Source organism: Lontra canadensis, unplaced genomic scaffold (assembly GCF_010015895.1).
Source record: "Lontra canadensis isolate GAN:19392208 unplaced genomic scaffold, GSC_riverotter_1.0 scaffold8, whole genome shotgun sequence".
Classification (NCBI taxonomy): Eukaryota; Metazoa; Chordata; class Mammalia; order Carnivora; family Mustelidae; genus Lontra; species Lontra canadensis.
The window spans coordinates 27,972,245-28,044,333 of record NW_022631002.1 but is presented as its reverse complement, the minus strand read 5'-3'; positions in this window follow the sequence as shown (position 1 = coordinate 28,044,333).

Sequence of the window (72,089 nt, the reverse complement as noted above, 5' to 3'; positions counted from 1 at the left end):
CTAAGTGTGGAGCCGGACTCGGGGCTTGACCGCACAACCCTGAGATCACAACCTGAGCCAAAATCAAGAGTCGGACGTTTAACCAACTGAGCTGCCCAGGCACCCTGGGGAGGCAGTTTTTCCAGAGATAAAATGCCCAGTGACTAGAATGTAGACTGGCAATGGAAGAAAGAAGGGGTATAATTCAAATCAATGCCATTCAGTGTCATTTTCCACAGGCTCACTGGGCTATCTGAGGTCCGTGGCAAGGGTCACGAGTGAGATTCATAATCACCCACACCTGGTGGGAGGGCAACGGCACTCCCAGCAGGGGCTGGTGTTGCTTCCTGCTGCAACAAGAATTGAATTTTATGTTTATCATCCATGCTCTAATTTATTCATTCATCTACAAGCGGTCCATTCATTCATGAAGACAGAGGGAGAGAGAGAGCACTTAACCGGGTGCAGGTTTGAGAAGCAAAGCAGCTCCTGCCTTGTAGAAGCTAACACTCTAATGGGAGATACAGACATTTGTAAGGTCATCACGTGAAGAAATATAAGTTCCAACTGTGACCAGTGTTGCGCAGAAGTCTCACGGCATAGGGAGTGGTGACATGTAATGGTATCCAAGTGGGACAAATAGCACCCATAGAGGCCTGGTAGTGGGAAGGAACAGGGCGTAGCCAAAAAATCCACCTGCCTAGAGTGGAAACTCTGGCAAAGCATTTTGATGGGGTCCTCTCTTGTGCCCCAATTGCCTTGCTTGTCCTCAGTTCTAGCCCACCTCCCCACCCCATTCCAGCTTCCCCATTCCCTAGGGAGGCCTTAGATGGGCTCCAAGTTTCTGGAACCTGGAGCTTAGTTCACCTCTCATGTAATTGAGAACATGCTAGCTGACCTGAGCTCCCTCTTTCCCTATCACCATTGCCTGACTCAAGATTTCTCGGGCTTCATTCCACCTGCTCTGGCTGAAAAGTGTCCTTTTGTCCAACGCCAGATACTTATTGGACTTCACCAATTTTGAGATGCGCTTTTTTCTTTAAAGATTTTATTGGCCTTTGGGGGGAGGGAGAGAGAGGGAGAAGGAGAAGCAGGCTCCCTGATGAGCAGGAAACCCTATGTGGGGTTCGATCCCAGGATCCAGAGACCATGACCTGAGCCAAAGGCAACCACCTAAATGACTGAGCCACCGAAGTGCCCCCTTTTCCCTCACATTTTAACATCATTGAAACTGGGAGCAATAGGACCAGGAGCAATCGCGCTATCACTGGTGTGACCTGCACGTTGAGTGTCAAAATTTGCACAAGGGGCTTATTTCTTAGAAGGAAATTCTGAGGACAGGAGTGCAGGATTCTTTTAAGAAAACACGGACATCAATGACTCAGAGCTCAGAAAATCGTTCTCTGAATATGAAGATGGTTAAGGAATATCTTCACTAATTTATTTCACTTAGGTTTTCCTTTTTATGTGTACAAATGAATGATCTCTGATAAAAATCTATGTTTATGTAAGTGTGAAAGAGCGCTTTCATTACGTACGAAATACAAATTCTAAGTGATTAAAGATGCATTATAATATTTGAGTTGCCAATGACTTTTTACTTTCTTATTATATAAAATAATGATGCATTTTACAATTGACGGAGTCGATGAAATTCGATAAAATGCACTCATAAATGTTAACACTGTTTTTCACCTCCCCCCCACCCCACCATACACCCAGGATATCCTTTGCTCATTCTTACGCATCTAGCTAGAGCTGAATAAAAACTTCTAGAATGACGTGCATGAACAACCAGATACCTGCAAGTGATCATTACATTCTCCAATATCGTCAGAGAAAATGTGTTTGGTTCGCTCAGAAAGTAAATCATCGGGTGAACACACAGGAGGAAGTCTGAGTCAATACGGGAGGATAATTTATTGAAATATTAATTAGAGTCTGTTCTCCCTCTATCTTCTGCTTTAAGCAGGTAGGCGGGCTTTGTAATTCTTGGCCTCTGGAGTCTAAGCAGGGCTGCAAAGGGAAGCTGTATGAAGTTGAAGGCTCTTCTGATCCTTTGGGAGAGGAAAGCCATTGATGAGAAGGTGTGCAACTGTTGGAGTGGGCTGGGGGTGCTCAAGGGGAGCCTTTATGTGAGAAGCAGGGAGCTAGCTGGCCTGAGCCCAGAGAAGCAGTTCGTGGAAACTCATCTAGGTCAGGACCTGATCCCCACGGAGGGACAATCTCAGAGTTCTAGAGGCTGGACCTTACCTCCACAGTTCCTGGCCTCCCCAAAGGTGTTTGGGTCTCATGCATGGAAGGGGAGCTCCTGGCTTTGCAGCAGCCTGAGGGGGCTGTGCAGGAGGAGACAAGAGGGGCTTTGCCCTGCATGAAGTCCTGGATGTCCACCCTTCTCAAGAGATGGGCAGAGAACGCAATCGATCTGAAGTTACAGGTCCCGCCAACCTTGGAGCATGAGCCTCCAAGTCAGAACCAAGTAACGGGATATATTGTATCTTGTGCACTTGAGTTTGTAAACCAACATCCACAGAGCATCACACCAACAAAATTATTCTCCAGGCTTGGGCAGCTAAGCATCCCCTTCCTTGAGTGTGGAGTCAGGGTCTCAGGGAGTCTGAAGTGCTCAGATCCTGCTGGAAGGAGAGCACTTCTGGAAGCCTGAAGGCTGGGGCTCCCCGCATGTCTGTCACTCCGGAGACAGCTTTAATGGGCTTGCTGTCACGTGTCCCTAGAAGACCAGCCCCCCTGGACGGGGCTGTTTGCAAACTCGTCTCCAAAGCAGCTCCCCTTGAAGAGAGTTGCTACACAATCATTACAAATTGATTGCAAAAGAGCTAACAATCATGATTAAATCATTAAATTCTTGTCTACGCTTCAGAGAGCGGTGAGAAAATTAACTTCCCACCAACCTAATTTTTTCCTGAACATGAAATAATGATTTTCTGCCCGTCTAATTACAAAGCCAACATCTGATCAAGCCAGCATCCAGAGGGGATTATCGCATGCACGAGTATTAGACCTCATTACCAGCTTGAGTGCAAAATTATTACATCTTGTAATTGGATGGTGAGATTTATATACAGATCGGCCCGGTTTCTGTAAGATTGTAATTACAAGCTTCGTTGGTTAGCTACTTATCACTCAGCACAGAAGAGAGGAAAATAAGCAACAGAAAAGGCATTTCATTAACCCATAACCCTATCAAGGGAAAGCCACTGTAACACCCATGTCTGCATTAGGGAGAACAGCTAAATTCACAGATGAAACAATTTATTATACTCTTTGCAAATGGGATTGCATTTTGTTTAACCCCTAATGAACTCTTTGGGTAAAGTGTCTGAACAAACCATTCATTTTATAGACAACTAGGTTCAATACAGTAATTATAAGGGGTAACTGACTGAGATAAATGCTCACCTGCTCAGAGCAGTTGATTAGAGACACAATTGGTGGGCGCTTGGTGCCTGCACAAAGGGCCGGGGGCTTCCTGGAGCGGCTGGAAGGGAGCAGGATCCCGCCTGGCAAATCCACCCGACTCGGCGGAAACTCCGCTCCTGCGTTCGTCAAGCTTGGCTGGATCTTGCGGGGTTTAATAAAGCCGCAAGGACGACACAGTTTAACAATTTTAGAGGCACTGGGGTGGAAAGCAGAAATTTAAATACAGCCTGATGAGGGCTCCTCTCCAGCTCCAGATGCGCGACCTAAATTAAATGTTACCTTTTCGCATGTTTATGGCACAACAATGGGCCTCACACAAAGTCGGTGGCGTGGCGGGGGTGTGGAACTGAAGGAGGGTGTGACGCTCGTGGTGGGTTATTTTTCAGCCTACCGACCTGCAGCACTGTCTGCCAGGAGGCAGCAAACTACAGCTTGTGTCGCCTGCTTTTGTAACCCGCTGAGCGCGGTGTATTTCCAGACACGTGAAATCTACATGACGCTCAGATTTCAGTGCGCATAAAGTTTTATTAGAACACAGCCACGTTCCCCTGTTTGTATTGCCTGTGGCTGGTTTCCGCAACCATAGCAGAGCGGCAGAGCCAGAAATATTGACTGTCTGGCCCTTTAGACCACGTCTGCCTTTCCTTTTTTGTATTCCAGCACCTGGCCCTGGACCTACCACATACTCAGTGCGGAGTCAGTGTTTGTTGAAGGAATAAATGAGTGTGTAGCGGAATGGAATAGGAATCAGCAGACACGGCCTAAAGGGCCAGAGAGTCAATATTTCTGGCTCTGCTGAAGAAGCAGGAAGATGTTGATTTAGCTGAAGATCCATCCTGTTCAGGTCTACTTCCCCCCAGGACCTGTGAGGACCCAAAGAGAAGGTGGAACAGACGATGGAAGAGACTGGGTCCCAATTTCACTGTTCCCAATCCAACTGTCTTTGAAGTCAGTCTTCCCCTGGACTTTTCCATCTTATGAGCCAATAAAGTAGCTTTTGGGCTTGAACCTGTCTATTGTCACAACAGAAAGAATGTACCTAATTTGTACAAGAATAATTATAAAAGTAGGCAGAACTAAGTGTCATGTGCATGGTGTTAGGAGAGCTTGATTCTCCCAGGGACTCAAGGAATCCTTCCTGGAAGTGGTGGACTTTGTGCCTGGGCTCAGGAGACTGTCAAGGTTTTGATAAATAGAGAAAGGGAGTGACCGAGCTCCAGCCTGGATGCTAAGCATGGGCAAGAGCAGGAGAGCAGGGAGGATGTAGGAACGCGAAAGACCAGTCAGAACCACATCAAGCACATTGGTCTCTTCTTCTGCATCACTTCTAAGTAGCTGATTCCCGGAACACCAGGATACGTGAACCCCAGAGCTGAGTGTTCATCTGCATCGGGAGGTTGTGAAGGTCACCACCACCCAGAGATGACAGCAGGCAGACTCTAGTTGTTTACAATGACCTCCTCCTCCTCATGTCCATACCTTGGTCTACTCCCCTTCCTGGGAGTGTGGGAGAAACCTTCACTTTGCTTCTAACCAATAGGCTACGGCAAAGGCAAAGATCTGTGTGCTAGAAACTATAAAACACTGATGAAAGAAATCAGAGAAGAAAGAAATCAGAGAAGACACAGGTAGGCTATGTTTCATGACTGGAAGATTCAGTAGTTTGAATGTGTCCATTCCTACCAAAGAGATTTATAGATTAAATACAACTCAAATAAAAATCCCAGCTGGAGTCTTCACAAGAACCTGCAAGCTGATTCTAAAACATACATGAAGAACAAAAGGAAACAGAATAGAGAGATATAGGTCCGGCCCCCCCTTGCCGTAACTCTGAAGGACCGTCTGGTTCCAGAGCCCCCCATTAAGTGAGCCGAGGCCTCGGTTGCAACTATCTGTGGGACAGTTTCTTCTGCCCAGTCTTCCCTTCCTCACCTCCTCACAAGGGGTATCTGCTGGGACCAAGACCTAGGGGATGAGCCTCCACCTTAAGAGTCCGTTTCCAGGGAATCCAACCGAATTCAGTGGATTTCAAGCCATTTCTTTCTCTTTTTTTTAAGATTTTATTTATTTATTTGACAGAGAGAGATCACAAGTAGGCAGAGAGGCAGGAGGGGGTGGGGAGGAACAGACTCCTCACTGAGCAGAGAGCCTGATGTGGGGCTCGATCCCAGGACTCTGAGATCATGACCTGAGCTGAAGACAAAGGCTTAACCCACTGAGCCACCCAGGCATCCCATCAAGCCATTTCTATAAAGAAAAATGTTGACTTCTTAAGGAGTAATTTGATAGTAAAAAGAAAACCAGACTAACGTGACACAGAAAGTGTGGGTTGGGTCCACATTACGTAGAAATTTATCTCTGATTCCTGACAAAGCTTAGGGGGAAAAGGAGATTTTAAAAGGTATGTGTGTACTATAGGATTACATTTAGGTAACATTGTTCAAGTGACAAACTTGTGGAAATGGAGAATAGGTGCATGGTTGCCAGGGGCTAAAGAGGGGGTGGGGAAGGGCAGGAAGTAGATGTGGCTACTGCTGGAACATGAGGAACCCGCATGATTAGGGGAAATGTTTGGTATTTTGACTGCATCGCTGTCAATTTCCTAGTCGTGATATTTCAAGATGTTGTCTTTGGGGGAAACTGGGTAACAGGTACATCGGATCTCTTTGTATTATTTTATTATTTCTTCCAATAGCGTGTGGACCTAGAATGGTCTGAAAATTGAAAGTATAATTTAAAAAAGAAAAAAGAAGAAGAATATGGCAAAGGGGATGGGATGTCACTTCATGGTTAGGTTACATAAAAATATGGATTCTGCCTTTTTAGTGAATGGTCCCTATTGTTTTCTAAGCCTGCACGTGTTGCTGAAGCAAGCCACCACGTCGAAGAGACCCATGTAGCAAAGGACTGAAAGTGGTCTCTGGCCAACAGCCAGTTAGAAACCAGCGCCCTCCATCTAGCAGCTGCTAGGAACTGAATTCTGCCAGTGATCAAGTGAGCTTCGAAAAGGATCCTTCCCCAGTCGAGGCTTCAGATGAAACCCCAGTCTGGCCAACCCCATCATTCAACCCTGAAGCAAGACCTCCAGAAGCTGTACCTGGATTCCTGACCCACAGAAACGGAGAGACAATAGATGTCTATTATTTGAAGCTGCTCAGCTTGTAGTAATTTTTCATACATTTAGAGATAGCTAATGCTTACACCAAAACAATCAAATGCTGGAATTTTGAAATTTTATTTTGTTCAAGATAATACAAGAGAAAGAAGGTGGATGAAAGGAAGCTTCAGGAAGGGGGAAGGGATGCTGAGCTATCATTATTCTGGAGTTAAATTCAATGTTAGTACCTCTTGAATTTTTCCTTCGAGTTATCGTTCACGTCAAAAGAGCATGCTTAAATATCTAGACCTGTGGTTACCAACTTTTAATGATCAGGAACCACAAAGAGAAAAAAAATTGAGCTCTCTCTCTCTCTCTCTCTCTCTCACACACACACACACACATATGTCTGTACAAATATGTATAATGAACAATATATTCTATATGCTTTTTCTTCATTGTCAGCCTCTCCCCATGAGAATGTCAGATCCATGAAGGCAGCATGATTGTACTGCTTATTACCACAACCCAAGGGCTCTAGATCAGTGACTGGCTGAATAAAGGAATGAATGTATATGAATGCACATATACAAAAAAATGAATTTTTGAAATGATGAGAGGAAGATAAAATGAGCAGTTATTTTTAATAATTTTCTGATTGTGAGACTGTCATGCTATCATTAGCTAATTCCTTATAGCCTACTATCCTCTATTATCGTGTCAACAATAAGGATGTTTTAAATTCTGTTTTTGTTGGGGCGCCTGGGTGGCTCAGTGGTTTAAGCCTCTGCCTTCGGCTCAGGTCATGATCTCAGGGTCCTGGGATCGAGCCCCGCATCGGGCTCTCTGCTCAGCGGGGAGCCTGCTTCCCTTCCTCTCTCTCTGCCTGCCTGTCTGCCTACTTGTGATCTCTGCCTGTCAGATAAATAAATAAAATCTCTAAAAAAAAATTATGTTTTTGGTAATTTCAATTGGTTTTAACCCAAGTTCTTTCAGATCTTATTAGATAACCATCGTTTTTATCTCATGCTATGGGTGATCAAGGCCCGTGTAAGGAGAGGGAATGACAGCCTGACTATACTCTTCTCCTCTACTGGTGTTATTATTATGAACTTTAATTGTGGTTTCTTCATGGGAATCTTCTTCAGCCACTTGTCCTTTTTGTAAAGGCTGAATTAGTTAAATAAGATAAGATCATCTATAAATCCAATTCAATTGCTACGTGGAAAATACAACTCCTTAGAATGTACTGAAAGAAAAAAACATCTGTCCCTCCTCATGGCAACAACCTCTCTTCTCAGAATTCCTTGTAGAATACATAGGACATACAAACTTTGTGACATAAGACAGAGTGAGTGCCAATCTGTAAATGTAAAAACTGTTAAAGTCTTATTTATTTCCTGAGTTTTAGATTTTAAAAATAGATTTATTTAAGGATTTGATCCTATTACCAACAATCTATTGTCTGTCCTGTATCAATACCACACTGTCTTGATTACCATTGGTTTGTAGTGAGTTTTAAAATCTCGAAGCATGAATCCTCCTAGTTTGCTTTTTTTCAAGATTATTTTGGCTATTTGGCATCTCTTGAAATTCCTTATGAGTTTTTAAATCAGCTTGCCAATTGCTATAAAGAAGCCAGCTGGAATTCTAATAGGGATTACAATGAACTTGTAGACCAACTTGGGGAATATAAACATTTTAACGATGTTAAGTCCTACAACCTAAGCACATGGGATATTTTTCCAATTATTTAGATCTTATTTAATTTCTTTAGACAATGTTTGTAGTTTTCATAGTGTAAAGTTTTCACTTACATTATTATTTTAATTATTTATTAAATTACTACATTTTAATCTTTTTCATTATCTAATTATTTCATTTACGTTATTCCCAAGTGTTTTATTCTTTTTGTTGTTATTGTAAACTGAATAGTTTCCTCAATTTCATTTTCAGATTGTTCACTGTAAGGGCATCTAATGCAACTGATATTGGCATACCAGTCGTTCACCCCGTAACCTTGCTGACTTTCAGCAAGAATGTCAAGACCATCTGAGGGGTACCTGGGTGGCTCAGTGGGTTAAAGCCTCTGCTTTCAGCTCAGGTCATGGTCCCAGGGTCCTGGGATGGAGCCCCGCATCGGGGTCTCTGCTCAGCGGGGAGCCTGCTTCCCTCTCTCTCTGCCTACTTGTGATCTCTGTCTGTCAAATAAATAAAATCTTTTAAAAAATAAATAAATAAAAATTTTAAAAAATTTTTTTTAAAAATAATAAAATTTAAAAGACCATCTGATGGGGGAAATAATAGTCTTTCCAAAAATGGTGCTGGGACAACTGGTTAGCCACAAGCAAAAGAATAAAATTGGATCCCTACCTCACTAGATTTTAAAAAATTAATTCAAAATAAATCAAAGACCTAAATGTGAGAGCTAAATCCATAAAACTCACAGAAGAAAACATAGGAGTCACTTGCACTTGGAGACCTTGCACTTGGCCAGGGACTCTTAGATATGACACCTAAAGCATGAGCAACAAAAGAGAGAAATAAATAAATTCAAATTCAGCAAAATTAAAGACTTGTGCTTCAATGGACACCATCAAGAAAGTGAAAAGACAGCCCACAGAATAGGAGAAAATATTTGCAAATTCTATACCTGATAAGGGACTTGTATTTAGGATATGTAAAGACAAATATATAAAGACTCACAGACAAATAACCCAATTTTTTGTAATGGGCAAAAGAGATGACCAAACACTTCTCCAAACAATATGATACAAATGGCTAATAAGGACATCAAAAGCTGCTGGACATCAGGAGCCATCAAAGAAATGCAAATCAAAACCTCAGTGAGATACAACTTCATATCCACAAGGAGGTTATAATCAAAAAGTCAGACAAACAAGAGTTGGTGAGGATGTGGGAAAATTGCAAACTTCACAGCCTGCCGGTGGGAATGTGAATGGTGTAGCTGTTTTGGAAAACAGTCTGATGGTAGAAGACCACGTGTTACATGATTCCGTTCATGTGAAATATCCAGAATAGGGAAGTCTATGGAAAGAGAAAGTAGACTTGTGGTTGCCCAGGGCTGCAGGAGGTTGAAGGTGTAGGGGCTACTGGCTAAAACCAATCTTTTGAGGTGACAAAAATGTTTTAAAATTGATGATAAAAAGTGGCAATACCTGTGAATATATTACAAGCCACTGGATTGTCTACCTTAGGTGCATGAATTGAATAGCATGTGAATTACATTTCAATAAAACTGTTAAAGTATTTAAATATATATTCTTTCCTGCTGGCTTGAATATAAACATAATGGCTGGAGCTTGAGCAGCCTCCTTGGGCCATTGAGGAGAATCATGATAATGGAGCAAGATGGTGGAAGGACGCTAGATCCTGGTCACCACGCAACCTCACCCAAGTTCCTGACTTCTTATTTCTGTACTTCTATTCCATGACGGAGAAGTAATCTTCTACCTTGTTGGGTCTTTAAAATGGTAGATAGAGAAATTCTGATACTGTCTTCTCATATCTGATTGAATAACACTATTTTCTTCCTTGTTAGATTGCAAGATGACTTGAGAAATAGGGTGGGTCTAAAGGCAGAGCCCAAAAACCACAGTAGCTATTATGCCATTCCCCAGATATTCCTGGCCCCTACATTTCAGGCCTATGGTAAGATTTCTCTTCCTGCTCCTTTGCGGTTGGATGGGACAATGGAATTCACAATAAGAAATACATATTCTAATCCAACCCAATATACACAGATATACTTGACCACATAGAATCTTGATACAGATCCTTATCTTCCCTGATGCAAAACATACAATTTTTCTATTCCATCCAGTGCATTTCTTTTCTGCCCTATTTATTTTAAATATTGATCTTGACTCACTAAATTCATTTTCTTACCCACTGAAAAGTCGTAAGCTGTGGTTCGAAAAACACCACTGTGTGTAGCTTTTACAAAAGATGATTTAGAATGTACACCCACTGACAAGGAAAGGTGTCCAGAGTGTAACACTGAGTAAAAAAGAAGGTCAGAAAATAGAATGAATAATATTGTCCCATCTAGGTTAAATGCATGTATGTGTATGTGCATGTATTTCATCCAAATAGAAAAATAGCCTGAAGTCATAGATGACCAAATAAACAACAGGAGTCCTCAGAAGAGTGAGAGTGGGGATTTGTGGATGATTTCATTTTCTTTTGGTTCGTCTTCCAGCTTTTTCTATGATAAGTATCTATTACTTATATATTTTAAAATAGATTCGTTGCATTTAAAAAACCAAGAGTAAGGGTGTACGGAGTCTTGTCTGAAATGAGTAAATGTGGTTGTTTTGATCTGTAGCAAGAACCTGAGAACCCCACTCAATTAAAAAAGCTCAATTGTTGGGGGCCTGGGTGGTGCAGTAAGTTAAGACTATGACCCTTGGTTCAGCTGAGGTCATGATCTTGGAGTCACAAGATCGAGCCCCACATTGAGCTCCACACTTAGCACAGAGTTTGCTTAAGACTCTTTCTTCCTCTCCCTCTTCGCTTCCCCCCTCCAAAATAAATCAATAAATCTTCAAAAAAATAAAAATAATAAAGCTCAACCTCATGTGGACTTAGGTCTCAGCCAACATCCAGTCTAAGGGCTGGGATTAGGTTCTGGTCTCCTATAACCTGCAGTGTACCAAACAACTTCGTCCTCCCTCCCTCTCTTCCTCCAACCCTACCCTCCTTTTTCTCTTCCTCCCTCCCTTTCTTTCTTGTTTGCTACAAACATTGATGGAACACACCAGGCACTGGGGATTCACAAAGGAAAAATAACAACTCGGGCATAGGGGAGGGCTGAGCTGAATTTACTGGTAGGCACAGCAGGAAGGACCTGATCCAACACAAGGGCTTAGGGTCTATGCGATGGGGCCCTTGGGGGGAAGAGCTGGCACAGGGTTTTTATAGCCAAGTAACTCAAAAGGTTTCCTAGCCCAAGTTCAGCTGTGAGCATCTGCTGAGCAACACCAACTGTTTTCTGAGAAGACCTTACCCTATTTTTTGCGGGGAGGAACCCTGACCACCTGCCCTCCTGCAATTTCTCACAACTCATCCTCCTTTACATGAAAGTCCAAGAATCCTTAGAATAGAGAGGTAAATGAACAAGGCTGAGACCAGATTGCTGTCTTCAGGAAGCTCACATCCTAGAGCTAGAGTTAGTAAAAACATGGGAAGTTCTTTGGGTTACAATAAGTCTGTGAAATAACAAAACCAAATACTGTGGCAGAGAGAACTGGGTGGTACTTTAGTACATGGGAAATCAGGGAGGACTTCTTGGAAGAGGTGACATTTGGGGTCAAATCCCAAATGAAGAAAGAAGTCAGCCTCGAGGAAGAACACATGGCTAAGGGGCTAGCAAGTGCAAGAGCCTTAGAGGAAGAAGATCTTAGTTTGCTCCCGGACCCCAAAAAGGCCAGCTGTCTTGAATGTGAGCCAGGCTGCAAGCAGGGGCTCCAGACAAGGGCAGACAGGTCTACCATACAGGCTCTGGTGGATCTTGCTAAGGGCTTGGGACTTGTTCTGAAGTACAGTGAGAAGCCAGTGAAGGAAAGTGGCACTTTGTCAAAAGATGACACCTCCTGTTTGTTACCATCCACGAATGCCACGAATGTCACAAACACCCCAGTATATTGCACTGAAAAGGACACAGCATCGTTAATGCAGGATTTTTGCCCCGAACTCCCACGAGCACATGTTAGACCGGTGCTCTTCAAATGTCATAAAACACTGAGGAATTGTCATGGGCAGGAAACTCGAAAACCCTAGATGTCATGTGGGAGCTGGAATTGCAACCTGGGACATTAACATCCTAATGTCAAGAGAAAAACGGATCAAATTTGAGTAAGGTCTGTAGTTTGATTAATAGTTTTGTATTCGTGTGAATTTCCTAGTTTTGATTACTTACTATGACTCTATAGGCTGTTAACACAGAGGAAAGCCAAGGGAAGGATCTATGTAAACACATACTATTTTGATAACTTTTTTAAAATCCATTATTATTATTATTATTATTATTGAGAGAAAGTGCATGCACAAGAATGGGGGAGGAGGCAGAAGGAGAGGGAGAGAGAATCTGAAGCAGACTCCCAACTGAGCATGAACTTGGACCCAGGACTCTATCTCATGACCCTGAGATCATGACCTAACGCGAAATCAAGAGTCAGCCTGAGTCACCCAGGCACCCTCCAAAGTTATTTTTTTAATAACGTTGTTGTTGTTGTTGTTGTTGTTGTTGTTGTTTTTAAAGGGGAGTTTATCATTCTTTCCAGCTGTAGAATAAGCCCTGTGCTCACACCTGGCTCATGGCAAAATGGCTTGGTCCACACCGGCATTGCTGGCTGTGGTTTTCCACATCAAGAGCCTGGACCTGGGGCCTGGGCTGCTGGTCACGGCTTGTTTTCACTGCCTCCCACCCCCTGCGCCCTGCTGCCATTCCAGCCAGTGTCAGTAGGAGATGACAGCCCTGAAAACCAGACTCTCCTGGGCACACGGTGCTTACCGCCGATTGACGTGCAGGCCTCAGGAAACGGTCCCAAAACCAGCGAACACGAGCCCTCTCCTGGGGGCAGGTGGTCGGCTCGGCCACGTCTGCAGGGCTGTGTAAGATGATGGAGCAGTGACGGTCGGGGCGGGGCTGGGGGTCAGGTGAGCCCCTCTTTTTCTGGAGCGACAGGTCATCTGTGTTCTTGGAACACATGCTAGGGTAATCCTGCCCATCGTGACGCTTGTGGCTTCTGACCGCGTGTGAAAGATGGCCGGAGGTATTTAAAACTGAACTTTTTGCCCACACACTTTAAAGTCTCCACTTACCCACCCAACAGAAAACCATGTGTGTGTCTTAATGTCATGTGTTACCTTGACGGGTTTCTCTTACTGACAAAAATGAAAAGAAACACAAAAACACTACTAGCCATGCCCATTTGTGGTTGCCTTCTCCCCACGTGCCTGGCCCTGTGTATACGTTAGCTCATCGAATCCTCTTCGAAAGCCTCGAAGATGATTATTGTGATGACCCCCACAAGCAGAGGTTCAGAGGGGCTGGGGATGTGGTCCGAGGTCACACGACTATCATTTGGCAGAGTCAGGGTTTGAATCCAGGTCCATGTGAACCCAAAGCCCCAAGTGTTCTGACAGGTGTAAATGTCCTTGGTAGGGAAAGGCAGGGGACTGGGGGCATTCAACTTGGGTTCAGAGACCCACTCCCCATAACCATTCAGACCAAGGATCTGGCCTCTGGCTTGATGCCCCAACCTCTGATACTAGCGGGGGCAGGGTCATCAGGGGAGGGCGGTGGGGGAGACCATCCCCACACCCCCTCCCAGCCCCCCTCTGTGTGCCACAACAGCCAATCAATACTGGCTTACATTTTATGAGACAAGGAGTTAACTTGTTCAATTATGGGGGAGACAGCTCTATTCTTTCGTAACAAGTAATCTGAGTAGGAAAATCGATCCTGAGAGGCTCCATGCACGCTGGCTAATTTTATATTATCCTTAGCCAATGGGTGAGCGCAGAGTAATGGAGTTGTTGTTACAGTTCATTATGGGAGGGGGATCAATAGTGGGGCAATCTGAGGCTCAACATCACAGCTGTGGCAGTAAGGGGGGGGCAGGGAGGAGGGCTGGGAGTGCAGGGTGGGGAGCACCACTTCCTTATGTGTGCTCCCACCCCAGACACTGCTGTTTCCCGCCGCAGCCCCTCAGCAAGGAACCCCTCTCGGGATGGAGACCAGGGGACTCCCCATGACCCAAGCCCTGGTACCCCACAACAGCCAGGCTCCGCCTTGTTGGAAAATGAAGGAAAGCGAAGCCCCTGTCACCGCAGCCTGGCTGGTGACCACCGCATTTTTCCCTGCTGTCCTTGCAGGTGGCTTTTGGACAGAAGCCAGGTTTGGCCTGGCAGTGAATTCTCCTTGGCATCTTGATGGCCCCAAACACTCATTCCAGGTTTTCTTCCTAAATACACGGCTGGCATAGACAGGCTGCCTCTGTCTTCTGTGTGCTCAGCAACTGAGAGAGGCTGTCCCAGCTGCCCCCTAGGCCCCCAGGCAGGAATTGAATCTCCCTGGGGCAGTGGCTTCACTTCCCAGCCTAGATCTGACATTTGGGTTGTTCCAATTTTCTCCCTTTCAACAGCATGGCTAGTGCTGAATCAGTTCTTTGTAATCCCAGCTTGCATGGACCTCTACAAGCTTTTCAGCAGCCGGGCTTCTGCAAAGGGCAGGCACCCTGGCAGCCTCTTTGTCTATAAGAGTAGCTTTATCATCTGACTATTTAATTTATTCACAGGATGATTTCATATCTATTATGTGTGAACCCATTGTATATGTGTTATCTTAATCACCCCTTGGAGTGGCTTCTACCCAGTGTCCCAATATACAGATGAGTAAACTGAGGCTCAGAAAGGAAAAGTGATGTGCTGAGGAGGCATAGGCATTGAAAGTCAGATCCAGGATTTGAAAGTCAACCTGGCATGCTTCCAGCTCTGAAATACACTCCACAAGACACTCTCAGAGGTGGGAACCATGTGCCATGGCCTCAAGACCCTGAGGTGATCTGTTCTCACCCTTCAGAAAAGCCTATGGCCAGTGAAGGAGGGAAAAGGTGGAGTGGCTGAGGGGGCTGAGGAGTGTTCTCAGAAGGAGGACAACTGTTTGCCATGAAAACCAAATATCATGTTTTAAATAATAGCACACATGGAATAATTACCATCTTTGTCCTCGACCAGAGGTTAGCACGCTGTGGCCCTCGGGCCAAATTCAACCTATGTGTTTTTGTCAATAAAGTTTTATTGGGACACAGACATGCTTATTTGTTTACACATTGTGTAGGGCTGGGTTGTTTTTTGTTTTTGTTTTTGTTCTACAACAGCTGTGTTGAATAGTTATGACAACAACTGAGACTGTATAGCACCGGAGCCTGAAATATTTACTATCTGGTCCTTTACAGAAAATGTTTGCCAACCTCTGCCCTAGAAACAGTGTTTCTGTAACAACGGTGGCTGGACTTTCTAGGACAGCTGCAGAATCGTGTGAAGGATTTCATCCATTCAATCATTTGTCCACTCAGTCAGTCAACAAATATTTTCCCAAGGGACAACCATGTGCCAAAACCCATGCTCAGTACTAATGATTCAACAATGAACAAAGAGTCGTGGTTCTCTCGCCAAGGCACTTACAGTCTCGTGGGAACACAGACATTCAACAAATGATCACACAAACGTGCTCTGCTAAACTGAGATGAATTCTATGCTAGAGAATGTGAAAATCTATTAAACCCTATCTTCTCTTTCCCCAGAAGCAGACGCAGAGATAAGGATTCAAATGCAAATAGCTTATTTGGAAGATAGTTCCAGGAAGTACCCGGGGGAGAGTGGGGACCAGATGCAGGGCAGGGAGGGACCCCACAAAGAATACATAATCAAGCAGGTGCCCCCGTGGCTCTCTGAGGACCTCAGGAACACTGTGGGGAATGTTCCTCAAGGTTATCCCACCCAAGGACAAGACGGCTAGGGTACCAACTCCCCATCTGTCATTGGTTGAGGGCTGCTCCCTGGTCGATGAAGTTTCCTGCCCTTCCTGCTTATCCTCACCTGGTAGACTTGGGGTAACAGGGGATCCCTAAGCAGGCTGCCCTGTGCAGGGGTGAATACAGTGGGGGTGAGAGTGTCTGGGGTGAAGGGGGCACAGTCAATCTGCCTTGACGTAGAAGGGACCTTGGGAAAGAGTATCCCTACAGAGGGAGCCTGTGGTTCCTGACCCAGGCACAACAAGCTGCTCTCTCCTTGGGTTCCCCAGCACCCTTTGCTTTAATTAGAGCACCTAATTAAGGAGGTGTGGTCAGTCATCAACTTGGAGGGAATGGGTCATGCCATATCCATTATTTTGTCCCAAGAGCCCAGTTCTGAGCCCAGCACACAGCAGGTCCACAGTGAATGACGGGTGAGCACCTTCCCAGTGCTTTCTGCAGACAGCTCCCAAGGGTTCTGGGGCTAAATACTACAGAAGCCCTGCCCACATTTGGGGCAAAGAGGTGGGAGGAGCTCAGCCTCAGGAAGGTCATGTGTGCAGAGGACATGACCTAGGTATTGGATTTTATGTAATCACTGAAGTTGCTCTGTGTGTTAGGGCAGTGGTTTCCAAAGTGAGGTCAAGGAACCCCCGGGGGTTCCCAGAGCCTCCCCCTTATGTTCTCAGTAATACTAAAATATCCTTTGCCTTTTTTTATTGTCCTTTTCTCATGAGTATACAGGGGAGTTTCCCCCGAGACTATTTCACATTTACAAAAATGTAAAACAGCGCCAGGCTTCATTATGGTTATTTTTTAAATAAACTAATGAATACATATTTCTTTTTTTAACTTCTAACATGGTAAATATCAATAAGCCATCTAAACAAAAAGTTTTGGGTTCCTCAACGACAATAATTCTTGAAGTGCCATGGGGTCCTGAAACCAAAAAGTTTGAGAACACCCATGCTTGGGACTTCTTCACCATATCAGGGCTCATGGGGCAGAGGGCATAGCTAGCTGTGGAAACAGTCACTTTCCCAGCTGCCTTCGTGTCTGGGAAGTGACCGTATGACCCAGGCCCACCCAAACAGATGCTTTGGAGGGGGATGCTTGTGATCCCAAGTAGGGCATAGAGTAGAGAGGTGTCTGGCATCTTGATCAAAGGTCAGCTGAGACCACGGAGGCTGCGGCAGTGACCGGGTTTTAATAGCGGTGTCCTCCCTCGCCTGGGCTTGTGGCACAGTCCAGCTACGCCCTGGCTGCTTCCTGGCCTTCCTGCTCTGAGCCATCATCCCAGCCTTTCCCTTCAGGTTGCCTGCCAATGCTGTGTGAGCTTGGGCAACTTGCTTGTGCTCTCTGTGCCTCAGCAGACATAGTAGTGATAATAAGAAAGTGTGGGAAGGACAGTAAAGAATCAACGAGGTGACACATGCCAAGGGCTCAGTGCCTGTGTCAGCAGCCACTGAGATGAAGATGATGTTAAAACCCGTGACAGTTATCGAGAGGAATCACTGTCACTGGCTGTGCAATGGAGTCATGCCCCCCCCACCCGCCACCACGAGGCCTCACCCCTGACCTTGGTGCTCAGTGCAGAGGAGAACGTGGCCCCAGACAGGAACAAGCTTCCAATAATTCGTCTCCTTAAATCAGGCATGATTGGCTTCTGTTACCTGCAGACTGAGAGCAGAGATGGATATAGTGAAAGAGGCCAGGCTCTATCACATTCTGGAAGTCTCCATTGAAGAGCCAGTATTTGAGCATCTGTTGTATATTTACATAATGCTCTCATGTCTCCATTTAAATAAATTTGCATCGAAAGGGTTTGATGTGCTAGTTCTCATTTTCCCCCCTAACTCTCTTTAAAGTCATAGATAATTATACGGTAAAAACTCTTTGTCCCCGCACCCCCTAAAATCCTTTCCCGTACCATGAGTTCCCTGATCCGGGGAAATCTGCACACACATTCTCGACTCCATGAACAGGGTGGCGGGCCGGGACAAGGTGCATGGCATCGGGATGGTGTCTGAGCACTGACTTCCTCACCCGGAAAACGAAGCTACTTTGAAGATGTCTCATGGGGACTTAGAGAGAGTCGAATCAGGGTGTCCGACCTGGGTCCTGGCTCCCAGTGAGACCGGGACGCGGCGTTCCTTCTTGCAGACCACAGGTTTCAGGGGGAGGTTCTGGCCTCGCTGCTACGCTGAGGTCCCAGCCTCGTTCCTGAAGAAACAGAGCAGCTGGTGAGCAGAAAGAGGCGGAGCTGGGAAGCTCAGTGTGGGGAGGAGGGAGGAGGAGCTGGAAGGGAGCTCGAAGAAGGAAGGGAGGAGGGCAGGACCGACTTCCCCAGCCTGCCGCCCTGTGCGTCCTCGGCTCCGCCCCTTCCCCTCGCCACCCAGCATCTACTCAGATCTTGGCTCCCTTTCCAGAAAAGCGCAATGGTTCACATTTAATTACTTCATAAAAAAACTGGAAAGTAGAAGAGGAAGAGTTAAATGTTCTCCTAAAAGGAGGAAGCTGTAGCTAATCCCAATTAGGAGGAAGTCCCAGGCTATTGAAACGCTACAATCCAATTACATCAGGTAAAATGAATTACTCCGTTAATGCTGACTTATTATGAAGACACCTTCTTATTGCTCTCATTAATAATCTTTAGACATCATTTTAGCGCATATTGGCTGCAATAACATTTCTATTAGCATCATGGTGGAGCAGGGCTGACAATTAAAATAAAAAATAAATCAACCCAAGGAGCGAACAAACGTAATTATAGTTCAGAAAGAGTTTTATGTGTATTTGATTAGTCAGTGGAACGGTGCCTCCTTTCTTGCCTTGAATCTGTGTTAGCCCCAAACCACGCAGAGGGCTGCGGTGGGAGCAGAGGCTGAGGGGGTGTGCGTGAGTGAGAGAGACAGACAGACAGAAACAGAGACAGAGAGACCAAGAAGATAAGGCAGCTTGTCTGTCAGAGAAACGGTCACCCCGGTTCCAGGCTCTCCGGTGTAAGCTCCAGCTCTGCTCTGGGTCTCTGTCTCCCTGTTTCTGAAACTGGAATTTTGGAAGATTTATAATTTCTGGATTGTATCTCCTATAGTCCAGAGCTCTATAAGGTTTTCCTGCTGCAGGGGATTGAAGATCCTAGACACCCTGAGTGCCGGGGGAAGAAGCCTAAGAAAGAGAAAAATTGTTTTTGCCAAAACAGCTACTGTATGCCTGAAGCTTGGTTCCCCCAGAGCAGGATTCCTCAACTGGCCAGTCTGTCCCCCAGGAGATCGCTTTGATTGTCGTGACCTGGAGCGGCCTTGGGGAGATGCTACTGGGATCTTGTGGGTAGATGCCAGTGATCCTACTATGCACAGGACATTATGTGACCCCAAGTGGCAGTATGGCTGAGTTGAAAAACCATTCTCAGACTGCACGTTTTTGCACGACTGGAATCAGATTTCCAGGGCAGCCTTAATGGAAAGCAAACCTCTTTGGCCTCCTTGATGAAATGATCTCCACAAAACACAGAATGAAACATCAGCAGAATACAGTAAACTTAAATATGGTAGCTATTAAATTCTCAAATAGTTGTATATTTATTCTCCAATTATTCTATATATAGACACATGTTAGCCTGTGTCCGTCAGTGCCCTTAGCTCCAACCACCTACTCAGGCCTTGGCTCCCTTTCCAGAAATAGACACACATAAGTACATGTCAAATACACACACATACACACACACTGCCTCATATATACGCATACATAAAGCTTCATGTACATTACATACATATATAATGTCATACACACACACACACACATACATACATGTGTGACTGTGTGTGGAGATACTTGTAACTTAATGACCTTCTAAGGTAGTGTGAAGGAAGAGGTAAGATATTCTAACTAAAGTAATTACAGATCAATAAAAAAAACACAGCGAGAAAGTCCCTGGGGAAATTGCCAAGTCGGGGATTTTGCCTGTGTCTTCCGGAGCACGGAATTTGCTAGAAGTCCTTCAGAGATTTCCCAAACATTTCACTTAAAATTATTTTTAAAACATAATTCTAGCTATTTTTAAAAGTAATTTTTAAAAAATCCCCACAACTCTCCAGATGCTGGATTCCAAATTTAATACCCGTAGGACTACCAAATCATTAACTAGGGCTGACAGGCAAAATCACTCGGGGACAGACCCTGAAGTTAAGCTTCTCCTTCCAGCTCTGTGTAATTAAAGAGCACCCAGAATTTGTAAATTGAGCTATTAATAACTACTTATCTGAGGGGATCTGGGTCTTCTTGACATTCAACAATATTCAGGATGAAGCTGGATGCAAGACTAAAGTAAAACTTGGGATTCTCAGCCATCATTTCTCCTTTCAAACGGGGAAAGGAACCAGTCCATCAAAAGAATCTTACTATAGTCCTTGATTGACTTTTAAAGCTTAAATGTTGCATTTTAACCTTGTGCTAGTTTTTGATTGTTGCAGAACCTACCGCAAGCATAAAACAACATATGCTTATGATCGCACAGCTTCCCGGGGTCCAAAGTCTGGACCCAGCATAGTTGGGTTCTATGCTCAGGAGCTCATGAGGCTGACATCAGACTGTTGGCCACAGCTTGGTTTAGTATCTTCTAGGTTCATTCAGGTTGTTCATTGAAGCCAGTCTCTTACAGTCATAGGCCTAGGGTTTCTGTTTTCTTGTTGGCTGTTAGGCGAGGGTCTCACTCTCACTAGATCACAGGTTGTCCTCCTTTTAAGAAGTCTGATGTGTGTAAGAAAAGACTGATGAGAAAGGCTCCAGCCTCTGGCTGATGTGCTCTCCCCTGCCTTCTCCCCCACCAAGTTCATCCTTATAAACAACAGAATCTCGCTTTCAAATTTAAATGCTTTAAATTTATATTTTCAGACTGTAACCTTTTTTCTCACAACAGAGTTTACATGCTTTGCCCAATTAATGCCACTCAGGCCCATACTGTCCATGTAAACATTTTTTAAAAACTTCTCTGGATGAATCACCCTTTGTGGCAAAATGAAATTCCCCAAAATCTAGAACCTGAAGACCACAAACATACATTGTGTTGCACAGTTTCTGAGAGTCAGGAACCCGGCAGTGGCTTAGCTGGGTGGTTCCAGCCCGGGGTCTCCCAAGGCTGCGATCACACTATCAGCTGGGGATGCAGTTATCCGAAGGCTCAACTGGGGCTGGTATATTGGTTTCCAAGTTCACAGCCTTGGACATCGGCAGCAGGTCTCAATCATTTCCTGGCCACGTGAGCCTCTCTGTAAAATAGGATTATTTGTGACATGGCATATGGCTTCTCCCAAAACAAGGGGTGTGTAAGTGATCTGTAAGAGAGAGAGGATATGAACCAACAATCAAGACAGAAGCCAAAGAGCCTTTTTTAATGTAATCTTAGCAGTGACAACCTGTCACCTCTGGCATAGTTTAATGGTCATTCAAGTCCAGATGTGGGAGGTAAATGCAGGAAAGTGTGAGAGCCAGGAGACAGGGAGCATTTGGGGCCATTTGGAGGCTAGCTGTCATACTCCCTGTGCCTCAGTATTCATCTGTAAAATGGAGTTAATGATGCCTCAATAAGTTAATATACGTAAAAGCCATCAGAATCAATTCTGACATGCAATAGGCATGAAATAAACATTAATTTTTTTATTGTCACTATCAATTTTATTTGGTGAGTACATTGCAGAGTACAGGGCTTACAAACTTGTAAAGAGCCTATAAAAAATTTAGATAAGAATAAAAATTAGCTGCACCAAAATATGAATGGAGAACTGCAAAATCATAATTAATATGTGGCAGACCTCTACTCCTGGCTCTGAGTTTATAGTAGACAACCTTCCCACTGAGAGTAACTAGAAACACTGGATAAACATTTGTAAAAATTCTGTTTGAGGCCTTCAGAGAAATACCAAGTGGTGGAGACCTAAGGGACCATGATCCCAAAGAGAAGTGAACTCATTGAGGGGAGCCTGAAGTTCTCCACCATTTTTCCCCTTGAGGCATCTGCTTGTGCTTAAGTGATAGCAAGGGAGAGGCTGAGACCTAACCTCGAGGAACTGCAATACCTGATTGCATTAAGATGACCTGAAACTACTCTAACTGCCTTCCAGAAACTTCCTGAGCAAAGAAAACAGCAGCCAGAGCCTCTACAATTGTTTATACACAGTCTCTGGTAATTCAGTAAAAAAAAAAAAAATTGCCAGACATGCCAAGGTACAGGACCAAAAAAATAAGAAAATCAATTGGACAGACTCACAGGTAATCCAGATATTGAAGCTATCCAATCTGAACTTTAAAGTGACTGTAATTCCAATGTTAAAGAAAAGTAAACTTTCTAGAAAGAATTCTAATTCTGAAGAATTTAACCAAAGAACTAGAATCTGTATGTAATAGGCCAAATAGCAACTCTAGAGGTGAAAATATGATAACTAAAATGAAGAACTTGATAGATTTATCAGATTAGACACAGCTAAAAAGAGGATTGATGATCTGGAAAGTATGTGGGTAGAAAATAGCCAGTCTGAAAATATCCAGAGAAGAGAGAAAAGGCAATATTTGAAAAGATAATGCCTAAGAACGTGCTAAAACCACAAAAGACATCAAGAGACCCATCCAAGATGAGCTGTGAACCATAAGCAGAATTAAATACAAAAAAATAAATTTTTTTAAACAAATACTAAGAAAAACACACCATAAATAACTGTTGAAAGCCAAAGATGAGAGAAATAATCTTAAAAGCATCTGGAGAGATATATAGATAGATTGATAGATAGAGATATGGGTATAGATGTACATACTCACACACATGCATACACACACACATTATGTCCACCCAGCCAAATGCATCTCAACCGAACTCTTAGCCAGTTATATTTCACTCACATTAGATGGATATTGATCTTGCCTTTTAGTATCTTTGATATTAAATGGCCAGACCATCATCAACTAGTATAAAACCCACACTCTGCCAATATTCAGATCCATGTCGGTGGACCCCAAGTCCAATGATGTCACTGGTATTCTGTGTCACCTCCTGCAAGCCACTTTGCCTGTCTGCTCCCCACTTCCTCACCTGTCAATTGTCCATCGCACAAGATGGTTATAAAAAGACAATTCACTGCACGTTGAAAGTGCTGTGTAAACTGTAATTCATGCCTAATAGGTAAGATTCCTCTTCTCCAGGAAGCCCTCCCTGATACTGCACCTCTAGAACTACTCTTGGCCTTTAGGACTCTTCCCTGGCATTCTCACTGTACTCACTCTTACCATTTCTGCACCTCTGTACTGAAATTGTCTTTAATGCACTTTTTTCCCCACGAAAGACAGACCAAGGTGGCAGGGTGAAGCCATAAGTCTCTACTCACAGTGTCCAAGCATCATTTTCAAATTTAATACAGGCTGGCCAAGTCACAGTGTTGTGGCCCTGTCAACCCTCTTCAGGGTTTACAATTCTGAAATTCTGGATGATTCCTAGGTACTGGGCACTATGCGAGAGTTTGCAAACATGTTGCCATGTAATCTTCACAACAGCCTAAGGGAGATACTGATGTTATACCCATTTTATAGCTAGGAAAACTGAGGCTTCGAAAAGTAAAGTAAGACATCCATCAGCAACCAGCTGGAAAGTGGAGGAGCCAGGATTGGAGTCCATGTCCAACAGACATGACTCTCAATCATTCTGTTCTTGTATGTGTTGTGGGCCAGCCCCTGTGACCTTTGGGGAAAAGTATGTACTTTTACATCCTCTTGGGGAGGTGGGTCCTGAAACCTGCTGAGGACCACACACAACTGGGGTACCCCAGAGACGGACTGACCAGGACCTCTCCCGACAGCCAGTTGTTGTGCCTATGAAACTTCACAGGAGCCCAGAACCTGAGGCCCTCGAAATGAATTCCCCTTACTCCATGTTAAGAAAGAGGAATCAAAAGCTTATCTCTTGTTCTAAAGCTTGAGGTTAAAGAAAAAAAAAAAAATCCCTAGCCACAGGTAGTTAAGTGATTATAAACTGTAAAAATAAATCAGCCTGATATAATTGCTCCAAGGAAAAAGATGACCAACCTCTTTAAAATGTCCATGGTGCCCTCTTTCCCATCTCCATTTGGCATCCTCTAATTACCTTCACATTTCATTTCCATCAGCAAGATGACCTGTATTTCCTTCGAGAAGTGCTGGGGAGGGGCCGGGCTGAGGAGCAGGGCCCCTGGTGATAAATCAGGCTCACCATTAGGAGTGAAATGCTCATTTCGGCAGCGCTAAATGCAGGATTTATAAAGATGTCTCCGCCATCCCGCCCAATTGTGGACACCATAATAAATTCATGAACGGGTGCCAGGGTAGCACACTTCATTATGTGCAAGGCTCCTGGCCATTAATCTAGCTGGGCGGCGGGCAGGATTCCTGGGGAAGGGAGACAAATTTATGCGGCCCAAACTTACTCATTCCATTATGGATTTAATCGGCCCAGGCTCCAGGCTGCACAGAGGCGAGGGGACCATTTTTTACACTTTGGATCAAGTGTTTGTAACTCCCCGTTGTGTCTTATTTCTTCCACAATAACGCCCTAATTTTATCCTTCACACTGCTCTAGGGAAAGACTTCCAGAGACCCTCACTGCTGCCACTTACTCCAGATAAAATATTTATACAATCAATTGACAGGGAGCATTTTCCCTTAAATGTTCTATTAACATGGAAATGCTCATATGCAAAATGGGCCCAGGAGCCTCTCTAGACTCTTAACCCTTTAGTTGGCCACAGAGAAGGCTGGCAAAGGGGGTGGAGAGGAGGGACCTCTTGTGTGTTGCATGCATGTGTGATGTGTGTTCAGTGTGTACAAACACAGACACCTATGGGCATGCACACTCCATCATTTCTACGATGAAGGACTAGGAATTCCTTTGGCCTCTCCTTGGAATTAATCTCCAGAGATTGCCTGCAAGTCTCCAGATCTGCCCCATTCCCATAGTGCCTTGCTAATATAAAGATTTTTTTTAGTTTTCCAAGTGCCTACAGCGAGACTGGCAAATGCTTGGCCTATGGGCTACCACCTCTTGCACATACGTTTTTCTAGCTAAGCCCAGATGAGGCCTCAGAATCCTTCTTAACACAGGCAGAGAATACCAATGGGTCTTCTCTGATAAGGATAACAAGAATTGCATCACTTATGGAGTACTTATGACGAGCCGGCCATGTGCCTGGTGATTTACATGGAGTAACTCATTTAATCTCCATGACAACCTGATACAGAAGGTACTGTTATTATTCCCATGTTACAGATGGGCTGGGGAACAATGAGGTGGGGAAATATGGCCGGAAGCATGCAACCTGTGAGTGGTACGTCCCTAATCCAAGCAAACTCTGGAGTGCAGCATTGGAGGCCTTCCCCGATTCACTAGACTCTTTCCCCAAACAAACCACTGATATTGCTAAGCAGATCACGCCTAAGGAGGCATCTAAGGGCATCCAAAGGGAGAGGAAGGACCTTCGTGGCCTGCAAAGCGAGCACTGTCCTTCACATCAGCAGACTACCAATGGGTATAAGACCTGATCTTATGGCATTTGGGACTTTTTGACCTGAGACCCAATTCTGACCCCAAGGTAGCAAGAGACCTTGGGCCATTGAGTCCATTGTAAGATCCCACCAGAGCAACATCAACCGCTTCAACGAACATTTACAGGACCTACTGTGTGTCAGGTACATGCCAAGCCTGCACCCTGCCAGGGGCGGAGACACAAGAGTGAATAAGGCCCGCCCTTTTCCTTTGAGGAACTTACCACCTTTCACAGGAATAAATGGCAATGAAATGGTAGTTAAAGCAGATAACCTATCAATACCAAGAGTCAGCCACTCAACCAGCTGAGCCACCCAGCCTCTACTTTTTTTTTTTTTTGGTTACAGTTTGTTAGTGGGCACGGTGGTCCTTAAGCCCCAGAAGCTAAATAATTCACCATAAAAACAGATTTCTCTGGGTTGTATTGATGTCCGTAATATTTAGACACTAGTCTAAGTACTATGCAGAGCTGGGCTAGAAAAGAAGTGAGTGGTTATAACCCCTCAAAATCATTTGTCCTTTCCAATGTTCAAAATTGAGTGTTGGCTATCTATTGCTAGGTATCCAACTATCCCCAAACTAAGTAGCTTTAAAAATCACTTTATCTTGCTCAGGAGTCTGTGGGAAAGGATTTAGGCGGGGATCAGCTGGACGGTTCATCTCTGGGTCACTTCATCATGTCAGCAGGGCTGGAAGGTTCGTTTCCACAATGTCTCTCCACTGTCACGCCAGTGCCCCAGCAAATGGCTAGAGGGCTGGGCTCCGTGGGTGAGCCCATTGTCCACTGTCCAAGCACACTGCCCATGTGGCTCAAGCTTTCTTCACATGGATCAGGGAAATTTTACTTCCTGCGTGGCAGCTTTGGGTACCAAGAGCGAATGTTCCAAGAGATAAGAAGTAGAAGTTTCCAGGGGTTGGGAACTGGCACAGAGAATCTTCCAACATATTCTAGTGGTCAAGCAATCACAGAGACCCCAGACACAAGAGCAGGAAACATGGAACCCCTTTCTCAATGGAAGGAGTGTCAAAACTCATGGACATCTTTAATCTGCCACAGTTCATTAGTGTGACTCTCTCTTCCCTTAGGAGAATCCTAGAGGAAAATGATGCAAAGAAGATGATAAATGTGGAGAAAGTAAATGTGGGGTTTTTTCCCCCCAGGAAACCCCTCAGTCCCTCATGAAAATAGACTCCTGGCAGGTGCCTCCCTGAAGCTCGCCAAACTTGTCTGAACCCCTCGGGAGCCTGTGGTTCAAACACAAGGTAGAGCTCTCTCTTGAAAGCTTAACAGTAAAAACTTAAATTTATTTTCAAGAAAGAAAGAAAGAAAAAATGAAAACTTTCCAAATCATAAAAGAAGAAAACGGGAAAAAGGGGGGAAAAAAAAAAACCTGTGGGGATTATAGCAGAAAATCCGTGAACACATCATTTAAAATGGAAAACACAAAATAAAATGAAAGAAATGCAAACATGTATGCTCGTTCTGAAAAGAAATCCATGTTTCCCTAGGCAACACCAACCTGCGAGGGTACATATAGGGTGCCAGATATAATCATTATCTAGGTGTTTGCTCTTACCTCCATGTGCAGGGTCCTAGCTCCCAAAAATGTACCCTTCAAGTTGCCAAGTTCTTGTCGAATTCCCCCCAGGGAATGGCTGGTGGGCACATTACCAAGTCCAACCAGCTCCCAGATTACATCCCCTGGGCTCTAGTGCTCCCCACCCAGGCACCCCTCAGGTCCAGTTGGCATTTCAGCTACTCCCTCTAGACCAACAGATACACATCATGGCCCTTCAAGTGCCTGAACTACATGGTGGGGGGCATAGGTGGGAGATGGTTTGCCTTTTCTCTTTTGGGTAACATGTGACAATCCTGCCTGAGGGACTGCACCTCACAGAGCAGATCACAGTGTTAGCTCCACCTTCTGGTTCTCTCTTCTCTCTCTCTCTTCCCCTCCTTCTCCCTCTTTCCCATCCCTATCCCATTTCCTCTCCATCTCTTTCTATCACACAGGACCTCATAGAGGGCTACAATAGGGAAACTCATAAGTAAGAGAGATCATTCTGTCCTAAATAAAAAACACTTTCCTTCTCCAACCTCTAAGGATTTGCCTGTGGGTCATTTTTCCCCAGAAGTTCTTGGCTCTTCCTGTGACAGAGTGTGTCCCTAGGGCATCCCTCTGAATGCATGCACACCTGAAAGACTGCTGGTGGGCCTAGATCCTTCCATAGCTAACCATAGCTCCATAACCATAGTATATGAAAATGACTTTAAATCCCCTATTAGAAGACTCACAGATGGGAGTGAAAGGAAAACTTGACTACATTCTACTTCCATGAACTATTCCAATAAAAAATGAGACCAAAGGATCTAAAGAAGGCGATATATATACATATATATATATATATATATATATATATGTATATATATATATAAACAGCAAGACAAATTCATATAAAAAGAAAGCAAAAGATAATCTAAGTCTTGGAATTAGAGAATGTCATTTCATTATGACAAGAATAAAATCCCCAGTGAAAATATCATAAAGCTATATGAACCTTTAAAATATTTCAATGTTTTGGAAACGTAGGGAGGTCCCAACAGAGATGCATTTATGAGAAGGTTAACGACCCTCAGATGCCTCCAGTACATCAACTGAGAAAACATGAATAATACAGTTACTAAGACTAAAGATATATAGTATATCCAACTTTGTCCCCTGTAAATACTTTTTCAAGTGTTCGTAGAACATTTCAAAAGCTTTCCATGTACTGCACCGTCAAGAAAATGTTGATGAACAAGAGAAGTTTACAGGCCAAATTCCCCGCTAGAACTAAACCAAATGGACACATTTCTAACAACCAACAAAGAAAATACTAGAGACTTGGATAATAAATAAATAAGTAAAAAAATTCTCATAAATAGTTATTGAGTCAAAAGGGAAATAAAACCCTCGGTTACAGACTATTTAAAAAATAATAAAATGAAAACAAGACAATGTTCTGTCGAAGCCCATGGACTCCTGCCAAAGCTACACTTAGGGAAAAGAAACATAAAGCAATAAATTGTTTTATTATTAGACAAGAAGGAATCAAAATAAATGAGTTAAATGTTTGTTTCCAGAATTGAACAAATGAACAACAAAGAAAGTCAAAGGAAAGCTGGATAAAAAATTAAATAGATAAAAACAAAACAAAAGGATTGATTTTAAAAAGTGAGGCACAGTATAAATGTGTAAGGTGACTCATGAAAGCTGTAAGAAAACCGACCTTATGCCAGCAAATGTAAGAATAAAAAGGAAAGCAAAAATAAACTCAAATAAAACTGGAAATGAGAAAGGGAATGTAACAAAAGATAAGAGCTGTTTAAAATAAAATAATGAAGGAAAAATTATAAAACATAACAAAATAAAATGAAATAATGAAGTCCTTTATATAAAAGTATAAAAGTAAAGGAGGGAAGCATAAAGAAAAAAGTATTAATAGACTACATAAACCAGACAAGTTTCTGTACTTCCAAGAAATTAAAGATCAAAAGCACATGACAATCTAGGAAAAACCATTTTCGATATATATAGTCAACAGATCTAAATTAATAAGGATAATAAGAGCAGCTGACAGAAAAGGAGAAAAGAACATGAATAGGCAACACAGAGAATAAGAACTATAAATGCCCAATACATGCATTAAAAAAAATGTTTAATCTGAATAATAATGAAAAAAATAAGACATCCAGACAGATATTTGGAAGGTAACAGCCAGAGTTGATAAAAGGTATAGGCAAGCTGGCTTGGAAATAAGAACCAAAAAGCTTTAAAACATTCACAACCTTTGACTTCCCACCTCTGTTTCTAAAAATACATACAGAGAAAATAACCACATATGCATATATAGTTACAAAGCTGTATATTCTAGCATTATTCATCAGAAAACATAGAATTAATAAATTTCTAACAATAGGAAATTAGATAAATAAATTATGACAAATCCTTAGCATAAAATATTATACAGTGCTTAATTACATTTTTGAAAAATAAGACAGTCTCATGTTTTATTAAACAAATATGGAACCAGCTAGACAGAAATTTTATAGACCGCAATGTGAAAACAAACTTGAATTCCATGTGATTTTTATTTTTTAAATTTGCTCTTCTATGTTTTTCAACTATTCTAAAATTAACACATATTTATCTTTGGAATCAAGTTAGACTAAATATTCAGTAAATTTGCCTGAAAAATCTCAGTGAAATGGACATGTTCTAAGAAAATATAATTGATCAAAACTGACTTGAGACATTTCAAAACTATCAAAAAATTGTCTTTGAAAAAGTCTTCAGAGCTAGACTGCCTTATTATGAATACCTTCACACTTCCAAGGAGTCAAATTACTTCCATACTGATCATATTTCCAAAATTGGAGAAAGTTAAAAAACTTCCTGATTCATTTTACAGTATAGCAAAATATGACACAGATAACACAAAAATCTATAGCCCAATCACACTTGTAAATATGGGCTTATAAATGTTTTCTAAATTAAAAAAAAAACTAACAAATTGAAACCAGCAGTATGTTAAAATATAACTAACCAATATGATTCCAAATATTAGTTATCTCAAGAATTAAACAATGGTTTTAAATTAGTAACATTATTAAGACAGAATTTTGCATCAATGCATCAAAGGATATAAAACCATCCAATCATTTCAGTAGATGCCAAATGGGAATTGGATCAATTTCAACATCCAGGTCTTAGTAACCTGGAAAGAGAACCATACTTCTTTACTGAGTTAAAGTCTGGTATAGTAGTTAAAAACATGTGTTCTGGCATCAAAGCTCATGGATATGAATCCTGCCTTTCTCAACTTGCTTAGAGACAAACAGTATAATCTTGATTATGCTGGAAGTTCTAGCCTTAATCAGACAATTTTTTTGCAGATGATATGATATCTACCTAGAATATCCAAGAGAAAAATATACATGATACTCTTGAGGTTGAGGAAGAAGTACTTGGGACCTAGAGAAAGACACCAATTTACTTTGCATTGAATATCCCTTTCTACTGCTTGAAAACATAATCTTTTTTTTTTTTAATCTTGAGCAAGTATGATTTGTTCAATTAAAAAGAAAGGTAGAACCAAACTGGGAGAGTCAACAGCAGGTTTTCAAAATAACAAGTATAATTTGGAAAATTTAAGTAAGAGAAACAATCTATAACTTAGATTAAAAATTAGTATATATGAAATACTTGTGAATAAAATGATATGATTTTGTGGCATTTTCTTCAGAGCAATTTAATGGAAAAAATGTGTGTGTGAGTCTGTGTCTGTGGGGGTGTGTCAGTGTGTACATGTGTGGACATGTGTTGGTGTGTGTATGTGTGTGTCTGTGTGTGTCCATGTGCATGTGCATGCATGTAGAGTGGATAAGGATCAGGCAAGAACAAATAAAACAAGAGTGATCATGTGTTGAAAATTTTTAAAGCTAGAAGATGGACAGATGTGAGTTCCTTATACTATTCTCTATAAGAAGTTAAAAACCAAAGAATAGGACTTTAGAGAAAACCTAATAGTGTATAAATTACAGTTCCAAACTAATAATTGCAAAAATATTTTGTGCTTTATTTGATTTATTCACAGTTATTTCTATTTGGCATAATAAAATTACTTGTTTAATTTGGAATGTACAATTTCAATTTGAAAAATAAAGGTTTTGAAAAATAATACAAAACAATGAACTGAAAAATTATTATAAATAACTAAATTAAAATTTAATGAAAATCTAGTAAGGTAGCAGAGCTCATAACAAAATGTATGAAATAAAAATCTTTCTTAAATAGCAGCAGAAACCAGTTAGAGAATACTATTGACATAATGACCTCAGACACAAAACAACAAACCCATAACATACATATGTTTACAATAAGTGTACAAAACTCTATATTAAAAGACTTTATGGATATACATAAAATAATTTGTAAACAAAACAAATAAGATGCCATGTTTCTGGATGAGAAGATGAAATGTTGAATGGATATTGATTATTTCTAAATTTAGTAATAAACTGCATACAATTTAAACCAAATCCCACTAAGTTTCTCCTGAGAGTGCAAGGTGGGGGGCACTACCAGATTCCATGAATCAAAACGTTTTCTGGAAGAACAGACAGATAAAATTATTCAGGACATATTTGGATGGGGAGGGGAAGCAGCAAAGACTGGTTTACTTGACCATGTATTAAAATGCATGAAGGAGCACCTGAGTGGTTCAGTCACTAAGTGGCCTCCTTCAACTCAGGTCATGATCCCAGGGTTCTGGGATCAAGGCCCACATCGGGCTCTCTGCTTGAAGGGAAGCCTGATTCTCCCTCTCCTGCTCCCCCTGCTTGTGTTCCCTCTCTCTCTCTGTCTCTCTCTGTCAAATAAATAAATAAAATCTTAAAAAAAAAAGTTAAAAAAATGCATGAAGGATATCATCATTAAAACAGTAAGCTCTGTCTCAGTCAGCACAGACCAGCTTCCACTGTAGTAACAAACAATCCCAAAATAGGAGTGTCTTAGAAACAAGAATTTATATCTTTCTGAGGCACGTCCATTAGAGGTTGTCTGGGGTTTCAGCTCCTCCTCTCCTTTCCCCAGCTGACGGAATCAGTGATGGAGAAGAACAGAGCTCTGGAATGCTTCACCCTGGCAAGTGAAGTTTCCAGCCCAGAAAAGAGCTGCCTCGTGTCTCCTCATATTTCATTGGCCAGAGCAAGTCAAATGAATCCAATCACACATCAGAAGTATGGCTGCCAGGTAAGACAATTGAGTCACATTCCTGGAAGCCAGCAAGCCAAAAATATTGGTGGAAAGCATTAAGAACTACTATGGATAATTGTAAAAAAGCAAAGAAGCAGCTAACCCACAAACTCTATTAAGTAGAAGAATACCATATGTGATGGCACCGTGTCAGGGAAAAAGAATAGAATTAGGTAATAAAAACCACTGGGAAGGGGCACCTGGGTGGCTCAGTGGATTAAGCCACTGCCTTCGGCTCAGGTCATGATCTCAGGGTCCTGGGATCGAGCCCCACATCGGGCTCTCTGCTCGGCAGGGAGTCTGCTTCCCCTTCTCTCTCTGCCTGCCTCTCTGCCTGCTTGTGATCTCTCTCTGTCAAATAAATAAATAAAATCTTTAAAAAAAAAATAAAATTAAATTAAAAAAAAAACACTGGGAAAACTGGTTGCATATTTGAGGTAAAAAATATTAGTTTGTTTTTTTTTTTACCTAGACTCATAAATAAACTTCAGATACTAAATAGTCAAAAGAATCCTTAAAAAGATAAAAGATACTATATACATATATTTTTTCTATATATATATACACATATATATATAGTTTTTCTATCTCTATCTTTATATCTCAATCTTTGATCATATGTTAATCCTATTTATATGATTAAAATGAAAACCTCTTTGTACATGAGTGTATATACATATACGAATCATATTTATATATAATTACGATTTTAAAAAATGACTGACCTTAAAAGCAGTGGGATAAAATCCAAAAGAAAAAGAAAGGATTTGACCAAATATATTAAAATGTCTTCCTGTAAACACACATAAATACATGCAAATATACATATACCTAAAAAATCAAACAGTAGACTGGGGGGAATATTTATAACAAATATACTAATCTTAATTTGAAGGCTAGTATAGTCTAAAGAGTTTATACAAAAGAAAAACAGAAAAAAATTCCCCCAAAGAGGAATGAATGAAGGACATGAACAGATAATTCACACAAGAAAAATGTACAAGTAACAAATCATATTTAAATATTCAAACTCACTAACAAATACAAACTTTAAAACAAGATGTTATTCTTTTGCTTATAAAAGCAGCAATTTGGGGGGAAGCCTGGCTGGTTCAGTGGGTTAAGCCTCTGCCTTCAGCTCAGGTCATGAACTCAGGGTCCTGGGATCAAGCCCCACATCGGGCTCTCTGCTCGGCAGGGAGTCTGCTTCCCCTTCTCTCTCTGCCTGCCTCTCTGCCTACTTGTGATCTCTCTCTCTGTCAAATAAATAAATAAAATCTTTAGGAAAAAAACAGAAATTTTTTAAAATTTCCATTTTTGATGACAATTCAGAGAAACTGGCCTTCATATTCCTTCCTGATAGAAGTATAATCAATAGTTGTTTTCTGAAAGAAATTTAATAATAATTGTCAAGGATCATAATAATTCTTATAACCATTGAGTCAGTCGTTACTCCATTATGAAGTTTAATTCTAGAAAAATCATCATCCATATGCAAAGAAAACTTACATGTAAGTTATGCTATCATGTAACAATTGCAAAAAAAGAATAAAAAAACCTGGAAAAAAAACAAATGTCCAACTATAGCATATTTATTAAGTAAAGGTTAACACATCCATAATGTAGTATATCATCATGCCCTGATCTAGCACTGCTTATAAATATGTTTAAAGACACAGATAAAGGGCACCTGGATAGCCCAGTCAGTTGAGCAACTGACTCTTGGTTTTAGCTCAGGTTGTGATCTCAGGGTTGTGAGATTGAGTCCCATGACAGGCTCCATGCTGAGCATGGAGTCTGCTTGAGTTTCTCTCTCCCTCTCCCCGCCCCTCCCACTTGTGCCCTCTCTCTCAAATAAATAAATAAAAAATCTTTAAAAATAAATAAGTAAATAAAAAGATACAGACAACCCACATATCCTAGTGTTAATTAAAAAAAAAAAAAAGCAATGAGGGGTGCCTGGGTGGCTCAGTGTGTTGGGCCTCTGCCTTCGGCTCAGGTCATGATCTCGGGGTCCTGGGATCAGACCCCGCATTGGGCTCTCTGCTTGGTGGGGAGCCTGCTTCCCTCTCTCTCTCTGCCTGCTGCTCTGCCTCCTTGTGATCCCTCTCTGTCAAATAAATAAATAAAATTTAAAAAAAAATGAATCATGAATTCAACTTCAGAAAAAAGTAAGGGAGGAGTCCATATGGCATTAAATAAAAAGGGTCTATCAGAATATCCATTGTGGCTATCTCTGGATTATAGGAAATTTTTGTCTTTTTCTCTTTCTTTGTCCTTTTTTTTCTGTAATAGGCAAGAATTGCTAAAATGATCAGAAAAATACATTTTTAAGCAATGAGGGTATTAAAAGCATCTCTTTTTGCTTAGCTTAATGAGATTTTATTTTTTTATTTTTTTTTAAGATTTTATTTATTTATTTGACAGACAGAGATCACAAGTAGGCAAAGAAGCAGGCAGAGGGAAAGGAGGAAGCAGGTTCCCCACTGAGCAGAGAGTCCGACATGGGGCTCCATCCCAAGATCCCAGGATCATGACCTGAGCGGAAGGCAGAGGCTTTAACCCACTGAGCCACCCAGGTGCCCCTTAATGAGATTTTAAATATTTTTTTAAATGTCCTTAAATGTTTGTCCTTAACTGTGGTAATCCAAGATACGAAAAATGTTTAAGGTGCAAGGAAGGTAACGATGTTGCCAAATGTTACCTTTCATCCCTTCCTGTACCTGCAGCAGACATCACAAATCAATCCCAGCACTCTTCTCTGCTAGGCTCAGATGCTCAGCAAGCACAACCACTCTGTTGAGCCACTACCAGTCAATCACTTCAAATAATTTCTCTCTTCTAATGTTGAAAAAAACTCTGAAGTGCTCATCAAGAGACAAGGATTCTCTTTCTAGATCTGACACCAACTCAATCCAGTTCATCCGTAATCTGATCCTCAGAACCCATATTTTCCCAGGGAAGATTACAGAAGACTGTGCCAGCTCTGGGAAAATTAGACCACCTGTTCCATTTCTTAATATCACCATCAGGCTTGTCTATCCCCATAAACACCTGCCTTTTCCCAAGTGGCCTTGCAACATAATCATGGTGTGTTTATGGACATTTCCTTGAGCTGCCTAATGTCCATGATGCTTAGTTAACATTCTCTCTTCCCTATGGATCTGGGTTTCTCAACAGTGGCACTGTTGACAGTTTGGACCTGATCATTCTTTATATGGGGGCCTGTCTTGTGCATCCGAGAAAGTTTAGTGGTATTCTTGGTCTCCTCTACCCAGTTGATGCCAGGAATGTACCCCTACTCATGACTATCAGAAATGTCTCCAGACATTGCCAAATATTCCCGGGGTGGGGAGGTGGAGAGAAGGAAGCAAAGTGGCCCTAGTTGAGCCTGCACACTCTTGCAGATCCATCTTCTGCGTAGGAAGAAATTCATTCCTTTGGATTCTGAGGTTTGCTAAAGGTCATTCCCTCGGCAGGATTGGGGATGGAAAAAGGAAGTGAGAATGCTTTCCATCTGTCATCCAGATCCCTCTTTGGAGACAAGACCCTGTCTCTGAGGTCTGGAGTAGAGATCTGGGGGTTGCAAATCATTGTACCCCACTCTGGCCACTGTGCACACAGCACAGTTGCCTGGAGGACCAAAGCCTTCCATGAAGGGTGTAAATCACCATTCTGGGCTGCCTGGGCACTTAGCATAATGGAGTGATTGACAGGTGGATATTTACACTTCGCTGACTAAATGGGCAAATCAATCAGCTGGTGGCAGGGCAGAAAGAGGGCTGTGGGAGGAATGAACAGGCTGCAGGAGCATTGTGACCATTCCCCATGGGTACCACGGAAGGTTCTGGTAAGACTTCATAGAGATTTGTGCTTCAGGGCATTTATAAAAGTCTCCCTTCCAGCTCCATGGCTCCCCCAGTGGTCACCTTTCATGGGCAAAGCAGCCACTCCCCCATCTTCAGATGAGAAAACTGAGACCCAGTGAGGAAAAGAGATGAGACCAACCGCTGGTGACCAAGTCACCTTGCTGACTTACGTTCAAAAGGTTTAGTTCTCCAAATGAAACAAAGGGAAAGAAAAAAACACTCCCTATTTTTGTCAGAGCCACGATGATTTCTAACTTTCAGTCCATCATTTTGGGCTGAGGGGGATGTAACTCAATTAAAGACAGAAACATTAAAGGCACAGTAAAACCATCACATGTGCAAAATTTATAGGGGTATTGATTAATGCCATCCGTAAAGTATTTACCTTAATCAATAGGAAAAGGTGATTTAAATGTTTAGGTGTCTCCTGTACTTCTGTCAGCCAAGCCTTCCTTAAAAGCATGCATTTTATGTAATACACCCCTCCGTTTCCTCAACGTGCACTCCTTCACCAAGTTCATTGCCAGAGCGGAAGACCTGCCCTCCCACCCCACCAATGGGGCCTTTGTCTCCCACTGCAGGTAGCATTCTCCTAAAAGAGATGCCAAGGTGGAGTTTGGGGTTGCAAGAAGCATTTTTGGGAATCAGCACCTGGGAAGACAATAGGAGGAAACAGAATTGTGCACATGTAAGTCCAAAAATGCCATCAGCGATGAGCACTGACCCTCAGTGGTACCAGGCCTGTGCACCCCTACCTCACCCAGGTGGCCGCTGTACCAGGAAGGGCATGACCTTGCAGATGGTGGCTCTCTGTGGCTCAGCAGACTCTGAGGGAGCCAACAGCTGACGACTGCCAGCCGACCCCGCTTCCCACAGCCAGGCAGCAAGCCCACCCCAGAAGGCAGCCTGAGTGGCAGTGCCTCACAACACGACCAGGGGTCCTGGGAGGCTATGTCCATGCATTCAGATGTCAGAGTGCTAGGAAACCTTGTTCAGAAGAGATGGTGAGTCAGAGGCCATTTTAAACCAAGGTTGAATTGATTGTTCCTAAGACACTCCGAGTCCCACTGGGACTCTGTGGTGACATGATTGAGGTGTAGAATCTTCTAGTCATTTCAGTATATTTGGAAAAGACATTTGTTCAGAAGGCAGCTAAGTCACCTGAATTCTAGCCCCAGTTGGAATCTTCTTTCTGGGTAACCTTTCTGGGCTTTGGTCTTTATTTCTTTAAAAAAAGAAAAGAAGAAGTGTCATTCTAGAATAGTTTTCTTTCTTTCTTTTTTTTTTTTTTTTTTAACTTTCCCAGTCACTAGAATGCCCCTGTGGGGCACTTATTAAAATCAGTTTCCTGGACCCTACCTGCAATCTCGGGGGTAGTAGCGTAGGAGTCGGACGTTTTCTTCAGAGCCCCAGATGAATCTTAGGATACTGAAACTAGATTTTCCCAAAGCCAGATCTCCAGCAGCAGAATCCTTGGTAAAATTTTAGGAGGTGGAGATTTTCCAGCCCTAGCCTGGAAGACTGTGATCAAATTTGGCATTTAAATGTGAAGAGTGATAATGATCATCAATACAATAGACCCATTACATTGAATGGCCCTCATCCTTGACCCTCCTTATACCCCTGTGCTTCTCCTGTGACTTTGGAGTTCCTCCCCAAAAGGCAGAGTGCAAGGTTCTGGGAGAGTCTCCTCATGGGACTTTTTTGGCCACCGGAAAGAAAAAGGAACAATGATTCTCTACCAGTTCCTGTGTTTGGCCACCAGGGGTCTTGCCTGTACCTACCCACTCACTTGCTTTCCTGCTATGGACACCAGAAGTCTGTGCCTGGCCCAGAAGGATGAGACACTTGAAGCAGAGCTGCCCAACTCAGGTGTCCCAGCTGAGCTCAGCTAGAGCCGGGTGCCAGCTGATCTGCGAATACAGGAGTGCGCCAGCCCAGATCAGCCAACTCCAGCTGGTCCCCTTGACTCATGAGAAAGAAACTCACCATGTGTCACTAACATTGTATGATTGTCATACAGCATGGCTTTGGACCCAATTCATTGATACAGTCAACAAAATAATAGCTAACAGTCACTGAGCTCTTACTAATCGGCAGCTACTGTGTTAATTGTTCTGTATGGATTAGTCATTTAATCTGAAAAGCATCCAGGAGACGTGGGGACTATTAGTCTCCCCATTTTACAGATGGGGGAACTCAGGCTCAGAGAACTGAAATAATTTGCTCAAGATCCCACAGCCAGTTGGTGAGCTGCAGGAATCTCAGCCGACCTGGGATGGTGGGGGGGGGGACGGGCTGCTGAGGGGTCATTGGCAGGGCTGAGAAGCAGGAAATGAAGGAAGAGAGAACGTCGGGAAATATTTTATTATACTATGGGTCTGAGTACAGAGAAGAAGAAGAATGAGTACCATGATTGTAATTATACCACATTCTCCGGCAAAAAGAAAGATGAAGAAAGTCAAAGGTCGATGGTCATGGTGGACAACAGACATACCGCATTTCCCTTTTCTCAGATACGGATGATGAGAAGGGCAGGTGGGTGTAGATCAGCCAGGCCCAGATGGACAGGAGCCCTCTTACGGACAGAAGCCCCTCTCTGTACTTGGGAGTCAACCCCCTACTCACAATTTATTGAGTTCCAGTGGGCTCAGGGCTTATGGAAAGCGAGTCTTTTGCTAAATTCCAAGGGAGTTAAATCAGTCTAGATTGTCTCCAAAATATCTCACCGGTACCCGTTACGTAGGATAAGTCAAGTAACAGAATCCTTTGCAAAGTGTGTGCTCCCTGAATCTAGAACAATACATCTGTTCTACCCCCGGGGGAGGTGGGATCTCATATGTTCTTGATAGAATCCCCTTTTTTGGTCCCCTCTCTTGGCTAGCCTCAGGGACTTTCCCAGAGCCTTTCCTTGGGCCTAGATACTAGTTGGGGGGGGGGCCCTCACACTGCCCAAGGCTGATGAAAGCCTGCCTGGTGCATCCTGGCCTCTGCCTCTCAGCCTCACCTCCCAGGAAGCTGATACTCTGGGCCTGGCCTGGCCACCTCCTCTTGCTGCCGGCAAGCCCTATGATGGTCAGGCCCCAGCACAGTGCTCTGGCTTGCAGAGAGGCAGTACTGCCCAGAGGTTAGGAGCCTGGACCCAGGACCCATACCAGGTGGATTTCCATCTTAGCTCTGTTGTGTGCTGCCCTTGGGCAAGTTCCTTCACCTCTCTGTGCCTCTATCTCCTTATCTATACGGTGGGGCTCATGACAGGATCATGCCATAAAGATTGGGTTACTTCATGCAGGGTGTTTAGAACAGTACTTGGCACAAGGTAGGGTCTATGTACCTATTAGCTTTCTTTGCTTGGTCAACCCCATTCTCTCCCCTACTTCCTTTCCTCTACCTGGGAAAATATGCCCAGAGAGATAGGATAGGCTCTATACAACATTGGAAAAGGAAACTCAGCAGATGGACAGACAGACCCCATGAAGGGTTAGGCCAGGGGGATGGGATGACAAAGGCGACACCCCCAGCCCACCCCACCAGAGCCATGACCAGAGAGGGCTTTCGAAATTGCCTAACCTTAGATCCCAAGGTCGGCACCTCTCACTCCCCATGTCCACCTCTCTGCCTGGTTTCCCTCGGCCCCTCAACCAGAGGCCCCCATCACTCCTATGCCTCCTTCCTCCTTCCTCCTGCCCCTCTGGCTTCGCCTCAGAGTTGCTGGATCTCCTCTCTCTTTAAATCTATTCTCTCTATTTGAAATGCGCCTTTAATGTAAGCCACATCAAATCCTTTTGGGAAGTAGGAAGCGTAGACATCATAAATAAACACATTTGGATTAACTGGGGAGCAGGCCAGGGAGAAGACAGAATTATAGAATATTTTTTAAGTGGATTCAGTTTTATTACTCTCAAGTATTTACAGTGACTCGCCGGGCACTGCCATTCAATGAATCTAACTGCTGACAAATTATTTCTAAGTTGAGGTCCTGCTGGGAATGCTTTGTTGACTGAATCAGAGGACAAGCTCCCATACTAACTGTAGGCCAGCGGTTGTACTAATTACAAAGGAATCCTCCCTATTCATTGTAAGTAGGTTGAAGCTGGACCTGCCTTTCTCCCGGTCCTGTTAGGGACCCCTGACTTCATGGGCTCAGCCAAGGCCCTGCTCAGCCAGGACAGTTCTGAACTCAGACTCGGCATCTGTGGCTGCGGTCAGTGCCTTTCAATGGTGCCCTTGGCTCATTTCTTTTTTTTTCTGAGCGTCTCCCACAAAAGCAGGATGAGAGATGGTGGGGAAGTGGGGAGACTGCCACCACATTTCTACAACATGGCTCACCCCTCTTCATTCACCAACAGCAAGGGACTGACATCACCAATCACAGTAAGCTCCCAGGCACTGGGAATCCAGCACTAACCAAAACAGACCAGACACCCAGTCCTCAAGGAGTTTGTCATCTGCTGCGAGGGGACAGGTACAAGCAAGTATACGATAAGATGATCTCCAATGGGAGTAAATGCTATAGTGCAAAGGAAACAGGGCAACAGCTTAAAACAGGGAGACAGGGGAGGCTCCTGGGGACATCGGGGATGAGGACAGTGACCCGAACACAAATGGTGGGCTGAAAGAGATAGGAAGAAGTAAATCCTTCTGAAGCTGAAATAACACGGACGTAGTATTTGCTGGATTTGATGATGGCTTGGATGAGAGCCAGGAGTAAGAAGGATGAAGGTTGACTCTTGAGTTTTAATCCTGTGGGTGCCTGGGTGGCTCAGTCGATTAAGTATCTGTCTTGGGCTCAGGTCATGATCCCAGCGTCTTGGGATCGAGCCCCTTATTGGGCTCCCAGCTCAGCAGGTGGCCTGCTTCTCCCTCTCCTTCTGCCACTCCCCTTGTTGTGCACTCTCTTTCTCTTTGTCAAATAAGTAAATCTTTTTAAAAATTAAAATAATAAAGTTTTCATCCTGTATGCATGTATGTTCGATAGGGCCATTGATCAAGTCAGGCAAGGAGGAAGAGAAACAAGTTTAAAGAGATGTTAGAGGCTGAACCGTCTCCCCCCTCCCAGATTCATGTTATTTAAAGTCCCAACCTAACCCTCAGTACCCCAGAAGGTGACTTTGTTTGGAGACAGGATCTTCACAGAAGTCATCAGGTTAAAGTGCACTCATAGAGGGTGTCCTAATCCACTGTGCCTGGTGTCCTTATGGAAAGAGGAGATTAGGACACAGACGTGTACAGAGAGGGACCGACCGTGAAAACACACAGAGAGAAGAGGTCCATCTATCAGCCAAGGAGAGAGGCTTCAGAAGAAAGCAACCCTGTGGACCAACCTTGACCTTAGACGTCTAGCCCCCTGGACTGTGAGAAGATAACTACTATAGGTTAAACCACTTTGTTACAGGGACCCAACAAAATCATACAGGGGACACTCAAGGTGCCTGACACGGGGGCGTGATTCCAGAGGATGGGATGAACCCATCATGTGTCCGTCCCAGGAACGTGAGGCTAGGACCCAGGCTGCTGGGATAGAGCTACACATGCATAGCCAAGAGGAGGAAGGTCGGGCACGCTCCAGAAAATCCTGGATGTACAGAGATGTGCGCAGAGGCAGCCGCTGAGATGCCCTCTGTGGGAGGAAGGAACGATGGAGAAGTTGCCCAGAGAGCCATAGACATGCGATGCACGGAACCTCCAGGGGACAGCGCTGCCTTGCTTTAGGACCATTTCCGGTTCTGTGCAGTGTGAGTCCTGAGCCACAGAGGTCCAGTTCTCCCTCCCCGGCCCGCCTTTATGTCCCATGGTCACTTGGGGGTCTTAACGTCCCTTCCTTGTCATCAAGCCCTTTGCTGCACAGCTGGCAGTGACCTTCCACTGTGAGTGGGCTGCACCGCCCTGCCCCTGACTCTGGACTTGGTCCTAAGACTTGTCTGGGGGATGTTAGCTTGCAGTAGAAGCCTTAGATAGCCCTTGAGCGTTTCCATGTGTGCTGGTGCTCTGCTGCAGGAGAGGCACTTGGAGCACAGCTGAACCCCCCACTACACTGCCCAGCCCAGGCCATTCTCCATCAGCTGTCCTGCAGCCGCCCCTAGGGCCAGAAGCACTATGTTGCTGAACCTCACATCATCAACCTACAGACTAGTCAAACAAAACCGTGCTCCTTCTTCCAACGAACTGATGTTTTAGGTGGTTCGTGAAGCACCATCATTCTGAGGACGATGACCTGTCCATGTTCCTTAAGATGCACTCACAGCCTTCGGATTAATGGATTTTTTTTTTTGTTAGAATTAAGGAAATCAAGCCATGTCTGCCTAAATCAATAGGGACCCTATAGAAAGGCCATACTTCCCCTCATGCAGGTGTCTGCAGACAGGGCAACAGTTCTGGAATGTTCTCACTTGCCTGTTATGCCTCAGATTGGAGAGGGGAAAAAAGCACAGAGTCTGGAGCGGGAAGAGCCTTCTAATCACAGCCCTTGAGGGAAAAGAAATATTTAAATGTTTTATCAACTTTCTCTTCTCTCTCATCACTTAAACAACAATAAATGTAACATACCAATTTACATTACGATCCTTTTATTACATTACAATCAAATGCCAAGTGATTAAAGATTTAGGAAGAGATATTCTTAGGAAGGCAATCATGAGGGTTAATGGGCCGGGGGTGGAATGACTGCGAGGGGAGGGGAGCCTCAGTGAAGAGACCCCATAAACAAAAGGCCATGAAACTTGAAGCGATTAAATGAATAAAATGGGGACGCCTGGGTGGCTCAGTGGGTTAAAGCCTCTGCCTTCAGCTCAGGTCGTGATTCTGGGATCCTGGGATCTAGCCCTGCATCAGGGTCTCTGCTCAGTGGGGAGCCTGCCTCCCTCTCCCTCTGCCTGCCTCTCTGCCTACCTGCGATCTCTGTCAAATAAATAAAATTATTAAAGAAAAAAAAATAAATGAGTAGAAGACAATAGCATAGCCCCAAAGAAGGTATAGAGACTGCTGGGCTGTGAGTCCTGGCCTGGCCTCAAATTCACCTAATAATGCCAAGCCTTCGTTTCCCGGTCTCTAAAATGGGCATAATACCTAGTATATGGTGTTTTGGGGGAAGGCTCTTATGACATCCCAGAAGTTAAGCATCTCATATGCTAGTTGTTCTGCTATTGCTGTTGCTAATCATGTTCTAATTATTATTTTTCTTTAGCAATGTCTCGAATTCTTGAAATCCCCAGAAATGTTCTAGGGCTATTTGCTTTTAACCAAGATGGAATCTGGGATGGTCACTCCAGACTAACGCCTAATCTAACAGGCCATTTATCATTGTGCCTTGTGGGAAACCATCCAGCAACTCTTTGACTGGTCCTTGGAAAACTGTGACCAAAGTCCCATGGACTTGGAACCATCAAGCCCCAGAGAGGACCCGAGGCCCAGCCCCATCCACTCACTGCTCAAGGGTGTATGTACAAGCTACCAAGGGCTCAGGCATCTCAACGTCTTATAAAATGAGGGTAAAGTCACCTGCCCGTAGCAGCAGCAAAGATAAAATGGGGTAATGCATGAAGGGGCATTGAAATCAAATTTAAAAAGAGAGAGAGGGAAATAAACAATACGAGACTCTCAGTGATAGAGAACAGACTAAATAATGTGGTTTGACCTTGTCCAGAAGGGCATGACACCTACGTGGTGGGTGTCGTCATCACCCCCTTCTGACAGATGGTGAAACCGGAGCCCTAAAAAGAAACTAGTCGTTGGGATCCCACTGCTGGAACGCAGCACAGGTGGGGCTTGAGCCGGTGTCGTCTGAGTCCAGGGTCTGTGCTCTTGACCTCCAGGCAGTGCAGCCTCTGGAAAAGAGATCCTATGCCTTTCCTACTGGTAAATTAGGAAAAGCAGTGAGTTCATGGGACAGGAACAGGCATACAAATCTTGGCTGTCCCTAATCAGATATATGTCTTAGATTGCTTTTAACACTCCATTTGCCCCTTTATAAACTAGGGGGTGCTCATTCCTGTTTGGCTCTCCTCCAAGGGTCATTACAGGAGCCCCAAAAGAGACCAGGCATTTGAAGGTATTTTGCAAGCTGAAGAATGCCAGGTGAATAGAAGAGACTGTGAGTCCAGTGTGATACCCAAGACTGAGGTTGAATGGCCATCCTGGATAAAAGTGATGTATGTGTAGCTGATAACCATAATTGCTTCCACACAACTAAGAAGCAGATAGCATTGGTTTCCAAGTTTAAAGTCACACTCACCAAGCATTCCCCAGCTACGTCCCACTAGGCTGCCCCCCAGTTCCCCAACTGGAGTTGTGGAGTTGTTTAATGACAAGACTAATTTCCTTGGAGTGACTCTGAAGGTCAGATGTTGTATTTTTCACTTGCAAAGGACAAATCTAGGAGGAGAATGGGCTTGAGGCATGGTATGACTCAGGCTCAAACAGTATCAGCAGGATCCATCTCTTGATTCTGTCCCCCATGGGTCAGTTCTATCCTCAGACAGTGACTGGCCATTCAAGCTCCTATATTCCCCCTACCAGTTCAGAGGAAAAGAGATTTCTTCTCTAGAGCTCAAACATAAGTCCCCATATTGAGTCAGTTTGGTTCTGGCTGGAGCCCTTTGGGTCATGCCCCCATCCCTAAACCAAATAACTTGGCAAGAGGATCCAAAAAGCAGATTGGCTTGGCTTTGGTCACAGGCTCCTTCCCTGAAATGGGAAACCCATGAACCAAAAGTAGAGGAGGGTGAGTCTCCCTAGAACCAAATCTGAGTGCTTTTGCCTCAAGAAAAAGTTATCGGAGACAAACAAAAGAAAATTTACAAAAGATACACCTCTAAATCCCTCCTCATTGGCTACTATAGGCAGGTGATGGAAGCCTACAGAAGCAGCACACCAGCCCCTGACCAAGACCTCCCTGGGCCAGCAGAGACCCTGTTCCGGCAGGTGAGAGCCCTCCCCTGGGAAGGGCAGAGCAGAACCTCCCACAGCTTGGGGGAGGGCTCCAGCCACTCACAACAGCCCGCTAGGAGCAGCGGGACCAAAGAGGGCCCCAGGGCTGCATAGTCACTAGAGGGGCGGACACATTTCCTGGCCTCTCTGAAAGGTAGCATGGAGCAGGAGAAACAGAGTCTGTTTTTCCTTATTGCTCTGTCACTGTAATCCAGAAGCAAACACACCCTCAGATGCCCTCTTAGTATCTTCTCAAAGCCACTATCAGTCACTTTATCTCCTCTTTGGGATTTCCTGTTTCTTTTGCTGGAGAATGTGTGTGTGTGTGTGTGTGTGTGTGTGTGTGTGTGTGTGTGTGAGAGAGAGAGAGAGAGAGAGAGAGAGTGAGTGTGTGAGTGTAAGTGTATATTCCCTTGAGACATGACTACTCAGCTGCATTTTTCAAAGTTAAAAGATGTCCAAGCTCCTGGGTCCACAAGATGGTATGGTATGGCATACACACGTGATTTTTTTTTTTAATGTTAGTATTTTGTGTCTATTTAAAAATGGGCCATCTACTGCTGTGAGAAGAGCTGGTATTTCCTGAGTGCCTCCCAACAAATTTCCAACAACTCTATGTAGACAGTCCTCTCATTAGCCTCATTTTATACACGAGAAACAGAGGAACAGAGAAGTTAAGTAACTTGCCCGAGGTCACACAGTTAATAAACAGTAGAGCTAACACACCAACCCAGGCAGTCTGGCTCCAGAGCTAAGCTCTTAACCACTGCATGAAACCTGAGATTTCACAGACATCATGGTAGTATATCTAGTACCCTATTATAGCTTCATTAAAATATCGGAAGTCAGCTTAGAGGAAATATTATATGAACAATGAGAGACACGTGTGGGAACGTGTTGAAACTTTTCTGGGTGATGAACAGTATTTGGGAAACCCTGCAACACTGCATAACTTGGTATTGAGCTTAAACCCATGGATTCCTAGGGCGTGCACCAGTGGCCTTTACGGGAGCCACTGAACGCTTGAAATCATGCATAATTTTGTATGAATATGCGTATTTTTAGAAGGAGAGAGTACGTATGTTGTTTTCTTCCTACCTTAAAGGCGGTTCAGACCGGAGCTGCTGCTAATGTAAATTATGCTTCGGGAAATTTAGAAAAGATACTCCTTGTGGGGATAATGAGTTAGAAAAAGGTGCCACTTCCTCCAGGAAAGCATGAGATTTCTGGGCAGAAATTGCCTGGTCATTACTATGGATCACCTGTTGACTAATATTGGGTTAAGAAGTACTTCTGAATGTGAAGTTAGTGGGGCGGGGGGTGGGGGCGGTTCGTAAGGGAACACGAAGGCTCTTGGACAGCAGGGGACTTTGTCAGAGACTGGAGTGATGTCTGCAAAGGGGCCCAGGGCTGAAGGGTGTGGCATTTGGGGTTGGGTCTCAGTGCTCCTGTATCACCTTTGGAGAGTCCCCTTTCCAGATTGAGCCGTAGTCCAGATGAGGGTCTCTAAAGCGAGGACAGCATCTGCTACCTCTCCCGCCAACTCGGAGGAGTGTTGTTAGGATTTCATGAGATCAGATCATTGAAGGAGACAGGATGTTCTAGAGCTCTCAAGGGATTGCATCAGTCAATCTGATTTGGAAATCTGGGTACATTCCAGAAGCTCTAATCAAGGGAATTTAGTGCTAAAAAGTTAATACAAAGGTGGTGGAGAGCTGAATAGGCAAACAGGGGAGGTGAGGCGCTCACAGGTGGCAGTAACAGGGCAGAAAGGACCCCTAGTGGGGTTGCCAGAGCCTGGGGAATGGGGTCAGCAGCTGCCCAGGCCAGAGTTGGAGCCAGAGCCCTGATAGTCACCCAAAGCAGGAGGGAGGGAGGGAGGGAAGAGAACCTGGTTTCTCTCCTCTTATCCCTATCTCCACCCATACCACCCATTGGCTCACCAGAAGCCTGTTGAAAGAGGAGACTGGGAAATGTAGTTTTCAGGGGAAGAACAGGAAATGGAGCAGGCCAGCGGCTAGCATGCCCCTGCTTAAACTTCCTCAGCCAGGACTATGTTTTTAGCTGTGCAACTACACATGGAACTGAATTTCTAATGGTTGAAGTTGATGATACCAAGCAACTGATCAGACTAAGCCTTGCAGAAACAAGTTGTTCTTTGAACAAACACTGGCTGAAGGCTCACGGTGTATAAGACACAGCCCTAAGCTCTGAGAGCTACACATGCTTACAGGATTGTAGTAGGCAATCTACTAAACTACTATTAAGATGACTTCCCAATGATCCCCATCTCTTAGTATTTGTGCTCTTGTGTAATTTCTTCCTTTTCAGTTTGGGCTGGACTGATAACTTGCTTATAACAAATAGAATATGCAAAAGTGATGAGGTATTGCTTGAGATTAGGTCATAAAAGACCTAATCTCCATCTTTCACACACTCTCTTATTCTTCTCGCTTGCTCTGATGAAGCAAGCCCCCATGCTGTGCCCTGCTCTGGGGAAAAACCATGTGGCTGGGAATCGAGGTCACCTCCACCTAACATTCTACGAGGAACTGAATCCTGTCAACACCAAGTCAACGATCTGGATCCTTCCCCAGGTGACAGTAGCCCCAGCCAACATCTTGATTTGCAATCTCTGAGAGACTTTCGGTGAAAGAGCCCAGTTTGGTTGTACAAGATTCCCAACCCACTGAGATATTTGATGCTTATTTCTTCTTTTTTAATTTTTAATTTTTTATAAACATATATTTTTATCCCCAGGGGTACAGGTCTGTGAATCGCCAGGTTTACACACTTCACAGCACTCACCATAGTTGATGCTTCTTTCTTAAAGATGCTAAGTTTGGGGTGATTTGTTACACAGCAACTAATAACAAATACACAGCATGCTTCACTTTATAGTTTATGTAGCCTTTTAATAGGTATTCTCATTTGTGCCTACCATCGACCTTGCACAATTCACGTTTCTCCCATAAAGGGATGAACCTCAGAGAAGTTAGCTGATGTTTCAGGGAGTTTAGGTCACAGGCCAGGAAGTAGTGAGCCAGAAGACAAATCCAGGTGTGTCTGACCCACCAGAAGCAAATGCTCTTTCCATGAAACAATATTGCCTTGAAATGCTCCTGGGACAGTGCTTGACCTGACAGCTTGAGCATAGAGAAGACAAAAAGGAGCCATCAAAAAAGATTTTTTGAAAAATGTTGATACATCAGAAATGCATTGAGTACGGGGAAAATTCAATGGGGGAAAGGATAGCTTTTTCAGAGAATGGTATGGGAACCATGGTATATCCACAGGCAAGAGGAGGAAGTGCTACCCTTTCCTTAGATCGTACTATACAGAAGTTAACTCGACATGGATCACAGACCTAAATATTAACACTAAATCTATAAAACTCTTAGAAGAACTCATGAGAGCTCATCTCCATGACCTTGGGTTACACAGTGGGTTCCTAGAGAGGATATGAAAATCACAAGCAGCAAAAACAACAAAATAGGTAAATCAAGCCCACCAAAATTAAGCTTTTGTGCTGTCAATATTATCATCAAGAAAGCATAAGGACAAATCAAAAGAATGGGAGCATATTGGCAAATCAAACATCTGGTAAGGGACTGGCATCCCAGAATATATAAATAATTCTTGCAAGTCACGTCTAAACTTAATTAGTGGTGACAGTTGCACTGTGAATATATGAAAAACACTGATTTTTATGCTTTAAAGCGGCAAGTTTTATGGTAGAAGAATCATATATCAACGAAGCTATTTTTTAACAATTGATTTTTTAAAGATTTTATTTATTTGTTTATTAGAGAGAGAGAGAGCACACATGAGAGAGAGTGAGAGCAAAAGAGAGAGAAGAAGAGAGAAAGCAAGCAGGAACAGAAGTAGAGAGAGGAAGCAGACTCCCTGCTGAGCAGAAAGCCCCATGTAGGGCTCTATCCCAGGACCCCAGATCATGACCTGAGCAGCCAAAAACAGATGGTTAACCAACTGAGCCACCTGGATGCCCCTCAAAGAAACTATTTTTTTTTAATTCATTGAGAGACCCATACATTGAAAAGAGGTTATGCTGATAAATTGTGTATGTATTTTCCCAAAATAAAAAAAAATGCATTGAGAAATATTAGGAGAAAACTTACCCCCCCTAAGAAGTGGAGCTCGAGTCCTTTTGCCTTGAGTTTGGGCTGGATTTAGTGACTCCTTTCCAAAGAACAGAGTAGGAAAAGGAAAAAGTATTAACTTTCCCGTGGAGAAACCTGACAGGTACCACCTTCACCAAGTGGTAACGGTTAATATCACTGGTGAAAAATAATGTTGATGTTATATCTCACCGATATCACGTGATGAGAAGTGTATCTCACCTCTGTGATCGTCTTCCCCAAGACCCAGAACCCCAAACTAATCACGGGAAAATATCAGGTCATTTCAAAGTGAGGGACTCTCTACAAACTCCCTGACCACTGCTCCTCAAAACGGTCAAGGTCATACGAAACAAGGAAAGTCTGAGGCTTTGTCTGAGACCACAGGAAGCTACAGAGTCATAACAACTATGACCCGTACTGGGGGCAAATCGCAATGTTCTGATAAAATCTGGAGTTCAGTTAGTTGGGATGTACCAATAGTGGCTTCTGAGTTGTGACCAATATCCCACTGTTGGGTCCGATGCTACCATAAGAGGAAGCTGGATGAAGGGTCAACTAGAACCGTCTATATTTTCTTGCAACTTTTCTATAAATCTAAAAGTATTTCCAAATCAAAAGGTTTTAAAATGGGGGGAAACCATAGCTTTATGAAACGTCTCCACACTTAATCATTCTACTTTTAATAACAAACAAGGTGGGGTAAGCAGTCCTACTTTTGGACCTCAGGAGCACTGGGTGGGTTAATTTTGTCCTTAGTTGACCATACGTTGGAATTATTGGTCTGGGCAAGACTCACCTGGTTGTGTTTATTTGGTTACCTGATTCCTCCCATTAACTCCCATTTCCCTCTTTGCATGCCCTTCTACCGTATATCTTCGTTTTGTGTGTGTGTATACATATGTAATTAACATAAATGGCATCACGTGACATATTTTTGCGAACATTAACTCCATGCATCAAAACTCCAACCCCACCACTGTGTGAATACCTAGTCTGTTGCTTCCAGCTGTGTCAGCTTTCCATGGTAGGCATTCTCAATTTTCCCAGGGATGAACCCCAGACTGTTTCTAAATCTCTACCACAAGAACATATAAAGCAATGAATGTCCTTTTGATATCCCTTTGCAATGACCTGTGTGGGAATTTCATGGGGCATAGACGGGGTCACTATGACGGGGCCCTACCTTGTACGTATACTGAAGTTGACCAAATGCCGCCATATTGCTTTCAGAATGATCTCATGGCATGCCAAGATGCTCTCTTTACCCACCCACCCATCCCCCAGTTCCCATAACCATAATGTTTTCGATGTTAGTGCCGCCATAGATCAAATTCTGGCCTTGAGGAGTGATGGGGATGATGATGGAAAACAGTATCCTAATATTTCCTAAGGTGCAGGAGCCCTTGTTGTGGACCACATACTGTTCTAAACTTTATGTTGGGGGGTGTGGATTTAATTCTTGCAATAGTCTCTATAGGTAAATACTATTTTTAGTTCCATTTTACAGATGAGGAATGGAGGCTCAGAGAGGTCAGGTGACTTGCCCAGGCTCACTCAAATATAACCATGGTGGTGCATGGCTTGAGACAGCCTACTGGTCAACCCTTCTTCTGCTTTTGCATCTCAGCCCTGAGAGCTTTTGTATGTCCAATGTCCAAGCCCAGCCTGCTCCCCTGCCCGGCCACATGGGCTTGGGGTCCCTGAGCAGCATATGTGTTCATTCTGAGGCTTAATTAAAACATGAACCACATTCGGAATAGTATCAGCAACTCAGTCCTTCCTGAATCCAACTTAGGCATCTTTTCCGCCCTAAAGGGGTCACATGCTAGGTGCTGGAGTGATCAGAAAGTTGTTCTGAGGTCCCCAAGATGAGCATATGCCGCGTTTTACCCAATTCATGATGCTAAGAAGCCAAGACCACAGGAAGAGATTGTTGTCCAAATTCCAGGGGGAGGGAACACTGCCCACTCGGGCACCGTGGCCTCACGTGCCGATCAACAGTGCGAAATCATCACACAGCAGGCAGGTTCAGCCAATTGGGCTTATCAGCTGACAAAGCGGGGCAGGAAGTCTTCTTTTCCTCCTGGTTGTTTTCCTGCCCCATGGAAGAAGTCAGTTCCCATTTTTTATCTCTGGGTTCCCACCAAGCCATCTCCGTGGGGAGGGAGTTCTGACAGAAAGCAGTGTTAAGCTATCTCAGTCCCTGGAGCCCAGGGTCAGGCTAGACTGCCCTTGAGGCCAGGCACATAATCAGATTTAAAAAAAAAAAAAAAAAAAAAATCAAACGAAAAAATTCAAGAGCTTTTTGGCAACAAGGAAAAGACCAGTCAAGCCTGGCCCAGCCATACCCTCTTTCGTCTCTATCCCCCTCATCCTCCCTACAGACTTGAGAAATTTCCCACCAGGCTCCTTAAGAGTCTCTCCACCGGGAGCAGAAAGTGGAGGGGGGGCGAGGGGGGAGGGGGCTAGGGGGAGAATTAGCCCCAGTAGGGGCAGTTTGAAATCTCAGTTTCCCAGCCCCCAACGGCAGCATTGAACTGATACTAATTGTACACTGCAAAATAGTGTACTTATCAGCTGCATCTGCCTTTCCCCCTACTTTCTCCTACCAAGGAGATAAATTACTGGGCCAGATAAGGATCCAGCTTTCAGGGTGATCAAATGAACGCCAGGAGTCGTCAAGATAGGAACGGTTTGTGAAACCCCAGCTCCTGCCCACTTGAGTGAGCCAACTAAGAGGGTGCTGTCTGCCAAGAATGTAATGGCCACATGGATTGTTGGCCTTTCTACCACCAGCCCACCCCCAACCCCTGCTACATTACACGAGGGTAAGGGAATTTGCTTTTAAAGTATCTTTTGCAGTCCCTTCTAATAAATCACTCAGCAATTCCTGGTGCTTGTTGTGGCCGCGGTGTTGATCCATGCTGAAAGGGCGGGCTGGTTTCAGAGCTGGATTTTCCACCAGGCACGGCCCGAGCATGGTGGGTGAACCACAGATGCAGCAAAACAAAGATGGCGGCTTCCAAGCCCAGGAGCGGGGGCGCTGCCTCGGGGCTGGCACAGGCTCTCTCCGACCTTAGCCGGGATTTCATGGTAAACTTCTGGAATGGCCGCATGGATTCCCCAGGTCATGATTCAGAGCCCGTCTTCTGGGGCTGAACATTCCAGTTAGCGAATCATATTTAATGGTGTGGAACCTCAAGGCCCCAAAAGCAAGATTTGTAAGAGACAGAAATCAGAGTTCTAAGAAAACTTGCTCCACCCCTGTGGGACAAAACAGGCTTATTATTATTATTATTATTATTATTATTGGTCTCTGTATAGTACCACCAGCCTGTGTTTAGGGTAGGTCCACGTAAAATGTCTCAAGTGTTGGAGTACGTAATACTTCCCCTTTGGGGCACTACCCTCCGTGAGGTACTAGTTCCTGTCAGGTGGCGCTATTACAGCAATGTTTGTCCTCAATGTCCTTCTTTTTTATTTCAGTCATCTACTTACTCTTCATTCAACCTTGTCCCTGTGTGTAAATATTCCCCCTTTCCCCTTGCCATGTGTCCCTGTTCGGATTAGTAGGCAGCTATCAAACCATACCCCCCATCCACACCCTACCCCACTCCAATCACCACTTAGCCAAACTACATACATATATATTTAGCTCTTTTAATCTTTTTTCTCATAAGGTTCTAATTTTACATTTTCCAGGGTATTTTGGATTTGGCAGAATAGCCTTCGTCTGTGAAGAGTAGAACTTAATTATCAAAAGCTGAACCGGAGTGAGCAATCCATCACTGAGTGACACATCCTTGCCTGTGTTCATTTGAAAAACATTTTTTTGTGGCTCTTGGAAGGGGGAGGTGGTAGAAAGCTGTCAGAACAGGAAGAAGAAAGAGAGAGAGAGAAAGAAAGAGAAAGAAGGAGAGAAGGAGGGAGGGAAGTAAGAAGGAAGGAAGAAAGGAAGAGAGGAGAAGGAAGGAAGGAAGGAAGGAAGGAAGGAAGGAAGGAAGGAAGGAAAGAAAGAAAGAAAGAAAGAAAGAAAGAAAGAAAGAAAGAAAGAAAGAAAGAAAGAAAGGAAAAGAAAGGAAGGGAGGGAGGGAGGGAGAGAGGGAGGAATGGAGGAAGGAAGGAAGGAAGGATGGAAGAGGAAAAGGGGGGGGGGAAAGTTCATCCTGGCACGCACCATCCCATAACATAACCACACAACGTATCAGACTATCACAATTTGCAGGATTAAGAATCAGGACTGTTCCTTTGGCTCCCGTCTTGCCTTTCTTGTTTTTATTTTGTTTGCAACTGGATCTAAAATGTCTCCTAGCATGTGAAAGTTAGTCATGTAAAATGCCTCTTACAGTAAACATCATCTTTTTGACAAGGTTTGCATTATAATTAAGGCCCGTCTGAATAGTTACCCAACTGTCAAGTTCCACTGTTTTCCTTAAGAGGCAGGGTTTTTTAACAGCCAGATAAATGCTCTCCGTGGCCCAGCCCAGTGGCACAGTGACACCCAGTGGCCATGTCGGGTCATGGCCCCACAGTGGGGCCACACAGGGCTGGACCTGAGGAAGGCCAGGCCCAGAGGGTTTCCAGGGGAGCCAAACTGGCATTCTCTTACCCTCTGAATGCTGACAAGATTGGCCAAAAGGGAGCCAGTCTTGAAACGGGGAGAACTTGTCCTGTGTTGATTTAAATGAGATACAGCAAGGAAGAGTGCCTAGCGGAGGGCCTAGAAACCACTAGTTCTTACCTACCGCCAGGCAGTTCCAAATTCCACGCCAGAAACTTCTCTCAGCCTTGTTTACCCCTCACCCAGACCAGTGACGAAACCAGTCAGTCACCAGGGGTCTCCAGAAACCTTTAGACAATGGATTTAAATATTTCCTCTTAGAAGGGAAAGATGGTTTTGCCTGTCGATTGGTGTTGTAGACACTTATTTAAATAATCGACCGATAAAATAACCATCTTTGTGGTACAAGGAGCCTGTGGACTATCACCCCATCATTGCTTAGTCGGGTGCCACTTTGATCCATGATATGACCTCACATTGCAACAGGGTGAGGTGGCCTGTCTCCCCTCTTCAGGGGGAACGGCGAGCATACCTATCGGTCCTGGCCCCAGGGGCTGATATTTTCCAGAAACAGATATGTGTCACCTCCCTCCTCTAAATTAATCCAGGTTCCTTCATATTACATGCATCGAAATCACTTGGTCCAGAGTAGGTTTTGTTGTGTTGTGTTTTTTTTTTTTCTTTTTTAGCTTGTTACACTTACCGAGCATAACCAAAGGCCTTTCCTTCTGCCACATGAAGTCCTGTTATTTCCTGCCAGAGGCTGTTTCCACTCTGAGCCAATTGAGTCCCAGGGCCACACCCTGAATGCCAGAGGCAGAAACGGGGACAGTGGGGGTTGGGGGGGTAGCTCACACCTAGGGGGGTCCGATGCAACAAAACGCTAAGCCCCAGAGACCAACACGAGTGTTGGGGGCGAGGTACCTCTCAAATCCCAGAGCCTAAGTGCTCATGAAAATCGCAGTGATAATGAGCAAAACATCTCCTGTTTTATTAAGCATTTACTTTCTGCCAGCCGCTTTTCAAAAATTTTATGCATGTTAACTCACTTAATTCTCATGATACCACTACAAGGTGGTGCTATTGTCATCGCTTTAGGAAACTGAAGCACAGATTAGGAAACTGAGGCACAGAAAGGTTCATTCTTCAGCAGAAGGGTACTTTCTGACTGCAGAGCAGCATTGAGCTCCCAAGTTCACATCCTAGCTGCCTGAAGGTCACAGCGCATTGCCTTTTATGCAGTCGGCCGATGAGATAAACATTTCTGTCCTAAATTAAACCTGTAAATCCTTACCCTGTAACTGACTGGCCCATCACCCCTTCCGCCCATTCTATGGATTTTCATGCAACAAGGTGGGGAAATAGCCATTTTAAAGCTGGAGAGACTGGGAGCCAGGGTTGTGGACGCTGATGGCCCAGGAAAACACAGGCAGCAGGGAGGGACTGGGACCTCACGTGGCTGATTCTCAGTGTGGTGTCCTTGACCCCACGTGCTTGCCAGGGTGGCACCCGGACTGCAGTAACTTCATTTACACAGCATATACCTAAATCTCTATTCTCTGCTCTTGGAGGGTAGCATCGTGGGACCCTGGGGAACGTTGCAAGGCTACTCCTCTTTCCCTTTCCTCTGGGTTTCATTGCTACCACAAATGAGAAATAATTACCATGTTGAAGAACAGCACTGTGTTTGTCACAGAGGCCTCAGGGAAGCTGGGCGGGAGTATTGGGTTTCATGATGAAGCTATGAGGAAGTTCCACTTGGGGCCAATGCAAGAGGGACCTGGAGATGGTGGCCTTCACTGCATGAACATCCTCACTGCCCTCCACATCCCCATTACTGACCTCCATGACATGTCTGCTCCCTGGGGCCATCTCTTCTAATCCCACAGGCTACATAGCGCTTTTCCTGCTGGTGTCCCTTCTCTCTCCCACTCTTTCTCTGGCCATGATGACATTCATCTATGATACCTAGTGCTGCTCACTGAGACTTTCTCTTTCTGTAAGCACGTCTCATGTCATTCTATCTTCCAAAGCCTTCAATGGCTCCCTGCTGCTCACAGAACGAAGTCCAAGCTCCTAGACCCAACCCTAACTTCTCACTCCCTTCCACTTTCCCCCAAGCATCTTGTGTTCAAGCCAAACCAAACACAAACTGTCCTGCCCTTGAGTCTTTCCTCCTTCTGCAGGACTTTTGCACTGCCCAACCCCAGGAGGCCCATTTTCATCAGAGGTAATGGGACCAGCACCAAATGGAGTGGATCAGTGCACAGCCTGCCCAGCTGTACCTGTCCACCTGGTCATCTGGATCATATACACCACCACACCTATTTCCCTCCATCTGAAACAGGATTCCTCAGTAGCAGAAGTATTGACATTTACAGCGAGTCTGTGTTGTGGGGAACTGTACTGCACATTATATAATGTTTAGCTGCATCTCTGACCCCCTCTCCTCCCAGCGGTGAAAACTGAAAATGTTTCCAACATTTTCGAGAGTCCCATGGAAGGCAAAAATTATCTCTGGTTGAGAGCCACTGCTCTAAAACCTACCCAAATTTGAAGCTTTACCCCCAAAGCCGCCTACTCCACACTACTGAGTGTAACCCTTGCCCAGTGTACCCCCAGAACTGTGCACCCTGCTCCACCCACTTTCTACTTCAAACTAGACACATGTCTCCTACTAGAATGTAATCTCCTCTGGAGCATGTTTTCCAACGGCATATCCCTCCAGGACTTACAGCCAATAGAGGGGAGGCAATCATTTATCACATAACGGAGTGCAACGGACAAAAAACAGTCTGCCATGCAGCCTTCCCGGTAGGAAAGCGAGTTTCAAACATGCCTTGTGATGGCTGCCATCCCCATCACAGAAAAGTACGGCCTGTTGCTTGGTTAAAGGCAGCAGAAACCCAATATTTTACCCGAAACTCCGACTTACGTGTAACCACTCTGCTTCATACTAAAACAGAGCTTGTTTTAGCAAATGGGTCCAGATTTAGTCCATTAGCTGAAAATAAGTGAAAAACTCTAGGGTTTGGTGAAATCATACAATAAAATATCATTACGCACTACAGCCTGTCAAGGCAGACGGCAGGTTTGAGTTGAAAGTCAGAAGACCGTCTGAAATGAAGCAAAACGCACAACGGATGGGACGGGGGGGGGGGGGGGGCAGCAGGCTTTCTTCTGGGGGAGGTCGTCAGAGGACTCTCCCGTCTGTGATGTAAATGAAGAACAGAGGCTCCGACAATTTAACTGTCATCGGCAGAAATGCTTCGACGGGCACGGCCACAAGCTCCGACCCTCGGCTCCAACTCACAGTTCTTGGCCTGCCTTATGAGAAGGAGCCGTGGGGCAGGGAGATGAAAGAACCAAGTCAGGCCCCTGGAAGCCAGAAAGTTCTTGCCAGTGTGTCAGGCTGGGGGCAGATGGGCAGCTAGTGATCCCCGGGGGCAAGACAGGGGCCACCTCCACCTCTGATGGCCCCAAAGTGGGCAGAGTTGAATGTCAGAGTGAGTGGACTCCATTCTGTTTCCTCGGGGTTTGGGAGCTAGGGGCAGCCTTAGGACCCTCCCCTTCTCTTCTTTCTCTATCTCTGTTTATCTCTCCAACTCTTCTTCTGCCCTGTCTGTGTCCCTACTGCACTCTCTGTATGTGCATATCTCTCTCTCTGTACAGCTGTGTTGTCTCTCTGTACCTCTGTCTCGCCTTCTCTATGTCTGTCCTTGTCTGTTTCTCTCCTTTTCTATCTCTCCATCCCTCCCTTTCTCCCATGTCCCTCTGACTCTCTCTCTTCCTCTTCCCCATCTCTCTTTCTGTCTCTTCTCTGTCATTCTTTGTCTCTTGTCTGCTGCTCTGTCTGTCCTCCTTTGTCTCCTGCTTTTCTTGCCTCTTTCTTCCTCCTGTCTCTCTTTCTCACTCACACACCAAGACAGTCATCCTAAAATGAACTAGTTCCCTGGAGGTTCCTCGCCATGCTCCTTGAGATGCCAGCAGCACAGTGGAATCAGAAATCCAGTTCAAGGTTTGCAACATTGGGCTGTGACTGTTCTGTGCTCTGGCATCTCACCACCTCACTCCTTTACTCTGCACATCTTTCTTTAACAGCCGAGTTTGCGCAGGGGGCGGGTTTAATGTCTTCCCTGCTAGGGTCCGTCAAGGTCGTCAAGCATTGTCCTGATACTGACGTTCCTCTGTTCCTCGCTGTGCACCTGCAGCAGACGGTGCCCATCGTTCTTACCCCTGAGCCCCACGTCGCTCCTTCTGAACAAAGGGTTCCGGGGAACTCCAACCAAGATCAGAACAAACACAGAAGACACAGGGGACAGAATGGACGCGCCATCCCAGACCTAGACGGTAAAGAGCTCCAACTCATTCAGAAGTAGCCCAGCCACACCATCATGCAATCATTAGGGCAGCAGCCATCGTGAACACTTGACCCTGGGCTCTGTGCTTTACTGGACTCAGGTAGCCTTCATGGTCTATTATTAGCCCCACTCCCCAAATTTGAAAACGGAGGCTCTGAGAGAAAAATATCACCTTCCCAAGTTCACACAGATGGCACGTCACCTGGCTGGGGCACAATCCTAGCACCAAATGGGACTGTCCTTCCTCCCATTTCAGGAAAAAGACTCTGACGTTCATGCCACATGCCCGTCCCAGTGCGAAGCATAATCCCACAAATTCAGAATCCCATAAGGTACCCACCATGCCTACCACCTCCCATGGAGCAGATGAGGAAACTAAAGCCCAGAGAGGTTAATTCACCTGCCCAAGGTCACACAGCCAGTTGAGCGGCAGAGCTAGGGTGATGGGCGGCAAGCAAATTAATAGATTCCAACTGGCATCTCTAAATTTATATTTCCGCCTCCGCTGAGGTCCCCACCGCTGCAAGTAATCCTGAAAATTCGTCATGAAGCTTTCAAAACAATTTATGCAAACAAACCTCAAGTGGGGCTATTTGTATTGGCAGCCTATCTCACTTAACCACCCACAACAAGGAACAGATGGCCAGAGCGTCCGACTTGCCTGCAAAGAAAACAGGAGGGGCAAGAGCATCGGAAGCCTCCTCCCCCCCCACCCCATGCCTGCCCGCTTTGTGACGATTACAGGCTTGGGCTTGTTTATGCCTTTGATTCCGTTGTTATTTTATGTACTTGTGAAACCGACCCGGCATTTCATGAGACAAGTTTGTTCAAAGACCATTTGCCAACCATCTTCGGTTACCAGGAGCCTGGCTTTCAACACTGAACTTGGAGTCCTTTCCCGACTGAGCCTTCTGGAAGCAGGAAGTGGAAACAGCCTGCAGATGTTGGATTAGAGATTGGCAAAAACCATCCAGACAAACGGCTGGAGAGTCATAGTTACCTGTCTTCCCCCCCACCCACCCTCCACCTTTATTTCAACTGGGTATTTGCCCCTCGAGGTGGGGATGAGTCCTGGGATGAGAGGGAGATCCTGGATTCAAATCTGTCTTTTACCAGCTGTTCTGACATCAGACGAGTTGTCTAAACTCTCTGAGACTTCGGTGAGCTCACGAATGAGGTCATGAGTACCTCCTTAGCAGGCTGGCTGGGGTATTTGAATGGTATTTGGATAATGCATATATCTGAGTCATTCATCCATTATTTGTTTTAACCCAGAATAGTCTGGTGGCTGTCTCTGTCATAGGCCAGTTATTCAACCAATAGATATGGCGGGGCATGGGTCATTTTCAAGATGGGTCTGGAAAAGAGTTAAAGAGACTTAAGTCAGGGTCTCCATCCAAAAGAAAAAAGTGTCTGGGACTGTGGCCAATGGTATTTTCCAAAGATTGCTATAACAGTACCTGCCATCCCAAATGCTCTTCTAGTGTGTCTTCAACACTCTTCCCACTGAGAGGTGAGAAGTCTCTTTCTCCCCTTTGAACTTGGGCAAATTTGGGACCAAAGGTAAGGTGGCGACATGGGACATCCAGGCCAGCTCGTCATAGACAATAGTGCTTCTGCATGGTTCCCTTGGGGCATTTGCCTTTGGGGCCCTGAGCTGCCTGGTGAGAAGTCTGATGTTGTCATGATGGAAGGAAGCCCAGTCCACACGCAGAGGTCAGATGTCGGTGTCCAGCCAATAGCCGTCACTGAATGCCAGACATGTGAGTGAAGACATCTCCAGATGAGTCCTGCCCCAGCCAAGAAGTCACTGCCAGCCCTCGGCGGGCGTTGGGGGGGAGCCTGGAGGCTCCTGGGGGCAGAAATTGTCTGTGCCAGACATCTTGGCACAGTTGTACCCATTCCTAATTCCTGCCCCACACATGCTATCGACAGAACACAACGATCACCTTCAGGGCTAATCGGGGGGCTAATGGCAGCCATAGGTAATGGCACAAGAAAGCAAAGTGAGACATAGACCCATGAAACGTTCATTTAGAATATATACTGCTACGTGTCCTAGAGAGTGGTCAAGACTGGAGCTAAAAGGAGGGAAGAGACGTGTGGGCTGGAGGTCAGGAAATAGTTTCTGAGGCAGTAAGGCAAAACTTAAGCCTTAATTAAATGGGTATTATTTGGATCAGGGAGCACAAGGTGAAGGGAGTTCACTTATTAATAAAAGAACCCATAACTCAACATGTCTATAATGATTATAGTAATAACAATTATAGTAATAGCTAATGATGTGGGGTGATAATTTTAAATACGTACCAATTATTGTTTTTCTCTGGTATTTCCGTTTACCCCCTGACCCCTCCTTACCTTTTCAGTGGCTCCACCATATGGCATCCATTGCCTCAAGGAAAGGATGTGAAACCAAAAGCCGAGACAAGGTGCTTGTGAGACCGTTGCCTGCGTCCCACATCTCCCTCCAGAAGATGCAAAGAGTTGGAGCCATATTTGTTCCTATTGGCTCAGAACATCAAGCTGCTTTTCTAAGATCAGATCAATAGCCCCTTGGGGCAGAGACGCTTCAGAGGAGTGTCTGAAGAAACAAGAGGAGAGCATTTAGGTCTCTGGAGCTGTGGGAAGGGCCTTTAAACTTGACTGCCACCCCCATCCCGCGCTCAGGCGGGGATGTTTAAGGAATTCCAAAGCGGAAAACCCCAGCGTCCCTGTTCCCACTGCAAAAGCAAGACTCGAGCCCGGTAGGAGAGCAGAATAAAGGGGTGTGTCCAACTGAAGGGGACACACACCTTCGCAGGGGCTCCTGTAGCAAGCCAAGGACAATGGGTCCCTCTGTGGAGAGGTTTCCAGAAGCCCAGAGATGTGAGGGGAATGTAGAATGTCTTCTCAGGAAAGAAGGCGGTCCCAGCAGTGACAGTGTAGACACATGACCAGAAGCCAGATGACAATAAAGATGACTCAGCAGGTGCTGAGAGGGATTGAAAATGGTCACCCTCGCAACCACCGCCCCCACCCCTGCCATGCCCTGCTGGAACGAGGACATGTTCACCAAGGAAAACAGACAACATGAAACTGACTGGTTTCTAACTTTTGCCTTAAAATTGAGATTGAACTGTTTAGCAAAGCCAAGAAAGTTACACCTGTTTTCACTCTGGCTACATCAACATTCATGGAGTTTCACCAAATGGGAGGAACATCGCCAGGCTCTTATTTTCTCCCTGGCTCCTTCCAAGAACTCTACAAGATGGGTCCCAGCTTCATTTTTTCCAGAAAGGAAGAGGGGCCCAGAGACGTTGAGTAATTTGTCTCAAGTGACTCAGCCTCTAAGTGGCACAGCAGGGATTCAAACCTCGGACTGCGGGACTCCGGAGAACCTGTTCTTCACACATGCTCCATGGCACCTCCTTCAGGTGTCTGTTGTCCACACTGGGACTCCCTTCCATTCAAGTTCCTAAGTCAGTATGAACCCATGTTCTAGAAGAGCCACATGTGCTAAGCAGGGTAGGCTAAGTTATGCCACAGTAGCAAACAACTGAAAATCTGTGTGCCTTGGGGCATCTGGGTGGCTCAGTGGGTTAAAGCCTCTGTCTTCGGCTCATGTCATGGTCCCAGGGTCCTGGGATCGAGCCCTGCATCAGGCTCTCTGCTCAGTGGGGGGCCTGCTTCCTCCTCTCTCTCTGCCTGCCTCTCCACCTACTTGTGATCTCTGTCAAATAAATAAATAAATAATCTTAAAAAAAAAAAAAGAAAGAAAGAAAAAGAAAATCTGTGTGCCTTAACACAATAGAAACACGGTGTTTGGCTCATACCACATATCCCCTAGAGATCAGCATGAAGGTTATGTCCATCCAACTCATTCATGGGTCCTGGCTGTTGCGGCCTCCTCTATCTGGAGGGTTACGAGTTACTGGGGTAGGAGAAGGAAGCAAAAGGTGAGTTGCACTTTGACTCAGAATTTCTGTCCAGAATGTCACAGAGGGGGTCATGACACGCGACACGTCACTTCTGCTCGTGCCGCATTGGACAAGGCAAGTCAATGACTCCATTGGTAGGAGGTGAGAAAATCCAGTTCTACCACATGCCCTGATGTAGGAGAACTTGACGATGATGGTGACATTGCTAATAGCAATCCCATGTGAGAACTCCATTTATCGTACAATGACGCTTAATGATGGAGGGGAGAAACGGTATGATGCAGCCTCTGATGAGCTCCCCAGCAGTTCAACCAACTGACAAGACCACAGTCTGCTGTGACTAATTTTAAATGCTTCTCTTAAAACCCCCTGAGTACCCAAACCCAGGTGACTTTTCACCAAGCGTCAAAGCTACAGGGACAATGAAGCTTCAATGATACTGTAGAGAAGTCTGAGGTCCTGGGAGGAAAAAGGATGGTAAAGGCTTAGCATCTCCTCCCTCCTTCTGCAGGCCCCCTCCTTCAATATATTTCTAAGCCATCTCTGCCCTGGGAGGGACCCCTGACTCCTCCTTGGCCGTCTGAAAACCAGACACATTTAATGTCATGTTCTGGTTTGGAGTGGAGAACACATTTTCTGCTGATGTCCTAAATGTCTCTTGGATCCCATCTACACTCAGAGCTCATGATCCAGGGAAGTTGCAGCCATAACTTACCTGAGACAAGGAACACTTTCCAGCGTGGCTTCTGACACTCCCATGGCCCTTCACAGCCGCCAGAGGGCCAGTGGGTCAGGAAAGCTGGGACTGAGGCAAGAAGCAGGGCCTGAGCTCAGAGATTACAACTTCTCTTGCGGATTCTGGTTGCATCTTTAACACCAAATAATAATTAATCCTCCGAAAGGTCTCAGATGTTAATCCCCCAGGAAATCTTAATTAACCCTTATTAGGATTAGTTCTAAATCTTGGGAGGAAATAACAGACACATCCAAGTAATGTTAAATTGTGAACGCATCACCTTTCTTACAAAGAAGGGGCTCACCACCCCTTTATCCATCCACCCATCCATCCATCCATGCATCCAACCATCTATCCATCCATCCATCCAACCACGCATCTACTGATTCAACAATAATTAAATGTAGACATGGTTCCTGCCTCATGGAATTTACACTCCAGTGTAGACTGGGGGGAGAATGGACAGCTCTCACATAATCACAGCAATATGTCATTACAAAGTGACCCATAAAAAGAAGGTATGTGTGGATCTGGGAACAATTAGAACTAGTGTGGAAGACATCACTAGTGTTTACCCACATCTAGTTTTCTTCTGCCTGGGCATTCGGGAGATTTTCGTCTCAGATTGTGGGGAACATATGACATGTTCTGGCCAATGAAACGCGACCTGCTGACACACCTCTCTATGATTCTCCAACCTCATTCCTCTTCGAGGCAAATGTGTTGAGAAGGTGTGGCCACAAGAAGGAAATGACCCAGAGTTACCATACTGTTAAGCAGGGTTCTGCAGAGTTGCCTGGATGGGCAGGGGACTTGGCATGACTGAGAAATGAACTTCAACTGTAATGACCGGCTGAGATTTGAGGTGGTTGTTACTACTGTGTAGCCTAGCTTAGCCTGACTAATGCTCTAGGGCAGGGCAGGGGGTTGAGTAAGACATCTAAGGAAGTGGTGGTTCAGCTGGAATCTCTGGGATGAGTAGGAGCTAATTCTACAAGAGAAGGTAGGTCTCCTGCATGGGGTCACCTACCGCTACCCCCTTGACCTCCCGTGTCCCAAGTCAGGTCTCTGCCCAGGCTGGTGCCAAGGGAAAGAGCACAACCCAGAGAGATGGGCCCTGCAGTCCTGATGCCATAGGCTGCAAAATAAGCCCGGAGGAGACACTTCCAAGGGGAGGCACCGTTCTCCGATGAAAGCAAAGCTGACCATCAGCAAGACATCAAAAACCGAAACTTCTGGGGAAAAAAAAAAAAATGGAGGTGGCATGGCTGTTGTGGTTGAGAACATGGTCTAGAACCACACAGCCTGGGTTCACATCACTGACTATCTGTGTGACCCTGGACAAACTCCTCGACCTCTCTGTTCTCAGTTTCCCCATCTGTAAGATGGGAATTATAGGGGCGCCTGGAGGCACAGTCAGGAGCATCTGACTCTTGGTTTCTGCTTAAGTCGTGATCTCAGGGTCATGGGATCGAGCCCCCTGTCCATGTTCTGTGCTCAGCAGTCTGTCTGCTTGAGATTCTCTCTCTTTCCCTCCGCCCCTCCTGCTTGTGCACTCTCTCTCTCTCTCTCTCTCTCTCAAATAAATAAATCTTTAACAACAACAACAAAAGATGGGAATGATCATAGTACCTACCAGCTAGAGTTTTTCTGGGGGCTACTTGAGTTAAGGTTCAGAAGGGACACTTAGAATGGTGCCTTGTACATAACAGGTGCCTGGTGAGACTCTACTGGGGACAACAGAAGAGCTTGAACAAACAGCAAGCCAGCCCAGGCTCCACGAAATGGTCCTTTCTCTAGTCCGGGGAAATCATGTGCCAGAGAGGAGCTGCCTGCTGACTGTGCCAGCTGCTCTGTCACTGAGTGAGGTCCTGAAAGCAGATTCCACTTAGATGAATGTCCCCTTTTCTTGGGGAGAACAGAGAAGACAGGAGGAAAAAACTTCTCCCATCTATCAGTCCTTAAGTTTCAGCCAGTAGAAGCTCCTCTTTTAAAGCTTTAATTCTTTCTAGAATATTGCAATCAGCATCTTTCTTTTGCTTGTATACTTCCAGCGACAGGGAACTCACTACCTGAAAGGTCAGCTCGTCCTCTACTGGAGCACAAGGTTTGCCCACTAGCTTCTGCTCATTGGGCTTAACTCTGCCTCCTGAGACCCCATAGACAGAGAGTGAGCTCTTATCTACCCTCCACTAGCAAGGAGAGCATGCAGAGGTAGGCCAGCAGCCAGAGCTGGTAGGAGGGGGACCTGGATGCTAGCTAGCCTCCTGTCATAGGAAGCTTGGGGATGTTGAAAAACAACAGTGACCTCATCAGCTTTCTACTTGAAAAGGATCTCTTTGGTGGTGGTGTGGCAGATGGACGGCAGGGGAGTGCAAGTGAAGGCAGGGGGCCAGGTGTTCAATTACCGCTCATTAATGAATGTTGAACACCTCAGAAGGACTTGCCGGCAGCTATGGCCAGTGATAAAAAGGCACTTCTTCGTGGGGCTCCCTGAGCCGCTGGGCTCGCTCGTCTCAAAGCTCTCATCCCACTGTGCTGTAATTATCTGCCTACCAGTCTGTACCCCTCAGGACAGAACTCCCCAGCTGCAAATCATCCCCAGAGCTTACCCCCGACTCCTGTGCCCGGGAGAGTGCCTGAACCATGGCAGTTTCCGGAATGACTTCGCAAACACTAGTTCTTCCATGGCTGTTGGTGTGACCGACGCCAGGACCCTAAGAGCTGTCCTCCATTACAGTGGGAGGGATAGAAGTTAGACAATAAGCGACCTTTCCCAACAGCGAGGAGTATGTGGGTGACTCAGAAACAACCCATCCACGGAATGGCAGTGATGATATGATTTATCATCTAGCTGGGGTGCTTTTGATGGGGACAAAGGCTGAACAAAGTGGAACGCCAGGATAGCAGGTGTAAGCTGGACAGACAGGGGTGATGAGCGCCCATGACTTTCTGCTCCTTAAATCTATTTGTCAGCTTGAGGTCATTCTGTTAAGGGCACCATTAAACTTCCACCATCAACCCTCCGACCCCAAAAGCTCAAAATCTTACCTGTCTTCCCTGACTCCTCCCACTAGGCAGGTCCACTCACTTGCTTCTCGATTTTCACCAGATGCCTCCTTCTTTTTTCTCCCAATGGCACCGTCATCGGGGCTCCACCGCCTTCCTCTTGGAAAACCACAGTGCACGATTAACGAAACAGGTGCGTTCCCAGCTCTGAGGGCTCCTTTGATTCCTGTGGACTTGGCTGGACCGAGGGGCACCTAGATATCAGGTCACATGTTTTTCCAGGTGTATCTGTGAGGGTGTTTGGGGATGAGATGAACATTTGAATGGATAGACTGAGTCAAGCAGACTGCCTTCCCCAGTCATCCAATCCACTGAAGACCCAAATACAACACAAAGGCTGACCCTCCTCCGAGAAAGGGACAATTCTTCCTGCGTGAACTCCTTCAAGCTGGGGCATTGGATTTTTCCAGACTTTGGACTTGAATGACAACATCAGCCCTTCCCAGATCTCCAGCTTACCAAGTACAGATCTTGGGACTTGCCATGCCATCCTCCAAAGTCATGTCATTCATTTCCTTATGATAAGTCAGTCTCCCTCTCTATCTCTCTCTCCATAGATATCCTATTGGTTCTGTTCCTTTTAAAGTTTCATTTTATTTAAATTCAATTAATTAATATAAAATGTATTATTAGTTTCAGAGGTAGAGTGTAGTGCCCTCCTTCCATCACGAGCCCTCCTTAATGCCCGTCACGCAGTTGCCCCATCCACCACATACCTCCCCGCAGCAATGCTCAGTTTATTTCCTAGAGTTAAGAGTCCTTTATGGTTTGTCTCCCTCTCTGATTATTTTATTTTCCCCTCCCTTCCCACATGATCCTCTGTTTTGTTTCTTCAAGTCCACATATGTTCTGTTTTTCTGGAAAACTCTAAGACAACAGCTATGTCCCGGTACCCAGCACGAGTGCCCATTTAACAAGTGCCAATGCTCACTGAATGTAGGACCAGATTTAGAAACTGTTGGGGCCCTGAGTCTTGTAGAATAAAAGGATCCCCAGTTCTCTATACACAATCCAAAATATAAATACTAGTAAGACACAAAACACAAAATACATATATACATTAGAAAACATTTTAAAGTGTATTTAAAGATTATCAGATTGCAAGATTCAGGAAAAATCGATTGAAGCTGAACCTTGGGTTAGGGTTGGTGGAATAGGGAGGTTTCCCTACTTTGCTCACGCCTTAGACACATACTGAGTCTATGGCCGGGTGATCCCAACTGGCTGAATGAATGAACGTGAGAATGAATGCATGACCATACACGTGTCTCTGGTAACGAAGAGAAACTGACATGCAAAACGCACTTTCCTATTCTTTCACCTTTTTGAATTTGATCGTTAGTGTATTTCCAGCAGGGAATTTTTTTTTTTTCTTTTTTGTGGTGCTGATTACTTGAAACTTGCCCTTTAATTCCCATGATGCAGCAGTTTAAACTAATTTAAACTAATTAGCTTCTGGGTGGGACTCCTTCCCAGCTCATCATCTGACCCCGAAACCCGAGCTTGCCGCTGGACCCCTCTGTGGGGCTCCGTGCAGATTCTCTACGTAGCAGCCTCCCACGTTGGGGAAGGACGGTGCCCGCTGAGGCTTGGACAAATCAGGCCTCGGCTCTGCTATCTCCTTGTTCCAGCTTGCCAGCAAAATGAGCAACCGTTCCCTCAGAAGTCCTGACACCCACAATGGAGCCAGAGAGGGAGCCCAGATCTCCAGGTAGGTGAGCCTCCGTAGGGCACCATCTACCCTCCAGGGAGCCTGGGCTGATGCTGGTACTTGCGTTCGTTTCTGCCCTTTGGGGGTAATTCATCATCGTAGATGACAGAAACTCCTGCCTCATTCAACCATTCTGGGCTGTTTAAAAAAAAAAAAAAAAAAAAGTCAAGCCTAGTCCTAATCTCCTACTTTTTGCATCAGCCCAGAGAAAGGCAAAGAAGAAACTCTTCCTGATCAGGGGCTGTGTCGGACACCCATTGGCTGTGAACTGGGTGAGGTGTTCCCAGGCAGTTTTGATTTTTGCTGTTTGCTCTTTTTCTCAACTGTTTGGGCACATTCTATGCCTCAGGCACTCCTTGGAGGTGTTTAACTTCATCCCCTCTATGAGACAGATGATGTGGGGCCTTGAGTAGAAGCTGTTCTGGCTCGGATCCCAGCATTTACTCGTCGTGCCACCTTCTGTAAGCCGCTTAACTGCCCTATGCCTCAGTTTCTCCTTCTGTGGAATGGGGAGCCACGATAATAATAGTGTGACCTATGTGTGGGGCTCACCCACACAGCCACTTAATTCCAGCCAAGTGATTAAGATCGGGCCTGAGCCTTAGTGAGAACTCTCTGTGCCCAAATGCCTATCGTCCCATTGTTCAAGTAAGCAAGTGGAGGAAGCCCGGGGCGGGGAGGCCAGTTTCCCAGGGTCACAAAGCTGCAGAGTGAAAGAATCCAGACTCCACCCTGGGCCTGTCTGATTTCAGTCGTCCAGCTCCTAAGTGCTGCGGCTCCCTGGTTGAGAAAATACAGAGGGGAGCCTTGCCTTGGGTAATTCAAGTTCTGCTTGATCAAAAGGGAATAACAGACAAGCATTATAACAGACAAGCATTAGACTTGTCTGATGGGACACTTTCTACATGACTGTTTGCCGGAAACTAATATCCTTCTAAGAATTTACCCCTTGATTTTAAAATGTCTTTCTCCAGGTGTTTCTGTTTGTTTAGTTGTTTTTTTTTTTTTCTTTCTTTCTTTCTTTCCCTGGGTGGGATTGAAACCTCATATTTCCACTTGTTGTCCCTTTTCAATATAAACTTAGACATCGCATCTGTCCAGAGTCCCCGGTCCCCTGGCACGGCATGTGTGGGGTGTCTGGAGGACATCAGTTCCCAGCCCGTGTTTATGCATGGAGAAACTGAGGCCCGGAGAAGTCAAGGGACTTGTGATGGGTCCCCCAGCCTCGTGACAGGCTAGACCCCAGGATGAGACGCTGAGCCACGTTGGCCACTAACTTCACCCACAAGGCCCCCATGATGGTGGCAGGTGCTGCAGAGCCCGGGGTCCATCAGACATGGTAGAGAACTCACTGGGTTTGTCTTTCGGGCAGTCCTTGCTGGAAGGATACCGAGGGATCGGCTACTGCGTTGGCCAGTGACTGGGCAAGAGGCCACTGGAATAGGGAGAGCCAGGGCCTCCGAGTCTGACCTTGATCCTCGGGATGGTGTGAATGGGTCCTGAGATGCCTTCTATTGCTGGGATCTATAACTTGCTCCATACAGGCAGCCTCGACTTCCAGATGTCATATTGGGTCCCCTGAGTCTGGGCCATGTCCCATGGAGGCCAAGAGAGTCTTTTCTTAGGTAACCTAACTAGCTTTGCTCCCCTCTGCTCACCCCCACTCCCCTCTCCTCATTTCTACTTGCCCCTGCTCACCCCCACTTCCCTCTGCCTATCTCTACCCAACTCTGCCCACCTCTGTTCACCTCGGCTCATCCCCACTCCCCTCTGCCCACCCCTGCTGCCTCTGCTCCTGTCTGCCTGCTTCTTCTGGCTGCACTGATCTGGCTGAAGCAGGTCTTTTTCCAAGGAGAAAAAACTGGCTTTCCGAGGAAGCTCTGGCGGTGTTGGCAGTAGCTTCAAGGCTGGGCACACAGGAACAAGCCATGATTGATTTCATGGCAGGGGTGCAATGGAGGAGGCATGGAAAAAGTGGGGGTCCCCCAGGAGGAGCAGAACTCTGTGTGGAGTGCCTGTCCCTTCCTTCTTTTGTGGCTTGGTGATTGAGCACAGAGAGGGGGAAAGAGTCCAGGTGACCTGTGGCCTGAATTCAAGCCAAACCAAGTAACAGTAGCTAAACAGCAACAGCCAGCTCCCGACAGCGTTCACGGGGTCCCTCACTCTGCGTGCGTGTCAACTCAGTCGGTCCTCAGACCTGCCCCAGGGGGTAAGCACGACCGGGGCCATTTTACAGACAAGAATGCTGCGGGCCAGGAATGTGGCCCCAAATGGCCTAACCCCTTGACTCCCGGGCTACAGCCCCCATTCATGAAATCTCACACACAGGGGTGCCAGGGATAGGGGTCTGGAGCTTTCTGACACCCAAATCAGCTCCAGAGGGAGAAACCAGCCTTCCTCCACCCACATGGGCTGCAAAGCCAAAGGTGGGAGAGAGGGTGAGGTTTGCCCACAGCTTTTCTCTGGATCAGAGACAGAAAACATGGACCAAGTGTAAACTCGGTAGTAAATGGGGGGCATTTGGTTCTGGCACGCCCGCCTCCATTTTCTGGCCACTGTGTCTTCCAGCTCCTTCGTTCCTGGGGACAGAGCAGCGGCAGGCATCAGGGTGTGAACCCCCCCACCCCCGCCCCCGCCACCCCAGGTTCTGGGCTCTTGCATTCAACACATCTGCTCTCTTGGTGTTTAGCCCCAAGACCTCACGCACATGACTTAACTCCTCTTGGTGTCCGTGTCGTCGTGGGAAATGCATCCTATTACTAATGGTGTTTGCTTCGTGGAGGCATTTTGAGGATGACCAGGGGCAATACATTTTGAGGATGACCAGGGGCAATACAACCAAGGCTCTTTGAAGGCTCTCCCCGAGACACAGTAGGTCTCGCTGAAAGTTGGGTTATTGTTAGTGCGCGGGAGGCCTGAGTTCTCATTTTCTCCCGTTGACAAGCCTGCCCCACACTCACCCTGGCCAAGACCAGCGGAAACACTGAGATGTGCTTGACAGCACACAGTCCTTCTTCTGGACTCATTTGCATAGAAAAGCATTTCGAGGGAAGAGGGCGACTGTTCCCGCCAAGGAGCAACTTGGTAATGGCATTGAAAGCCAAGAACCAGAAACAATGAAAAGTTATTCTGGGGCACCTGTGTGTGTGTGTGTGTGCGCGCGCGCGTGCACACGCACGCGCGCATTGGGGGAAGGTGCAAATGTCCATTTCGTTGCACTTCCAGAACTACACAAACCTCCTCTGATTAAATGCAAAGCTGGCTCTTTCCAGAATGGTCCAAGGAGCAAGGACCTTCTCTGCAAAGTGCCAAGTAGGAATTTGCTGCCAGGGGAAGGAAGAGAAGGGATGAGCCCAGCTACTGGGCTCTACCTACCAGCTCAGGTGCCCGGAGAGAGAAAGACAGAATCTCTCTTACCTGTGGCATCAGATTCTGCATTTTAACAAGATTCCCAGTGATTCGTACGCACATGACAATCTGAGAAGTCCTGTGTAGAATGCTGAGCCCTGGGGCACCTGGGTGGCTCATTGGGTTGAACTGCCCACTCTTGATCTCTGCTCAGGTCATGATCTCAGGGTCCTGGGATCGAGCCCCATGTGGGGCTTTGCACTCAGGAGGGTGTCTGCTTCAGATTTTCTCTCCCTCTCCCTCTGCCCCTCCTCCTGCTCTCTCCCTCTCTCTAATAACTAAATAAATTTTTAAAATTTTTAAAAAATTTAAAAAGCTGAACCAGGTAGACTGTCAGGAGCACTTAAGAGGAGTCAGTATGAGCCCAGGCATCAGGTCCCATAATTTGGTGAGAGTGGCGGCTTATGGGTTGAAGGAATCGGTGGAAGAAAACCAGGAATGTTTCAGGGTCTGGATCTGGGATGAAGGGCACGTGACTGGATAAACACGTGAGAGATCAGGAGGCTGTGATGGCCCCTTGGCGTGAGAACGGGGTCTCCGCGGGGTTCCCAGCAGCTTCACTGCCCCGCTGGAGTCGCCCCACTCTTGTATTTCCCTTCAAACCTCTCAGAGCACAGAGTATCTCTCCCCAGCGACAAGGCAGGGTGGCCTCACAAGACTGCACAGTGAAAACCCCCCTGCCCCCCCTCCCCAGCTGGCTGGTCCCAGGCAGGCGAGGGAGCCCTCACAGGTGAAAGCCCCCAGGGAAACTTCCCTTCCCCCAGGATGCAGGGGACTGCAAGTCCCAGCCTGGCTGGGCTGCCTTCTCTCCTCCAGGCTTCTTTCCCCACCCACACTACCACCTCCCACCATCGCCATCGCCGCCCCCCCCCCCCCCCGCCGGCTCCGAGCTGCATTGCACGCCAGACCTCATGCTCAGGATTCTCGTGAAGGTCACATGAGAAATTTGGCAGGAGCTCTGAAAAGCACCAT